Source organism: Benincasa hispida, chromosome 11, assembly GCF_027475165.1.
Source record: "Benincasa hispida cultivar pf3 chromosome 11, pf3_genome.v1.1, whole genome shotgun sequence".
Classification (NCBI taxonomy): domain Eukaryota; kingdom Viridiplantae; phylum Streptophyta; class Magnoliopsida; order Cucurbitales; family Cucurbitaceae; genus Benincasa; species Benincasa hispida.
Window position 1 is genome coordinate 25998091 of NC_143488.1, and position 72089 is coordinate 26070179.

A 72089-nucleotide genomic window follows, 5' to 3' on the forward strand; every position below is an offset into this window, starting at 1 on the left:
AAAATACAAAATGCATTTGTAACTTTTTGCTATAAAGTGTGAATATTTTTTAGATTTTTCTATTTATAAGAATTTTCTTTTTCAAAAGCTATTTTTTGTTTTAAAAAATTGGTTTGGTTTTTCAAAACTATTGGTAAAATATAGATAACAAGTGAAGAAATTTGAAAGTAGAGTAATATCTATAGATTTAAATTTAAAAAACAAAAATAAATCCAATGAGTATTAAAATGGGTTTTTTTTTTTTTTTTTTTTTTTTTTTGGTTTAAAGGAAATAATCATTTCAATTCTTAAATTTATAAATGTAAAATAATTAATCATATTAAAGAAATTCGTCTCAATACCCACATACTAGACACCATTTTTGAAAGGTAACAAAAAAAAATAATATATATATATATATATTTGTTTAATTTAATATTTAGTTTTCTAGAAGTAATTTAAAATTCGTAATAATTTAACATCCATCGTCAGCATACGGGTATTGCAAAAGTTCTTTGAAGCTACAGATCTACTTAAAAAATAATGATAAAAGTATACTAAATTATAGAAAGTGGCAATTTTTTTTATAGACCGAAATTTTTAGATGTCTGAAATTATAGATATACAAAATTATAGAGGTCAATATCTCTAGATTACCATGTTTGTTTTATAAAATATTTTTGCAGATATTTAGCACTGTGTTTGTCTCGTAGCATTTATACTTGAGGTAAGTTTATATAATGTTCCAAAGATGTCCATATAACCATCAGTTTAATATAATTTGAACTTATATAACATATCTATTTTTATCTATTTGGATTTCTTTCTAAATTAATATAATTTATATTATTTTATATCTTGTTTTTTTCAAAAAAAATATATCATACTTTAAGATTTATTTAAAAAATAAATTTTACTTCAAAATAAAATTTGAATATCTTACTCAACAAAATATAAGAACTAGGATATAACAAAATAAAAGAAAAATGATATATTTGGTTGACAATATTTATTTTAATTATATAATGGTAGATACAAAGTGATATTTATACACAACACACTTATATATAAGAAAAAGGAAGGGTCTAAAAGTAAATTGGGATGTTTTCAACTTGGAAATTTGGAAAATCCATGTTTTAGGCATCCAAAACTCTCAAAATGTTCTTAGGGCATCTTTAGATGTCTGAAAATCTTCGAATGTCCAGGGAACTTACAATAATGTAAAACAAATGTGATAATCTAGATGTCCACTCCATAAGAATCTAAGATACCTGGAAACACCCCTAAATGTGAGAGATATTTTTTAAAAAGGCACTAATGGTTTCCATTTATATACCAATGGTAAAGGTATATTTGATTTTTAAGTTTCAAGATATTATTGAATCTTTTCAAAACTCAAAGGTATTTTTTAAAGCACATAAACTAAATCAAACAAGAATAAAAAAATACAAAGGCCAAAATAGACGTTAGAAAAATATACAAACCAAAATGAATGTATACTACAAGTAAGATTTAAAATATCAATGTCGACGAAAATGTTGAGATTTTACTTTTATAAAAACGTGGACAAAAATATTGATAAAATATCGATGTCGATGGATATTTTTGGTAAGATTATAAAAAAAATTCAAATGAATAAAAAAATATTTTATGACTTTTAAACAAATTTTTTTAGATTAAACAATTTAACACATTTATTAGTTATATTATATTTATATTAGTGTATTTTGTATGTTTTGTGAATTTTTCTATAAGATAATGAAAGTATGAGGTTAAATTATAAAAATATTAATAGAAATAATGGCACATTTTAATATTATTAATACAGGTATTTGGATTAAAATAGTAAACCAAAACAAAAGGTGAGCTTTTGAACTCATCACAGGCAGTGAAGTTAGCTCTACCCAATTTGAAAAAAAAAAACCGGAAAGTTTGACGGACGGATTACCTGCTTCTCTCTCACGTGTCAATGAAAAGTCTTTGGTCAAACCCTCCAAATATATATATATATAGATATATATATTAATTTATTTTTCTGTTTTCCATTTTCCATTTTTGATATTTCTTCGCTTCTAGTCTAGGGCTCGAACTTTACTCCTCTTACTTTGCGTTCTCATCCTCTCAATTTCCATCTCACTTTAGGGCTTTCTTTCGTCTCTCTAAGCTCGCCTCTGCAATTTCAGTCTCCAATTCCAGGTTTTTCAATGTAAGCATTGTGACAATGACGGTTGTTTTTGTAGTTTTCTGCTTCCCCAACTTGGTTCTTTCTGCATTCTGTCTAATTAGATTCTGGTCTCCACTTTTTCCTTGTATTTTATTTTTACTTGTGAATTTGAGCTCTTATTGGTCCATTTTTGGGGATCGTCAACCAGCTTTGTTTATCACAACGTTTACTAAACTATAATTGCTGCTACCCCACTGGAGTTTTCGATTTGGTGATGATATTCCGAACTGTATAAATTATGTTTGGGTCAATATTTGACTTGGGATTTGATTTGCTGTAGTGTTTGTGGAGCTTTGGATCTAGCTTATTTGTTTGAGCTGGATATGTCCTCCACCTCGTATGTCGGGTCTTATTATTTGTTATTATTTTTTATGTTCCTTCTTGTTTTGTTCAGCTTAGTATTTATTTAGTTGTTATTTGCTGCTACTGTGTAGGGTTCATATGGCCTAGGTCAAGAGTGATGTGTGCTTGAGTTATGGCGCTTAAAGTTCATCCTTCCAAGGCAGCGGAGATAGCCATTGAGTCCATTGGTCGGGGATATGACATAACAATAGATCTAAGACTCAAGTATTGTAAAGGGAATTTACATGGTTCTCGGTTGATAGAAATTGATGAAGGTGTGGGTCATGAGATTGTTCTTCCTGGTGGGATTTTAATCTCAAATGTACCCAAATCAATTAGGTGTGACAAAGGGGAGCGAACGAGGTTCAGGTCTGATGTTCTCTCTTTTCAACAGGTATTGCTCTTAGTTTTAATGCTTGGATAGTTATGGATCTGGTACTGTGATTTTCTTCTGAAAAGCTTTTGTACAATTATGCTGTAGTAGTGTAGGACTCTGCACGATGTCCTATTGTTGGTAAATCAGTTTGGCATTTGACTCTGTTGAAATGTAGATAGATTGTTGGGTCAGGGGAGGAATAAAAGTACAGTTTTAACTATCCTTCATGGTGAATTTTGTCCAATTCTTTATACCCTCAAAATTGCATCCGCTAAGAAACCACTGTCGTTAACTGGATAGAACTTGAAGGCTTGCAAGTTGCAACATGTTAGAAAGCACATGCTCAGATTTGACCACAGCAACACAGTTGACTAGGACAACTAGAATTCTCACGGGCAAGGGCTAAACATTCACAGCCATCTTGTTTCTGCTGTAGGGGGGCTGTGCATCAACTCCCTTAGCTGTTTGTGTGAGGGAAAAATTACATAAGAAAAGGAAAAATTCCCCAAAATTTCATGCCGGTTTCTTCCATGGTTTTGGTCTTGCAAGGTCTCCAGGAGGAATAGATTTTTACCAACATAGGTTGTGTATGCTTTTATGTATACATGAAACTGCATGTTGATTCCTGCATTTGTGATGTTAGTTATACAACATCGTGCATTAAAGTACATCTCCATATAAGTAGCTTTTTAAATTTGAGAAGCTGTTTAAGGATACTATTACATTCTTGTTTACCTTATAAACCCTGGGAGAAAAAAAGATGAAATGATCAAATTATTATGTATAAAAAATTTAATTCTTTTGTTGATTTTTGAAGATATGTCTAACTGTTTTGTTGATTTTTGTAACCTTGTACAAATTACTTCGTCCTTTTGGATTTTTAGACACAAGGTTTTCTTATGCAATTATAACCAACCAAATCCTCCACAATTGGTAGGCGTTGATGGTTTAGTTCTTTTGGGGGATTGACATCTTGTCCCTCCACCCCTAAGTTGTTCTTTTTGTGATTAATATAGTCCATTGTTTCTTTTCCACAAAAAAAAAAAAAAAAAAAGAAAATCAAGTTTGTGGTAATTTCAGCTAGAGTATTCAAGAGCCTCTAAACTGATATAAAATGTATTTGTTTTAATCTTAGATTTTTTATTGAGTTCCTTTCCAGGTTTTGAATCTATATTATTGGAAGAAAAGCGTAATATTTCATAGTCATATTTCTTGTGCATTTTTAGTCACTTGATTTTTCTTGGAGCAATCCATCATGAAATCCTATATTTCAGAAGTTAAAATAAATTTCCATATAATTCTTTTTTATATATTCTTACAATCCTAGATGATGTGCAATTCTGCAAAATCATACTTTTCTGTTCTTGTCTGTTCTCTCAATATCTACTAATCATGTAGCATTAAAAATTTATAATGCAGATGTCAGAGCAGTTTAATCAGGAGATGACTTTGACTGGTAAAATTCCTTCAGGTCATTTCAACACCATGTTCGAGTTTTCAGGATGTTGGCAGAAAGATGCGGCCAATACGAAGAACCTAGCTTTTGATGGGGTCTTCATTACCCTGTACACAGTTGCTTTGGAAAAATCACAGATGGTACTCTGCGATCACGTAAGGAAAGCTGTGCCATCATCTTGGGACCCTGCTGCACTTGCAAGGTCTGTTCTTTTTTACAAGATACAGGACCATTTTTTTTCCCCTTTTCTTTATTACCTCCTTACTAAGTGAAATGGTGTTATATTCCTTCTAGTTCACACTCCTATAATTTGTTTTAGTTTTACAAGATTAGTGGAGAACAAGCAACATGTCCTTGAGTTGAGTGATCAATATAATAATTAATTTGACTATTTAATTTGAGAGGACAAGAGAGTTTTTAAGGGTGGGGAGGTTTTGGAAGGAGGCTGGTGTAATACCAAAGTTAAAGGAAAAACTCAAATGATTTTATTAGCTCTTTAATGAAGGGATCCAGCCTTTATTTGTAGGCAAGGACCAACAAGCCTAAGCTAACAAACCAAAACTGCTAACTAACCAACTAACCGTATAATTATACATTTAAAGAGGGATGAAGCTTTAACAACTTAATTTGATACATCAGAGGCTTAAAAACTTAACACACTAAGAAAAAAGAAAAGAGGAAAAGAATAATGATAACTAATTTTGTATGTCAGGTTTATGTGTTAAATTAATTAGGAGATCTAGCATTTTTGCTCTCCTCATTTGTTTTAGTAGTTAGTAAGCCTTATGACTGTCCTGCTAGTTGGTCTCCGTAATTAATTTTGGGGAAATCTTATGGCCTGCTATCAACAGTTTCTAATAATGTGATGCCAACGAAGGATTGATTTATCCTTTTTCTTTTGTTTCATCCTTAAATATTAGCTTCTTTTTAAGTCTCATTACGAATGCATGGGGGTTATTTGCATATATTTTAGCCACAATAAATGTTATCAACTTTGGCTGGAAACACTGATGTATAACAAGTTGGATTGTGTTTTTCACCTATTTTGAGTTTGGGAAGTAAAATTATCATTTGCCTACTTAATTGTCTCAGGTTTATTGAAACCTTCGGCACCCACATTATTGTTGGCTTAAAGATGGGAGGAAAGGATGTGATATATATGAAGCAGCAGCATTCGTCTACTATTCAACCTTCTGAACCTTCTGAAGTGCAGAAGAGTTTGAAGGAGATGGCAGATAAAAGGTTTTCAGAGAACATTGCACAATATGGAACGGGTTCTGAACGGATTTACAGCAACGACAAGGTTTCTGATATTTGAGCATAATTTGTTTATCAACCAAATACTATTATAGTTCTTGATGATTGCTAAATATTTGAAAACTGAAAAGGGTTTAGAGTCTATTTTAGTTCTTGAACTTCCATATTTGTTATGTAAACTTGTCTTAGCTATGCTTATTATCTTAGTTTCTTTAGAAAGCAATGCATGGTTATATTTTAATCGTTCCTCCTATCTCATTCATCCATTTCTAAGCTTAATACTAACATCCCCTCGTTGACATTGTAACTGTTATTTGATTACATTCCCTGGTAGATTACTTTATATATTAACTTATACCCTTCTTACTAAAAAAATAAAAAAGAAGAAAAAGGAGAGAATGACATCTGTTTTTGTTTGCTAGTAACCAAATAATAACATTCTTTATATATTTTATTGACTCCTGGATTTAACTGGTTTGTTAGTGTGTTCCACTCGTTAAAGTACAAGATTCACAAGCCCATCCAGTAAACTGATTGAATGGTGTTTTTCTTCTTTTTAATTGAATTTTAATTTGAAAGTAATGGACTACTCATCCATAAACATTGCCAAAAGTTTTCTGACTTTGTTGAACATGCATGGCATTCTGTCGGAAGTTTTCATCTAAATCTATTTATATTTTGTTTCAGATTGAAATTAGGGAGCAACATTTGAGGTTTGGTGATGCTAGCTCTGCAATTTCTCCACTCAAGGTGATATAAGCTGGAATTTATTTATCAATATGGGCAAACCAAGGGAAGAGTTAGAAAGCTCCCCTCCTCTCCCAAATACAGCCGCTCTTAGAATACTAGCCAAAAGATACCCATCCCACCCCTAAACTTGAAATATATACGACCCCTAAGAACAACGTTCCCTTGGGGGCACTTGTTTGTAACCAACTTCTAACAGAAATCTATTCTCGATTCTCTCCTCCCCTTTCTTCTTTTATACTCATATTTAATCGATTAGGAGGTCTATCAGGAGGTGATATTCATTGAGTTATTTTTTGGAGAGGGTTGTTGGATATTTCTACAACACTTACTCTTGTATTAATCTTATATTGTCACACGTGAAGAGAAAATTTGGGTTATTTTGACATATTTTCTAGTAAATCAATTTGCTTGCCAGGATATTGTACCCATTTGCAAGAGAAGAGGTGGAAGCGACAGGATTAGCCTCCCTCATCATGAGTGGTTGCAGACAGTTCAGTTGGAGCCAGACGTGATATCAATGTCCTTCATTCCAATTACTTCTTTATTGAATGGAGTTCCAGGAAGTGGATTCTTGAGCCATGCAATAAATCTTTATTTGCGATGTGAGTAAAGCACCTCCTGCTTGCAAAGTCAAAATAGATCGTGCTGGCTTATCAATATGCCTTGTTTATATACATACACACACAGATATCTCACTTTTATCGAGATAAATGAAATATTACATCAAGGCAATAAAAAAGAAAGTACAAAAGAAAAGTCCAATACAAAAGGAGCCTGTATAAAGGAATTATAAAAAAGGGCTCCGTGGTTGAGAATAAAAGACAGACGAATAATAATAAAAATCCATAGAAATGAACCCTACAGAGAGCAAGAAACCTGAGTATAGACTGTATTCTTATTTGTTTGGGTTTTTCTAAATTCAGTTGGATTAAACTCTCTTCCTGGGTCCATGGTATGGAGGGAATTTGTTGGCCCATGGGTTTTAAGGAATTATAGAAAATAATTCGCCAGAAATACTTGATCTAGAAAAAACTCCCTTTGAAATTTACTCAACTTGGGTGATCTTTTGTTTTCCGATTGGGAGTTTGAACCTTTGATGACACCTCCCCACTACACTACATTAACATAAAGACTTTTCTTGTTTCAAAATAGGTTCCAAGAAAAGAGAAGTAATAAAATGCTGCTTTAATTGGGAAACCCATACTATAATTTACCTTCGATGCAAATAAATTTTGGTTCTCATGGCTCCTTGATCATTGCAATTGGTGCATTTACCTACTGGTGTTATTAGCTTTGGATCCCAAGGCGTCCAATTATATTTTTTCATACATCCTTTTCACTATTGCAGACAAACCACCAATTGAAGAGCTTCATCAATTTTTGGAGTTTCAGCTCCCAAGGCAATGGGCGCCAATTTTCAGTGAGCTTCCACTTGGTCCACAGCGGAAACAACACAATTTGGCATCTCTTCAGTTTAGCCTTATGGGATCAAAGCTTTATGTGAATACTACGCCTGTATGGTTTCTGTTTCTTGAAGTTTTTGGTTTCTGCGTACTGCATTAAATTATGAATAATCTACATTCTGGTATCTTCTTTTATCATTCTTAACTTAAGACTTGGGAAATTTGGATCTTGAGCATGTAAAAATGTCTTGGAACAACGTTTCCTCTAGTTATCATCCAAAATTATGTAGTTGGTAGTTGGATCCTTACAAGAGCAGACAATAGGAAATATGATAAGAATAAGGATGAAGTTCCATTAATTTGGTCTTTGCTGCACTAGGTTAAGCTACATCTATCAATTATCATCATCCAAACATCTTTGCTGTTTTTCGTTGGGTTCATCAATATCAATATGTGGGGCCTGGGGGTGGGGTATTCAAACCTTTGACCTCTGACCAGGTCAGAGGTATACATTATGTGCCAGTTGAGCAGCATGCCTTACTGTTTGCTGGCGTAAGAATGCTTGTGGATCAAGAAATTAGTAGGAAGTTCTGATTATAATGTGGTATGACACTCCTACTTTGATGCTAGTGGTTTCTTAACCGTTGGTGTATCGTTGTGCTGGTTCATTTGACTTTTCAGGATAAACAAGCAATAGACTGAATTTCTTGTAGTAGAATTGCAGAATCTCTGAAAATCTATCGTTAATAAAAAGAACCAATCTAGTTGACCCAGATTATTATCTCGTTCCAGGGTTAATAATAATAATGGACCAAAATTACTGGTTTTGAGTTCTGTCTTTCTAGCTTTAGAAAATATAATTGAAAACCTTTGATTCACATTCACTCGTGTCTTTCATCACAGGTTGATGTGGGCAGGAGGCCAGTTACAGGTCTCCGGCTTTATTTGGAAGGTAAAAGAAGCAATTGTTTGTCCATCCACTTGCAGCACCTCTCCTCTTTACCCAAGATTTTTCAACTTACGGAGGATCCAAATGGCAACGTCCGTCAGGAATCACATGATCGCAGATATCTTGAAAAAGTTCAGTCCAAGTACTTTTCTCATGTGTGCACTGCTCCTGTTGAGGCCGATGAGGATCTCTCAATAGTAACTGGGGCACAGTTGCAGGTTGTAAATCAAGGGATGAGAAATGTTCTGTTTCTGCGACTCCGCTTCTCTTCGGTTTTGGGAGCAACGGCTGTAAGGCAGCCAGAGTGGGAAGGTTCACCTGGACTGGCAGCCAAGTCTGGTCTTATATCAACACTAATCAGTCATCATTTTTCAACAGTTATGAAACCACCTCCAAAACCAGCTGATGTGAATATAAACTCTGCTGTATATCCTGGGGGTCCCCCAGTACCTGTACAAGCCCCTAAGCTTCTGAAATTTGTAGATACCACAGAAATGAAGAGAGGACCCCAAGAGACTCCTGGGTATTGGGTTGTTTCTGGTGCAAGACTCATGGTAGAGAAGGGGCGGATCTCCCTTCGGGTTAAGTTTTCCTTACTAACTGTAATATTACCAGATGAAGAAGAAATCAATGATAATTAGCTTGGTTTGTCCGATGTCAAGTATGAATGGAAGTTTGCACAGTAAAGCAGGTGGGTGAAAACTGCCAAGATTATCGAGAATCAGCAGCAGATCTTATAACCAAGGTTAAGGATCACAAATGCTATGAAAAGGAGAATTGGTAAGAGAGTTGGATCCCTTTCTTTAGGACGATAATCCAATTTAAGCCAAAAGGAATGAAAGAACTCAAGGAAGAAGGGTGAGACAACGTCGGATGATTCTGCTGTGAAGGAGTCATCTATGTTGGTGTTGGTGATGTAATTTACTTTTTGCGTAGGTATTACGAATTCGACACGTTGGAGGTTTTTTTGCACGTTTGACGACGTATTTGTACATAACATTTTCAGGTCTTCTGTGGATAAGTAGAGATTTCAAATGTTTCTTGTGTTTGTAGCCATGTATGTGAATGAGAGTCTTCATATAAACACTCGTTTTAAATTGTTGAATTTTTGAAGCTCTGAGAAACTTTTGAGCACTGAGTGAGGAAGATGATGTCGCAGGACTGTCATAATTTTCCTTGAATTGCCTTTTCTTCATTTTGGAAAGGTACGTTGTAAACTTACATCCATAAGATAAAGTGAGTGCCGTATAATATGTATATTTCAATTCTATCTAGTTTAATTTTTATTTCGTTGTTTTATTCTCATTCATGTAATAAAAATTTTACATTACCTCTTTTCAAATGGAAATTTTCATATATAGGGAAAAGGTTAAATTATTTTCAGAAACAGAAATAGCAAAAATGAACATTGATAGATATTAATACATTTCTATCAACGATTATAGACATTAATAGACTTCTATCAATCCTTACTAGTTTTTATCAAAGAAGGTTAAAGTTTTATTATTTTGTGTAAATAATTTTATTTATTTTTCTATTTTTGAAAATTTCTCTTTCCAAATTTGACAATGGACTTAGAAGTGAAAATTGTACCTAGATTAACAATTTGACCAATAACTTGATAAGCACAGGTGTTGTGCATACATTTTTTTCCTCTATAAAAAATAATACCAAACTTCAAATAGAATCATAAAGGGTCCATTTAAATTGACATGAAAAAAAAAATAATATTATTTTAAAAATTAATTTTTATTTAAATATTTTTTATAAAAATTATTTAAAATATACTTGAAAAACTATTTTGAGGGGTGGTTTTTTTTAAATGACTTATTTTTTAAATTAAATCATTGTAAATGTATTTTAAACACACACAAAACTTTTACATAGAATTTAAAAGTTAAAAGTAGAGCCATGGTATTAAATTTGTCAAACATTTTCGTTGACATTTTCACATCTCATGAGTTCGACATACATTTTCATTATATCATTAAAAAAATCAATAAAGTAATCACGAAAATAAAATACAATATAAATAATAAACATTTTTTAACTTGTTTAAAAAACATAAAATGTTTGCTTATCAATTTAAATATTACTTTTGGACTTTTTTGTTTTTGTAGTTTTTTTTAAGAAATATCTATCCACGTCGATATTTGATCAAAATTGGGACCTCAATATTTTTTCGATCTCGATATTTTAAACCTTTGAGTAGAACACTACTTCTGTATAAAATTTAAAAGCTAAAGTAAGTTCTCAATTTTCTTTTTCTCTCTCTTTTTTTTTTTTTTTTTTTTTTTTAAAAAAAGAAAAAAAAAAGAGGCTAATGTAGAACATTTGAAAGTACCCTGAATCAGCCTAAAAGAGTACAAAAGAAAAGTGAAGTGATTTTCTACTTAAATCTTTATCAAACAAGTAAAACTCATGTAAATACTTGTGACTTCTTTGATAATCAATTTACAGATGCGAACCAGAAAGAAAAAGGAAAAAAAATAAGAAAAGGAAAAGAAGTATCAGCATTTAAGCAAATCTCCCTGTGGATGAGAAGAAGCACAAGTATTATTACTATTATTCTGAGAAGAAGCAAAGCTGATAGTTTTCCTAAATGCATCAACTGGTTTCAATTGAGGCAAGAAGAACATCATTTATTTTGCTTCAAGGACCTGAAAAATTATGGTGATGAGATGGCCAGTAAATCCCCTCTCTTTGGCATGGCAGAGGAGCTGGTTGAGCAATGAAGGTGGGGATGTGCTGACCTGGCATCAACACTGAGAAATCAGATGCATATGATGTTGACACCTGTCACAGAAAAGCCACACTCAACAAAACAAAAAAAAAAAAATCATTTCCCAAGTGTTCAATTCAATGGCACAATGACTTGACCTTAAAAGAAAAGCATGTATTGTGTAATCATTGCTACTGGTTTGTGTTGATGTTCTTTGTCTTGTCACTGTTGTGATAAAAGATCATCATGTTCTTGAAGAAGACGAAGAGAAATTAGTCCCTTTTTCTTTTTAAAAAAACTCATTCTTCTTTTTTTTTTCTTTGAATGGACTCAAAAGTCAAACTACACTTGATTTTTGGGGATTTTTCAGCCTAGCATGGCAGTTATTTTTGAAATATAGTAGTAACAAAAGCAAGACTAGTAGGGAAATTACAGTTATTTTCTGTGCAATTTTTGTCAAGGGATGAAGTTTATGTAGCTACTTGTGTAACAAGTCAGTAGAACCAGTATTCTCTTAGGAGGTGTTTGATCCAGGAAGTTGACGAGTAGTTAGAGAGTGTGGAGTTCCTATTTAGTCCAACAAGTTCGTTGGCCCCACAACCAAAAACATCAATTTCATACGTTATTAACTCCTTACTCGATAGGTCCCAGGAGTTCACAACTCCCTCGACTTCACAACTTCACTCCTTGTCTCAAATGACTATCCCTATCTAGGTAATCAAATATCCTACACCACAAGTTTCTCAACACTAATTTTAGAAAATTTCAAAAGATTATCCCGCGTCATGCGATCAATCAAGATGCATACGAATTGACTTAAATACCGATTTTCATTGGAGAAAAAGATATGTACATCCAAGTCTCAAGGTATCTTTGTTCTATACGTGTTTTTGGACTATGAAAAGAAATATGAAGGGTGATTTTTTTTTTTACGAACTGTTATAGATATCTTCTCATATTGTAGAAAGTACCAAGATATTAAAGATAAACATATTTATAATTATTCTAGAACAAAGAGAGAAAAGTTGCTTGAAGTTGCCTTCAACTGATCTTTTAAGCAAATCTGTTCAAGAGAAAAAAGGACTTATTCGATAATGATATGAAGTAGTTTTAAGGCCTCAGCAACTGAAACACTTGTTTCAAGGGAAGGGGAGAGCACTGAAGAGTTATAATGATATTAAACAAAGAATGGTGATATAAACCCCAAGAAACTTCAAATGTAAAGACAAACAACTCAGTTCGAAACGTACCGTATTTGGACTTGAGAATTTCTCGGCCAGACCTGATTCTGAGGAGTTGTTTGTCACTTCATCAGATGAGGAGAAAGGAGAAGTTGGTCTAAACAGATGCTCAAAGATGGCCATGACAAGGAACATTGATATCAAGATTGCAGTGGCAACAAAGCCAAAGGAAATGGCATTCATGGAGGATCCAAAGTTCTTCCAAGGAGCTTCTTGACCAATGCCTGTTTGAGATGATGGGCTTTGGTCTGGAGTTGTGTAAATGTTCCATGACTTTGATCTTTCATAGCCAATCTCACTCATACCTCTTCTAATATTTTGCAAGCTCTGTAGTTTCTGCCTTTAACTTTGAGGTAGTGCTTGGAATCTTTTTCAACTGAATGCTTGGAGCAAAAATGATGCTGATGAAAATGGTTTCTACATAAGAATGTAATGCTGATGACCCCTTAGCCCTGAAAACAAACTGATTTTCTCAGCATCCTTATTTGAATCCCATCTCCAAGGTAGAGCCACAAAATTTTTCATAAGGAGCGCAAAAATCTTATAAAGTCAATGGTAATAAAGCAGGACGGGGCAAATTAGAAAAGTTTAGAACTTCCATGAAGACATAGAAAAAAACTAAAAGGCCATCATCACCACACATACACACACACACAATATGGAGTCAGGTGGGGGAAGGGGGTTCCTCGTCTTATTTTTTTTAGATCTTCAGCCAACTGCAGAAAAAGGAACTTCCAATGTTTTTTGTTCTTCCTAAATGTACATGCTTCAATGATTAAGATATCGGGGCCTCCCCTCGTTTGGGGATGTTTGTGTGGAAGTGTTAAAATAAGAATGAGAAGAGAATAATAAACAAAAAGCAAGAACTTACACAAGCCAATGGAAGAGGATGAAGATGTCCAAGATCCTCTGTGATGGCAGTTAGTTATATTCTGATGACGCGATATCAAAAATGACGAAAATAATCTGTTATAAACTAATCAGTTTCGTAAGAGTTTCTAAAGTTTTGATTTAGTTTTGAAGGATAGTTTGCATCCAATACTTCCAATCCCATAGCTAACCTGTCATGAAAAAACAAGACATCTATTTTTCTCAAAACATTATTTAATAAAGAAAGCAGCCAACTCACCTCAACTCGCACTTTCCACTATCGAAAAATAAAATAAATGGGAAAAGGGTTAATTATAATTTGATTAATACACCTTTTTCCATTCAATTGTGATGCCTAGCTTAGTGAATACTATACTTTGTCTGAAGCAACAAACTTTAAGAAAGCAAAAGAATGGCCCTTCCTGTCTGGGAAGCCAAAATAGGGACTTATTGGTAATTGCAAAAAGTTTCCACATTTTAAAAGAAACAAATTCCATTAAGATGAAACAAATTTCATTTAGATGAAACAAATTTCATTTAGATTTTAGTCTAAACTAAACCCGGTCACCATGGATGAGGTAACTAAAGGTGTTTAGGAAGTTGGAGAAGGTTTCACAGCCTGCCTATTCAGATCATCTCCTCAATTTCAAAAATAAGATTTGAATCAAATAATTGTATGCACTAACCCCATACTCAGAACCATTACTTTTACTTTAATAATATGATTGTTCATCCATATTTATTGATAGAGTTGTGCTTTGATATAATTAATCATTCTGTGATAATGGTTTTTATGGAGACATTATTAAAACTACCTATGCTATGACTGTTAAAAAATTTCTTGTCAATGAAATGAGAGTAACATTAAAATAATTTCTCTATACAAATCGTTTCAATAGTCTGCTGCAGGACAACCACTGGACGAGTCTTTAGATATCATTCAATGGTTATAAAATGACAGCCATGTTGAATAGTTTCTCAAGATCTTTTAGCTCAAAAATACATTTTGAAATTTCTCAATACATTTACCCAGTTCATATTGAATAAGTCCCTTCAGATGCCATCATGGAGAGGGTAGCAATATCTCATACAAATTCATATAAAAACACCATGAAATCAGATGAAAGGAAAAAGAATACAAAAAGGAGTCATGATATTGATGTTAATTTAAGCAAAACAAAAGTTTGGCCCAAAGTGAAGGCATGTCTTGTTTGTATAACCATTTTCTATAAAAAAGAATGAAAGAAAAGAAAAGAAAAAACAAGAATAGGTAGCAAATTATTCCTCCAAAGAAAGATATAAAGATAAAACGACATAATAAAGAGAAACAGAAGAGAATAATGTTTTGCTCAGCTCACCTTACAGCTATGCTGTACCAAGCACAAGCACATCCATATGATTCAAGAGAAGAAAGAAAATGGTTTGGTGGCAAAAAAGAGCAAAGGTAGGAAAGAATGTGATGTAGGCCACAATTATTCCTCATATATCTCTCCTCTTCACATAACTATTGAGAGGAACCCATAACTTTTGTCAGAAACACTAAAGCCATTTGCTGTACCACCTGCAAGTTTAATATGTTAAAGTAATTAAACCATACCATCAGTTTTTATTTATTAATAACTGGGTATTGTGGGCTCCACTCATATTTTGCATATGCCCACCTCCCACTAATCTTTAGAAAGGATTTGCCTACCCCAAACTAGCTTTAGAAGACAAGGGTTTCAAGTTATTAAGTTTATGATAATAAGAATTTCGTGTTAGTAAGTTTTTGAGTCCTCAAGACATCGGAGGGTATCTCCAAACATCTCAGCCAAAGCAAAGTTGAAGACTACGATCAATGTTTTTAAATTTATATTTGTTAATTTTAAGTCATTAAGTTTTAAGTTGGCTTGAACACAGGATCTTTAGAGAATGTAACCAAACACAGGGGTATAGAGTTAATAAATCTCTGAAAGAGGGGCAAATTTTTACAATTTACCTTTTCCCATATTTACTCTTTTGATGTCGAAAATTTAGGGGACAAAAGGTAGAGAGAACTTCAAAATCTTAATTCTTTTATAAAATTTTCTTAACCTAAGTTGGATTCAGGGGGGGCATTTTGCCCCTCCTTCCTTCATTACTCCCCAAGTCTTTACCTGGCACCATTGAGTTTTATTTTATTATATTTTCATGTTAATCTTTTTATACATATATTGTGATATTTAATCCATAATATGAAGGAATCAGAACTATTAAGCAAAGACTTCTCTCTTTACCAGAGAAATCAATGTGTTATGGAAAAGAAAACTGCAATAATTACAACACATATGCGGTTCTTCAGCCTAAAATGCATTGATTGAAGATCTTTTTGTCAACAGAACAATCACCATGTCTGATAATGACAGTGAAAGCCTATTAGTTTAGGACCAACTGGCAAATTTTAAAACAACATACATCAGTTTCAGCTAAAAGAATGACCCCAATGGTTAAGAGAATCATCTGTTTGTTGATTGAAGCTCAAACACATAAAGTGCCTAACACCATGCCACAAAAAGTCACACAAATAGAACAAAATTTGCCCAAAATTTGAAAAATCTTCGGGTAGCAATCTCCCACTCTTCAAAAGCCAAAACAAACAAAGAAAGGAAACCAAAAACTCATTTTGATAAAGGGTTAATATAAATCATAGGTTCAATTCATGGTGGCCATCTACTTAAAATTTAATATCCTATAAGTTTACTTGACATCTAAATGTTGTAGAGTCAGACGGATTGTCTCGTGAGATTAGTCGAAGTGCATGTAAGCTGATGGATATAAAAGAAAAACACATGAAGACAAATGGTTCATCACAACAAGATTTGATGAAGTTTGAGATGTGGTTCATTACTCTCTCACCAAACAGAAGATGCATTTCATTTCATCAAAAGGGTACAAAGAAGGAAAGAGAAAAACCAAGTTCCCAATTCCATGTAAGACATTTTTTTTGAAAAAGTGAAGGGCCCCATGAAAAGAAAACACAATAAAAGAAGAGGTTGAAAATAGATTGAAGCATATATTTTCCCCTTTTTTTCCCTTTTTCTTTCCTATCAAAGTCCCCACCCTCAAGCATCCTTTTACTTTCCCAACAATCAAGCAAAAGAATTCCTCGATGTTCGAAATCGAACAAAAAGAAAATTTGAAATAAACAAAAACAAAAAACAATTACTATTCCGCCGTTGCCAAAAGTTGAAAGTTAGATCAATAAAATTGCAATTTCTTCACCTGTTCATCAGGTTGTTGGCTTCAATTTCTTTTTCCCATTTCCTTTAGCTCTCTCACTGGTGACACTCCACATGTGTGTCTCTGTTTTCTCTGTGGTGAAGTGTGAGAGTGGGAAATGATGGCCATGGCTGAAGAACAGGAAGGTTTCGTTGGAATTCTGAGTGAAAATGATTGTGGGGTTTTCATTTTTTTCTTGAATGTGGTAGCCATTGGCAAGTTTGATTCAAGTAAAAAGAAAGTAATCAAAGGGAAGAAAGGAATGTGCTGTTAAAGAACCCTTTTTCATCTCCTAACAAGCAAGTTTAAAATATTGATATCAATGTCAAACGGTTGGAAATGTCTATCAAATTATTCATAAAATATTTTTGAAAAAATTATTAAAACTAAAAATTTTCACAAATAAACATTTTTATGATTTTTAAATAAATTGATTAACTATTCAAGAAAGCATAACTCATATGATATTTAAATGTATTAGTCTCTGTTATATTAAAATATTGATCATCCAAGATATAATGTAAAAATATTAATAGAAATATCGACATGTTAAATTTAATACCATACTTAAAGGAAAAAGAGAGGAAATAGAATCTGAACTTGGTTATATTGTTCTTAATTAAGCAATAATGCACCCTGCACAAAATCAAATTAAAAAAACAAATCAAAATCCCTTTGGTGTGGTTGTAGATTAACTATGCTCTAGTTATGGTATATATTTCTGGAAAAAAAAATATCAATTTATATATTAATTTAAACTCTGAACTAATAATTAAATAAATTTTAATTTTGAACTTTTATAAATGAATCAATTTATACATTCTATTACGTTTTATTTGGATAAATATTGAGTGAGACTTATAATTTTACCAATCAAATCTCTAAACTTTAAGTCAAAGTGAATTTAGCTCAATAATATGGGGAAGAAATTCAATCTCCTATCCCCACAACTGTTGTACTAAAAATAAGCCTCTAAATTTTATAAGCGAATCAATTTAGATTTTCAATTATGACATTTAAACAAGTTTATACATGTATAAGAATTGAATTCATGGACGAAAGTTTAGAGTTTAAATTGATACAATTATTATGATTTAAATTGATGCAATCCACAAAATTTAAGAGCTAAATTGAAAATTTCTCTATATTATTTAACTAGAGGTTTAAATCTTCACGTCCAAACTGGTGTATTTGTATTAGGAGAAATAAAGGAAATCCAACTCAACACAATAAATTCAAGCGCAACCACATAGGAGCCGTTTGGTTTAAGATTTTGTAGATGCCTGAGAATAAAGGATATATGGAAATAGAATGTCTTGAAATCAAAGATGACTGTATTTGGTTGTATACACGAAATGCTATTAGAATTTTATGAATAAATTTTTTGTTTATATTTAATTTATGAAATTAAGTATGACAATCTTATATAATTGTAATAAATTAATTAAATAAAAAATAAATATCATTCAATATATTGATAAAAGTTAATTAATTAAGAAGCAATAATAATTTTAGTTATAAATATTTAAAAATTAAGTAATTTATAATTAAAATTATTATTGATTCTTAATTAATTAAAATTAACCAATTAATATAATAAATGAACTCATATTTACTATAATCTAATATTTAATCATTTTTATAAATTAATTAAGTTCAACCTTAGTTATTTTAGTTTTAATTAAATAATATAAGAAAATATATTTTAATAAACAATATATTATATAAAAAGTAAAAAATGAGATAAAAATAGGATATGTTAACAAAAAAAATACTAAATTTTTTATATGTTTATAATAAAAAATCAAATTAAAATTAATCTCAATAAATAATTGCTTGATTATAAAAAAATAATAAATTATTATTATTGAAAATAATTTTTTGTACTAATTAAGATTTAATTAATCCTAATTTATTAATTAAATATATTTAAGACATTGTTAGCTAATTAATTAATTCTTTATGTAAAAAAGTAATTACATTCATTTAATAAATTTTTATTATAAAAATGAGTTAGGTAAATATTTTAATAGAATAAACAACACCGGCGGTGGGAAATGAGGATGCCTAAGTATAGCTTATTCCCAAGTAGAGTGTTGAAACCTGCTAAACAAACATGAATTTTGTATGTTTGGGTCAATTCCCATATATAAAGCCTTCCACCAAACAAGCCCTAAGTTTGTTTCGGTCCTTTTGACTCATGTATTTTAAAAATAGTCTTCATACTAAAAAAAAGTAGGCTTTGGTCTTTTACGAAATTATAACTCACATTTTGCAAAATTTTTTTAATACGATGCTATTGACCTAATTTAAGAAATTAAATATAGTGTGTAGGTTGAAATTATGAATGGAAAGTTGAGCAAAATGATCACTTTCTAAAAGAATATGAATAAAAAGGCAAGAATCAAAATAAACAAAAATGAATGTTTTCGAAAGTAAAAAGATCGTTTGACAAAAGAAATCTAAACCTAAAAATAATTTAAACATAAAACACAAATATTCGAAGTTTTGTAATGCAACATTTTTCTTTTATTTATAATTAATTTGAGGCCTTCTTCTTTAGACAAATTGCAAAAACTACACTCCCAGAATAGCGGTACTTATGAATCATACCCTCAAACTTTTCATTATAAAAAAAATAAAAATTGAGCTTTCAAACTTATACAAATATTAAAATTGAACCTTTAAATTTACAATAATTATAAAAATTGGACCACTAGATAATAAAAAGAGCCCTCAAACTTATATGATCATTACGACTTCTACAATTATGTAAGTTTAAAGGGGTCTCATTTCAATACTTGTATAAGTTTGAGGACTCAAATTTTACAAATGGAAGTTTGAGGGTATAATTGCAATTACTACCATAGTTTAGGGTGACTTTTGCAATTTGTCATTTGTCATTTTTTATTTTTATTTTTCATAAAAAACCAATTATATTTTTGAAAAGGAATTCAAATAATAAACATACTTTTTTCACTATGAAAAATGTTCATTATATCATTTTCTCTTAAATAAAAAATTGTTCACCATGGTCCTAAATGTCTATATATACATCCTTTTATTTTTAGTTATTGGAGGAATGATATATTGAAATAATTTGTTAATAACAATACTTAGTTTATGATTGAATCTCCTTCATTGCTTTCACACCCATTATTAATAGTTTCATTATTGTGCAAAAATAATTTGAGATTTTAATTTAATTTAATTTTAAAATTTACTAATCATAAAGACACATGAAATAATTATAAGAGTTTGTTTTCCAAGTGAAATCATTGTTCATTATGTGTGCAAAGAATATAAGTCATATGAAAAAGTTCCATTGGTTATGTTACAAAGTGTGTTTATTTACAAAAGTGCACCACCACATGAGTTTTTCCTTTTAACATTTTTATAAATTTTAAAATTTCTCTTCATCCTTCTTCATCTTTTTGGGTTGATGTTATGGTCCACATTTTTTTTTGGTGAAATAGTTTCTGATCATATTATCTAAATTTTATTATTATTAGGATAATTGCAATTAATAGTCCTTTTAGAACTTAGCAATACTTTAAAAAAATTGTAAATATAGTAAAGAAATAGACTCCGATTAGTGATAAACTCTTACTAGAAATATATTCCGAAGAGTATCATCTAGCAACGCAACCTATGTTCATTCTTATTTTTGGTAACTTATCATTGTCTCATGTATCTTTATTTAAAATATTATTATTTTTTAAATAGAAACAATTTTCTTAGGGAACCCAATCTCCGTGAATTTCCAGTAGAGAATCATTCCCTCGATCCTGGATAATTTTACGGAGATGGTAAATGAAATAGGTAAACGGGAACCGGGGGGGGGAAGCCATTTCCGACCTCACCCCGTGGACATCTCTAATTACACTTGAAACTTTTTTTTTTTTTTGAAAAATAACTAAAAAAAGAGGAGGGAGAGAGGAGGAAAAGAAGAGAGAGAAGAAAAGAAAAAAAATTGAAAATATATTTTTTTCCAAGTCATATCGTCATGTCAACTTTCAATCAACTAAATTTAATGGTTTTATCGGTAGAGGACCTTTTAAACTTATTCTTAAAAATCAATAAATTAAAATGACAAATTTGAAATATTAGAGACCAAATACATCTATTTTTGAAAACTCACGGATCAAAAAGATATTTTTTTTTTCTAAGCATTTTTTACTTATGAATTGATAAAGAAAGGAAAAAAATGGTAGAAAATGAACAATTTCTCTTTCTATTTATTTATAAAAAGTTAATGATACTCCACTAAATTTAAAATGGTTTGAAATAGTAAAAGTTTTATAACTCTTCATTTTCATAAGACTTATTTTTCAATCCATTTTGATCACAAACACTAATGAAATCAATTTGTAAGATTCACCCAACCAATTTAAGAATTCTATATCCCATAATAGGTAAATTTATTCCAATCTCCATCAATTTCATTTTCATTCCTTATTCCTGATGTTAATTACTTTACATCTTTATCATTTCACGGGCCGATGAAATGCATAATTTTTTTAGGGTAAATATCAATCTATATTATAAACTTTGGGTATAACAATTTAAATCCTAATTAATAGTTATATCAATTTAAGCTTTGAATTTTGGGAATTTTATCAATTTAATCTTCAAACTAATAATTGTATTAATAAAACCCCGATCTTTCATAAGTGTATCAATTCAAACCTCGAACTTTCATAAATATATCAATTTAAACCCTGAAATTTCATAAGTGTATCCAAATAAAACATAATGGAGGGTTTAAATTGATACAATTATAAAAATTCAGGATTTAAATTGACACACTTACAAAAGTTCAGGGTTTAAATTAATACAACCTCCAAAGTTTGAGTATAAATCGATACAATTATTAGTTTAGAGTTTAAATTGATACAACTCCAAAATTCACGAGTATAAATTGATATTTGTCCTTTTCTTTATTAATTATGCGATAGTTTTCTCTCTCTTATTTATACATATAATAATTTTTCTTCTAATAAAAAGACGGGAAAGAAAATGCATTTTTAGTCCCTAGGTTTGAATTTGTTAACATTTTGGTGTGATCGAGTTTTCAAATTTGACATTTATCTTGAGGTGTTCAGCACACAAGTTTAGAATCCTAAAACATAGGGTCTGAATGGAATGGGTTGGAATGAATTTGACCAATCCATGTTTGGTTTGTTGGATTTGGTGTTGGTTTGTAATTCTCACCCATTACAACACACATTCATTACAACACACATTCATTACAACTCAAATTTCTCTTAAATGTTATATATTTGTTTTAATCAATGTTATATATTTTATTGTATTGTGCGTGATAAATTTTATTTCACTTAAAAAACAAGGAACAAAAAAATAGGTATTATACACATTTCTATTTCTGTTTTTCTCGAAGAAATAAGAAATACAAATAGTATATATCAAACATGTCTCTTTTTCTAATACTTAAAAAAATAGAAACAAGAAAGAAGTGAGAAATGAGAATATTATCAAACTAGCCCTAAATAGTTAATTTATAGAGTAAAAGTTTAAGGTGATAAGGGTATTTAAATCAATAAAAAAATAGTATCTTGGTTTCCATAAATATTTCTTTTGGGATTGGTGTCCTAAATCTCTTATATTCTTGTAGTTATTAAATATCTATAAACAAATTGTTATCAATAAAATAATTGTTATTTTATGTGTGTTGACTCAATCCAATAAACTAAGATCCTATGCTATTTTATGTTACTTAAACATATATGTGGAGACATATAGGTGGATCATGTTTAAGTAATAACCTGAACGGTCTGTAGTAAGTAGATAAGGTTGGGTACCTTACCCTGGTGATACTATAGATATAGCCTACTTTGTAATTATTACAATTTTTGTAAAGTATTACAAATGATTTGATCCTGTTCATTTATGTGGAGACATGTGAGCAGGGGTATCCTATGCAAAGAGTTTGTGTAAGACCGGGCCGCGAAATGATTAGTCTCTCTTTATGACATTGTTGCTAGAAGAGACTTACATTTTACTAGGATGACCATAGATGACTTGATCTTAATCCTAGGTGAGTTGTAAACTCCCGTCTATGAAGGCGGTCATTTGTTTTGTATGAGTGAGAGTGACCAGATTCACTGCCTCAATAAACTTACCATTTTGGTGATTCACTCTCTTTGTTATAGCAAGTAGATGAATTGCACCCTTAAGGGTTGATTCTGGGTCTTGAACAATGAGGGCCTCACCCTTTCACTGGCCAGAGAGAAGTCTAGTTATAATGGGATTATGACTAATTGTTTATTAAAGGGATTAGTGGTACTTAAAGAGTTAGATGAAACTACAGGGACAAAACGGTAATTTTGGCCCAGTTATACTTACGACCAATTCGTGAAGAGTCAATGCACTATTGATTGGTTATATCCAATGGACATAGAAATATATCTATTGTGCGAAGAATGTAACTATCGATCTTTAGTGGAGTGACCGACAGTAATTAAATCAAATATCATTAGAGCTTCAATTTGTAAGTCCATAAGGTCCCTTTGTTAGCTCAATTAGGATGAATGATAATCAAATAATTTTAAATTAATTTGAATTTTTCATATTAATTAAAGAGAATTAATTATATGTGATATAATTAATACAATGTATGCTGATACATTATTATGAAGTATAATGTATATGATACATTATAATATAAAGTTTTATTGAGAGAATTGAATATATGAATATGACTCAAATATTAATTGTTTGAATATGATTTATATAGAAACTATAAGTTAAAATTAATGGGAATATGATTCATATTAATACCATAGATTATATGAGAGATTAATAAACTATAAGTTGTATTATATGTGATATAATATAAACTATAAGTTATATGTGATATAATATATAGTTTTTTACATATATAACATATAGTTTTTTACATATATAATAAAGTTGGTTATATATATATATATAATTTAAAATTCAAAATTATTATTTTTGAATTTTAAAAATATAGAGGGAGTTATTTTTAATAATCACCATTCTTCCTTAATCTCTTATTCAATGCATTTTTACAGAGGGTGTGAATGCTCTTGATCTTCAACCTCCTGTGTTTTTTCCTTCTATAATTATCTCAAACAAAAGGAAACAATCTCTCCTTTCTTTCTACCAAAATTATTCTTAGCGAGCCAACAACTCTGCTCCGATTCTCATCCTAGAGAATAATGATGACTCCTTATGATGGTGTTCTTTATTGAAGTAATTGTTGCTACTTTCAAGTTGTTGAGAATGGGAATTTGAGAGGAGAAGATCGTGATCTTTCTGTGATCGGGAGAGAAAGCGAGAAGACTTGGTTCTTCAAGAGTATGTTCTTGATTCCATTTCTGCTCTGTAAATCACACTTGTAAATAGCATGCTCAATGAATGTTGTTTATCAATTTCCGTCTTCTGAGTTACTTTATGTTCTGTAAAATGAATTTTGAGACTCAATTGCATTCACATGCTTCCGCTATGGATATTCCATTCCCTTCAATTTCAACATTGGAGAAGAGCTAAATTAGATTTGGAAATTAAAATAAAGATTTTCTAATTTTAAAAAGGAAAAATATCAATTTATATTCCTGAACTTTGATAACTGTATCAATTAAAACTATGAGCTAATAATTCTATCAATTTAAACCTTGGATTTTTGTAGAATTTCAATTTACACCCTCATTTAGATTTTGTTCAACCAATTAGTATGAAGCTTATAATTTGAGTCAATTAAACATCTAAATTTTCATAAGTTAATAAATTAAAATCCTTCATTAATGTTGTAGGTGAAATTACACTAGAAAAATAAGCAAAAAATAAGGAAAAGATAAGGGAGAATAAATACAAGATAAAGTGGATTTCGGTTCAAATAAGTTGAGATGCCAACTAATCATTGATCCAATTAGATCTAATCCTAACTTATGTGAGATAAGGAAAATTCTATCTCATCCAATCTTAAGAAGAAAAGGTAAACTTCATCTCATTTTCCTTATAAATACATCATTATAATTCTACATGAGGTAACTTGTGATGTAGGATTTAGATCTTATTCTAGAATATGAACTCCTGACTTCTTTTCCATTGTATCCCTATCTCTGACTTTAGCATCAGGGGCCATTTTTCTTCATTCTGTAGGTCTTCTTCTCTCTAAATTACAAATTTACCGTTGTTGTCACGTGAAGATCAAGTGTGTTTTACCTTGTTTGGATTTTGACATCAACAATTATAATTACCTTTGAAGATCATCTATACATTAATTAACAAACACGTGTAGATTTATTCAAATCTCAATTAAAATTGATGATAGAGTAAATGCATGGGCATTCTCAAAGAAAATTATGACTAAGAATCTAAGTTGATTCATTTATGAAAGTTTATGGATTTAATTGATACACTAATTATAAGTTTCACACAAGGTTTTTCTAAATGGAATATAATGGAGGGTAAATTGAAAAATAAATCTGTCAATTTTAATGAATACATCATCTACTATACCTTGTGGATAAGTTAAGGATCGGTCTACCAACTACAAGGATATTGTGGTGGGTTTCATAGACGAATAAAGACATTAAATTAATGAAAGCACCAAGATCACATAAAGCTTTATTTACAGTATAGTTCTAATGGTGTAGGGAATAGTAAAACTCCTAGAATCTTTCAATTTTACTTTTTCAATGCACACCACTTCTCAGTCAAGCTAATAGTTTCATATTTGTTGAACTTCTTCTTCTTAGAAAAGACGTCCTTCATGAACTTCACATAATTTGACATCTACTTCAGCATCTCTAAAAAAGAAATGTTAATCTGAAGTTTTTTTTTTTTTTTTTTTAATTTTTAAATATTTTAAAAAATTTATTAAATTGGACATCTAACTTCACTTATTGAAATCTCTTAGTTTAAGGAATCAAATTAGGAATAAAAGGGATAGAATTAGAAGGCCTCCTCGAAGATGGTGGCTCTAGCTCTTCTTCTTTCTTATGTTCCTCAACTTTCTCATTCTCGCAAGCTCTTCCTCCAAACTACTCTGTCAATTCATCCTTAATAGCCATGGGTCCAAGTAGATTCTTATCGCTTCTGAGGGTCACTGTTTGCTCTCGAAAAGAGCTAATTTTATGTCTTTAATCTTGGTGACTTGTTATATTTAATGTATTTAGTTATCTATTTTATGTTGGAACTCGAGAAAATTATGCATTCCGGAGTGTTAGGGGCCATATAGGGTTAATTTGAAGCTATTAGGAGTGATACTGAGCATCTTGAGCTTCAAAGGACATAAAAGAACAAAAATACCCTCAATGAGGTCTAACGTAGCGGTGTTAATTCCAGAGAGCGCATAAGGCAATGAAGCGCATCAACATCGTGGTGCTTCGAATTTTGACGGATACGAAAAGCACTCAACACCGCAACGCTGCATTGGATGTCGAGGGCCAATTAGGGCGCGATGACGGGACACTGTCGTGATTCTTTATATTTCCTCTTCATTTTTTATGGTTGATGAAGTTGGAATCCATGGAGGCCGAAATGGAGCTCGAATTTCTTCTTCTTCCTCTATCTTTCTAGCTTCTTTAGGTTATATTTCTCTTTTATTTTGGGTTGTCATTATGGATTGGTTGCTCTCCTCTACATCTTGTCTATGGAAGGTTGAGGTAAGTATTTTTCTATTTTTTGGAAGCAACAACTAATGTAATTTTTTGAGATTTTCATTATTAAAATGAACGCATCTTGATTTATGTTCTTTAGTCTTTTTTGGTCTAGATATATATTTACGTATGGGTTGATGCTCCTAGCCTTAAATGTATATCTTAGCTAGGATTTGTAGTTTGCGCATTCTTTCTTGCTCATCTAGCGAAAATCATGAGTAGCAAAGGTTTAATGTATGTATACTAAGGAATATACGATATCCATATACCTTAAAATGCATACTAAACCTAGGTTCAAAAATAACTTGGTTAGTTAATTAGGCAATCCAATTGACTCAACCATATAATAGAACCCTTAAACTTAATGCGAATCATTTTAATACTATATAAACGCTACTAAACCCAATAGGATTAAAACATTTAGGTTAATTATGGCTTAGGTTTTAATTGATAATTAGGGCGTTTTCCTGATTTAACCCAACGAATTGAGCTGTAGCGCCAATGAGTTGGCTAAGCCAAGTGAATCGCTATGTAACCATAAATCGAATGGATGTTTAGTTGAAAGAATTCGATGATTAAAATTACATTGGAACCCTTTCTTGCACTCAGAACTAGGATTTCCAATCTTAGGTTACATTTACTTGCTTTCTTTATTTTTATACATTTATCACTCTATCCACACCAACCCCTAATTTACCGCTATAGCTAGGAAATTGACTTTACGAACTTATTCTCGCTATTTCCTACGGATTGACCCAGACTTGCCACTAATAATACCCTTTAGAAGTGGTAGTAGTAGTAACACAGTTCGATAAAAGTAAATTGTATTTGATTGGCTTGAGACGAAAAATTGGCTAGATTAGTCACAACTTTGCAGTCCTCTTTCGGGTTCTTCTAATTAGAGTAGTTAGGGAACTTATCTTTCTACATAGAATGTAATGAAATAGCTATCTGATTGATATGTACCTCCATGTTCGCGATAGCCTTATCTTGACTCCTTGCATAATATTTTCTAGCAAATTGGTCCTATTCTTGGACTCCTTTATAAATTTAGTCATAAGCTTCTCCGAGGACTTCTTCTCAGCATGTGACTGAGAAGCAAAGAGAAAACCTAGAGGAGCTTGCAAAACATTCTTATGGTTAGCGTAAGATAGATTCTTATGATTACACAAACCTGGGTGGTGTGTCTTGAGAGCTACCATTGTGGGACTCCAAAATAACCATGATTCCTGCCCATATAGTTGGTTGTCTCAGCTTCATATTGCTCTAACGCTTGTTGGTTCGAGCTTCCAGTTGCCATGGCTATAACAGATGCTATGGACGGAGGATTCACGGACGTTTGGCTTCCTGCAGTCAATTGGCTCAAAACATTAATAAGTGAAGCCATATAAGCATTAAAAGAATTTACCTCATTGAGTTCGTATAGCCCGCCACTTTAGTGCATGGTTTGTCTGATGGTTAATTGTAACTGGTGGTGCTTTAGAAGGGTGTGTGTACTGGTTGAGCCATCTTAGAGAAAATTGAAGCTCCCACGACAACATCCAAGATGAATTTTATGGTACTGGACAATCTATTGTGGAACAACTAGATTTGCAACCAGTCAGGATACTCATGTTGAAGAGACTTTTGAAGAAACTCCTTATATTTTTCCCATGCTGAAAAGACTTCTGAGGAACCCCTTATATTTTCTCCCACGAAGCTGCTTATTATCATTCTGTCCTCAATTTGGTTATTTTAGCTGGTGGGCATCCTATGTTTTAGTGCTCTCCGACAGGATGGACTCTAGCCAATTCGTTGTTTAATCTAGCAAAGAAAACAAAAATAATCTTAGCTTAATGGCATCTCAAGAGACTCTACTTATTTGACCACTCCACATATTTTAATGAAAGAATAGAGATACTTATAGAGATCCTCAGATGGATGCCCTCTAAATGCGTTATCCCTTGCTATCTGAATAAGGTCAGGCTTCAACTTAAAATTATTTGCATTTGTAAGTGCATCGACAATTCCTGGCTGAGTTGTCGGAGTAGTTAGCTGGAAGTAGTTTCTAATGGGCATTGGATCTTCTGCCATCTCTGTGGGCTATGCTCTTCTACTCCATATAATTTTCCTGAAAGTTTTGTCAATCTCAGGATCAAAAGGTAAGAAATAATCTCCTTTAGTGCATCACATACACCAGAGCACAACCAGAAACACTTAAACAACAAACAAGTCCAATACTATACACCTTAAAATTGATATCCTCGAGCGCATAGGTTCATAGATTACTTTAGCTATTCTATATATATATATATATATATATATATTTTTTTTTGTCAATTTTGTCTATAAACCTCAGAGATTAAAACATTTAAGGGTGTCCATTTTAATGTTATTCAAAGGTTCTACGATTTTTTTTTAATCATCGACATATATAAATCTAGAGTCTATAATCTAGATTGTTCTCTTTCAAAAATCAATTTTTTCTTATGCAACCTAATCGATTTCTAATTTCTTGAGATCAATGAGAGACACAACATTAAGAAAAGTCATGATCACTTTTCGTTATTATTGTAACTATTTTTATTAATGTCTAACAACTATTCAATACTATAGATCCAACCAAACATACAATCTTATCAAGTTGAACGTTCAATCCTAAGACATTGATGGTCAGTCGATAGTAAGTAAAAACTATAGTATTGAAAAACATTCGAATCTGCAATAATCCATAAAAATCTTAAAAATGAAATTAATGCATGGTCAATCCATCAACACCCAAGAACATAAAAGTCTAAATACTCATCGCTGTCAAATACATGTTCGAATAAAAGAATTGAAGTATACAGATAAAAAGAGAAAAGATTAGGGAAAGACTATTATTGGAACCCATCCTCGTCATTGGATTTTGTCGGCAAATCCTTGATTCACACCTTAGAATTTGGTGAACGGCCTCCAAATATTTTATTATATAACTAAAGCCTTAATTAGTTATTTAATAAATATTTAATTTAATCATTAAATATGTAATATTAAATTATCTACTACAGTAAAAATCCAAGTATATTTGATGTACTATTGAATAGTATGTGGTTAATACACATGTGGATCATGTTCAAATAATAATTTAAAGGGTCTATAGTATATGGAGAAGTTGGGTGCCTTATCTTAGTGACACTACGGATACAGTTTTCTTTATAATTGTTACAAACAGTTTGATTCAAATTATTCATGCGAAGATATGTGAGTGAGAGTATCCTATATGGAAATTTTCTATAAGATTGGACCGCGAAATAATTAATCTCTCTTTGTAAATTCGTTAATTGAAGAGATTAATATTTCACAGGATGATCATATCTGACTCGATTTTAATTCTAAGTGTGTTATGAACTCTTGCCTATGAGGGCTCGTCCTTTTATTTGCATGGATGAAAGTGGCTCGAGTCACTCAATATGCTTACCATCGTTCGGGATTGATGCGAGTAAAATCGAACTACATTGGGATTGATTCCGAGGTTGAATCGGGACTTGACCAAATGGGGAGCTGGGAATGTAATTTCACAAGATGAAATTTAGTTCTTCTCATATAGAAAAAGTAGATGAGTAGTTCTAAGTGCTCACTTCAATTCTTAAACAAGGGGCCTCATCCACTCACTCGCCTGAGAAGGACTTGGTCTATGGTTGAATCATAGACAAATTGTTCATTAGAGAATCAGTGATACTTAAGAAGATAGAGGTAATTACAGGAGTGAAACAAACTTTTGACTCAGTTGTATTTATGAATAACTCGTGAAGAATCAACTTGCTTGTAATGATTATATTTATGGATGCAACTTGTCCTGCAGTGCATAATAGTACAATTATAAGTCTATAGTGATTTGCCTTATAGTTAATGAATGAATAATAATTTACAATTAATTAATTAAAGAGTTTAGTAAATTAATATTATATCATTCATTACAACAAATATCACATACGATTGTAGACAAAAAATGCTATCATAGACTTTTGATAGCGTTTTTGGAGACGCTGTCATAAGCGATGTTATTGAAAGTCTTATATTTTTTATAGCGTTTTTTGCCTGCTATAACATGTATTATAATAAGTCCATTTTTTATTTCAGAATTATCATACTATTGAAACATTTCATACACTATATTTTCTCTTTCATAGTGTTTTTAATAGTATGAAAAAACATTGTCAAAACTATTTTATAGCGTTTTTAATAGCTTGAAAAGAAATTCTATGATAACCATATTATTGCAATTTTAATAGTACAAAATAAATGTTATTCATACCTTTTTATAGCATTTTTGTAGCATGTGAAAAATGCTATTGTAACTCTTTTATAGCATTTTTCTCTGTGTTGTCATAGTTGATGTTATTAAAAGTTAAAAAATTTATTATAGTATTTTTTCAACATTATGAAAAGTGCTATGAAATTTCACTTTCAATTGCAGAATTTTTTTTCACGTTTTATAGCATTGGTGAAAGTGCTATACTTTTATATCCCATAACTTTTCTTATAGCACTAAAAAGATGCCTTCAGAACTTTTTTCTATAGCATTGAGAGAGATGCAATAAAAAGTTTATATATTTTAAATATTATTTTTTTCTTTGAAACAAGTGTTTAAATATTATTTTTTGTTCACATTTGTAGCTCTTTTCCCGTATATGATCAAAAGTTAATTTCCATTTAAATGTACCTAGAATCTTCAAAGTTCTAACATATAAAATGAAGGAACTCTTATTCAAGAGTACCTACGAGCGGAAGCGGATCTTTCTAATTCATTGTGATAGAATTTCCACATATACATTCAAACATACTAATATGCATTCATAATGCTAATTATCGACATGCTTAAAAGAACAACAAATAAGAGACCGAGAGATCATACTAGTTGAAGACTTATTTTTCACATCAAATCTCACTTTTGCTGAGACGGTAAGCTATTGCTCAACAAAATCCAATCGTCTACCTCGAACAGTCTCCACACGAATAGAAGAAAACGGGGATGACACCACCACTCAGAGCCCTCAGTATTCTTGGAGTAAGAATCCAAAGGGTGGGCTTTGTTCGAATTTGGTAAAGGAAAGGAGGAAGGTAGATCGTATACAATGATCAAGCAAGTGGGAGATAGGCTCATCTATTGTATAGACAAAAATGATTGATCATTTAGGTGAAGTATACGATCGTGTAGGAAAAGGTAGCGTTCGTCTAAACGACCGTGTAGGAAAAGCTAAATGATAGTCTATACGATCGTTTAGGAAGTATCGGGCGTTAAACGATCACTTAAGAAAAGGTAAACGATCGGTTACTAAATAGTGCGTGGGGGTGTAATCGTTAAGCGATCGCTTAGTGCTATCGTATAGGTAAGCAATCGTTCAAGCACTATCGTATAGGCACATGTTTTGCTAAGCGATGACACTCTTCAACACAATGTCAGCACAACCAATGCTTAACACACCGTGAGCTATTTAAGTGTCTCAAAGTGATTTTTCAACTTACTCATCCATTATGAAAAATAGAAGAGACGCCGTCCTATTACCCCTTTAATCGTCCAATTAATAGACAATGAATATTATCACATAATATTCATAACCTATGAATTAATATCATATATTAATCATAGTATTTTTCCTCCACTAGATATAAATCATATTTATATCCAATTTTCTCCAAATTAATGTATCTCATACATAAAGTTAATTATATCTTTTATAATTAACTAGTTCAATTAAATCATATATAATCGAACTCCCTCTTGTCAATTTGAACATTTCAAACTGACCTAAAAACTGACTCTCAACTTGTATCAAAGCTACCAAGGGGACCTTATGGGCCTATGGTTCGAAGCTCCAATGGTATGTGAATGGCTGACTAAACTCTTTAGCCACGATATCCACCATCCGTTAACTGCCAGACATTCCACTAAAGATCGATAGTTGAACTCTTCTTACCATAGATATATTTCTATGTCCATTAGATATAACCAATCATCATTACGATGATCCTTCATAGATGCTCGTAATTATAGTAGACCAATTTACCATTTTGCCCCTGTAGTTACATCTTACTCCTTAAGTACCACTGATCCCTCTAATGAACAATACAACATAGTCCTACTATGTGTGAACACCTCTTGGGCCATGAGAAGGTGTGTGGCACCACATCGTTCAAGCCCCGGGATCAGCCCATAAGAGAGCAAACTATCTACTTATCCCTACTTCGGGAAAGGAGTGAACTCCATCTTGTGAAGCTAAGTTCCTAGCTCCCAAATCAGACGAATCCCCAAAGTGGTAGGTTTGAGTCGGCGCACTAGCCACTTGCACCCATGCAAATCAAAGGACCGCTCTCAATGGTAGAAGTTCCCAACTCACTCAGGATTGAGGTCATGTTATCTATGGTCATCCTAGTGAAGTGAAGTCTCAGTCATGAACGGAGTTATACAACGAGATGTTAACACTTCGAGATCAGGTCTTATACAAACTCTTTATATAGGACGCCCCGCTCGCATGTCCCCTATACGAATGATTAGGATCAGACCATCTGTGACAAGTCACAATACTTGTAACAATTCTACAAAGCGAGCCGCGTCCGTAGTGTTACCAGGATAAGGTTTTCCTCATATATCCATAAACTACAAACCATTTTGGTTGTCACTTAAGACATGATCCACTTGTATGTCAATACATACATGCTTAAGTTACATAAAGACAACCAAAGATATTAAGTTTATTGATTTATGGTAAAATAAAAAAACATCTAAATGTGCAAAGTCAAGAAGTGAAGTAAATATCATATATATTATATATCATAAGCGTTCTTACAAAGTTGTTTACAAACTACAAGACACGAGATTTTAGGACACAAACCCCAACATAAAAATGAAATACTACATATTAATCCCAAAAATTAATTTAACCAACATTTTTGTGCTTAAGATACATATATGAATTAGCTACAGATTCAGAAAATCCCATAGAAATTGAGTACATATTATTATAATAATAATAAAAGCATTCACATGAACAAAAGTTCACACACTCAAAAGTATTCTAGTTTTCCTGTTTTGAAAAGCATCAAATACAATTATACTTCCCATTATATATAGCTCTCTCATGTGTCGTCATTTCATTCACTAATAATAATAAAAAAAAATCATGATTTTTAACTCATATAATACATTAACTAATAAACGATACTAATAGTATTATTCACATAAAATATTTCAACCAAATTGAAAAAAAAAATTGCTTACATGTTTTGAATTTATCAGCCGACCAAGCAATAATGGTGCCTAATACATCATCAATGACAACCACAACCATATCAGAAGTAGGCCTCCATAAAAATAAATCGAACTTCCTTACTATATCAACTACCACATGCACTACATTATAAAAATAAACAAAATCTTCAAATTTCTAACACAAAAAATAAAACACTAATATAGTACAAAAAGTTAATATAAAGATCAATAGTGTGTTCTAACATATAGTGATTACAAATGAAGCCACTTCCAACACTCCAAACAAAATGAGTACATATATAATCCTAAAAATTTCACTTAGATTTGCAAAAAAAAAAAAAACATTTTGAATAAAACTTTAATCACAAGTCAAAATTCAAAATTCAAACTTCAAAATTGTAAGTGCAAAGCTCCATTGTTCTTTCAAGACAAATGCTTTCATTGCTATTGATATTTGAGAATTGGTTCTAAAAACAACCTGAACAACAAATAATATACAATCATTGAACTTTGCAGTCCTATTTGTGATTAGATCAACATTAGCTCTCTAAGCCTAGAAAATGCGAAAGGTCATAGATTGACGATTAATCTCTAACTCAAAAACTCAAAGGACTTTGTCCAAAAGGAGACACTATTTTTAACACAACATTCAAATTTGTAAAGATAAACAAGAATAAAGAAATATTATTTTTAACACTTGTCCATTTCCTTTTTCAAGCATGGATAATATATCTAATATTATAAAAAAAATATGACAATAGAGATTAAAATATCAAATAGAACCTTAACAGATAAGATATTGTGGATTACAATGATGACTTCATCTGCACTTTGAGTGGCCTATTGTAGTAGACTTGATGAAACATCTAATCTAAAAGTGAAGGTGTGAACTGCCTTCTATGAAAGAGTTTGAGTTTCTAGAACTTTCACGATGACCCATGGTTCTATGTGAATAGCCCAAATGTCTTTGTATGTAGGATTTTATCGCAGAATCAAGAGAGAAATTAAAAGGATTGAAACATGTTGTGGGAGTCTCAACCAAAATTCACAAAAGTTTAAGAGATTACTCACCTTTGTGAATGCAGTTGCTACCTCACTTCACTATGCTTCAATTCAAATCGCAAGATATTGATGCTTAAGTTTACCATCATTCCATTGCTCAAAATAATCTTTTCTCTATCATTTTTTTTGGTGCTTGTAGGTCATTCATGGGGAATTGTTGGGAATGACCTACATACATTTTAGGCCCAAAGCCCACAAAGACATGGGAGTAGCACCTTTCACTTGTCCCACATTGGAGAATTAAGGAGTAGGTAGATGGTATACATAGAAGAACACTTCTACTTAATTGTGTTTACGTGAAAAAAAAAAGAAGATAGTTTTATTTTCTTTTTGTTTTAACTTTTTACAAAATATTTAACATTAATTGTTTTAAAAATAAAAATGTTTTGGGTTTTTAATGATGCAATTATTTTTCCAAATCTAAATTTATTATTTTCCAAACGTTTATGACCGTTAGCCTCCTCTTTCTTGATAGCTTTACAAAACCAGAGTTCCCAAATCTAGAAAATTAGTTCTTTGCATCACTGTTTCAATTTTCCCTTCTTCACTGATCTTCTCCTCCAATTCTAAGCGAACACTTCTTTCGCTGTGATTCCAACTCTCCGTCCGACGAGTTCATGTTTAAAGGGAGGCATTGTCTTAACCTTGGGAAGCAAACGACAAGAACAATTCGCACCATGGTCGTGCCAAATTTGCTTTCAAAGCAGTACTTTCCACAGCACAACAACTAGCTTCCGGATCTGTCGACAACCAACTGAAAAACGGAAAAAATAAGCTACTAAGAAAATAGCAGTAAAATGATAGCAGTACAATTTTTTTAATAGAAAATTCATCAGTATGATGTTTTCATGTTTTTACTGCTATTTTAAGTTAAAACAACATCTAACATGAAAGAGAAAGACTTGGAAAAACTGTTTCAATTAACCAACCCTAACCTTAAGGAATAGATTAGTCATCAAACCACCTTAACCAGCATCACATTTGGAGACTAGACTAACCAAAGGATTGTTCCAACAACAAAAACGATAACAAAAAACTTGAAGGAAAAATAAAAATGCCCAAAGCAACCCACCAGCAAGACTTAGCAAATTTTCAATAATATTTTTATGTCAAGTTCTCAGTTTAAAGATGAAGATTAAAGAAAACCTCATCAAAGATTAGATTAATTGCTTGTCCTCTTTCAAAACACCAAAGATCTTCTTCAACAACTCTGTTCTCCAACAGCTGCCAACTCCATTTTCCTCAAGTTTTTCCTTCCGTTGCTGCAACTCTATTTTTCTTTAAATATGAATTAACGTATATAACACTTTGTATGTTAATCTAATTAAAACGGAGACTTATACAAAAACAAAGAATGCAATAAAGGGGAAGTTATAACTCAACAACTATACAAATGCTAAGAAACTAACAAACAAAGAATGCAATAAAGGGGAAGTTATTACTCAAACACTATACAAAAAACCAAGCATCCAAAAGAGTAGGGAGGGGGGTAACTTCATAACTATACAAAAACAAAGAATGCAACCAGGGAGATTTATATCTCAACAACTATACAAATGCCAATGAGCTTTGTAACTAGCTCTCAGCTGTGTGAACAGGTCAGGTAACATTCACTCTAAATCTTACAGCCATCTGAAACAAAAAGTTAATAAAAGACTGAGTTTTTCTTCTATTTAGTGAAATAAAAAGAGGAAGATATAACCCTGTGTTGATGACTACACTTTCAAATGTCAGACATGTCATGGCTCCTTACTACACCATAAAAATAGATTTATCCAAACCAAAAAGAAAGATAATGAATCATGTACTCACCTTGCTACATCAACCAATATCTTTAGGTCCTTTCAACTCCCCTTTCTACACTTCCATGGAAGATGCCTAAAAAACGTCCAACAAATATTACCAATCAAACGCTTGTGATAGAGAGAGGACAGAGAAAAAACATCCTACATACGATTAAATAGAGAATAAAAATTAAAGATGAGTTGCACCTTCTTACATAAGCTTCATTGGCCATAAGCTCGAACTACCCCTCCTACAACATCAAGAGAAAAACCCAAAAATGAAGGGGTAAGGGTTTATGAAAATCAAAAATCAAGAAAATCCTCACCTTAAATTAGCAGCTTCTGAAAACCCAATCAACCATCAGCGTTGAGCACCTCACTTTCAACACCGACCAAAAGAGCCATAAATCACTAAAAGCTTAATTTCCTCCATGAACTTCTTTTTCAATAGTATGCTTTGGATTTTTTTTCTTCGGTTGCGTGTTCTTTCGCTTTCCTCTTCCAAACATCTCTTCTTCTTCTTCTTCTTGCCGACGGTGCTCCTCAACACTATATAAGTGTCTTCTATGCTATAGTTTCTATTATTCATATATAATAATTCACAATTATTAATATTTATTTTCAGATTCAACACAGTCAAGTAGATAAAAAATTATGAAAAATGAAGAAAACAACAGAAGAAAATTGCCAAAACTTTAGTAGAAATCTATCGTAGCGATCTCAGACCTAGGAAATTTTAGGGCTTTCATCTTATATAGCTTTATGATGAAGAAATAAAAAATCAAATCTAGAAATCTGGATATTCCAGCGGTAAATTGTAAAATAATAGCAAGAAAGAGGAGATTGCAACAAAAGTAAAGGATGAAAAAAAAAAATGGAAACTTATTTACCTTATGAATTGCTTGAATCGGTGCAAAATGTGCAAAGAAGCTCGACTTAGGGCACAACACAGTCAAACGAAGATGAAGACTACAATTTTAGAGAACAAAGCGTAGAGATGGTCGAAAATCGGAGAGGACGAAAGATAAGAATGAAGGAGAAGTAAAAGGAGAGAGAGCCAAAATTAATTTGCTGAAGTCTGGAGGGAGATCACAAAAAAAAGCGTAATGTCTCTTTTTGAGGGAGGATTTTGCAGCTTTTTTCGTTTTCCTTTTATAGCATTTTATAAGAAATGCTATGCCCGCATTCTATTAAAATATATATTTATCGAAGCTTATGTAATAGGTAGGTCCGTAAACTTTATTTGCTAGCTCACAACGTACCAATAGAGATAAAAAATATTAAAAAAATAATTTGAAACATTCAAATTTATTGAAATATATTTATTGTATTTGATACAATTAATATAAGTATTAATGTATTATAATAATTTATTGTAAAATTAATTTGATTGAGATTCAAGTTTTAACATTGATTATATGAGAGAATTAATGTATTTGAATATGATTCAAATAATTAATTAAAACATGTAATATTAGATAATTAAGTTAGAATTAAATAATTAGATATTTTTGTTTTAACATGAGATATTAAAATGTTAATATAAATAATTAGGTTACCCTAATTAAGTTCTATAAATAGAACCTTAGGGAGGAGGAGCTCTTAGTAGTTTCATGTATAATTCTCCCAAAATATAGAGAGGAGCTCTCTCTCCTTTTCTTTTAAGAAGACTCCCATAAGCTGGATTCTTACCAGAGTCATTAGGAGGAAGACCTTGTGGAGGTGAACATCAATTAGAGAAGTTTTTGTTGCAACTACATTTCTACAAAAGTATAAGTCTTTTACATTGAACTTTTTTTTCACCGTTTTTGTATATTTTAATTCAAATAGGAAATCGAAATATGTGATTCCATTGCTTCCACTACAGAATCGAAGCGTTCGATCCTTTAGAGCTAAAGTCGACCATGACGCCTTATAATGTCGTGATGCTGATGGGATAAAGAACTTTGTAGCACCACGACACTTCCCTGATTATTGTACTCGAGTTTTGAGCATTCCCTACTGCTAAAGGGAGCGTTGCAAGCTCTCTTTTTAAGGTTTTTGGCCCTTTTTCTATCCTTATTTGTAGAAATAGCCCTACGTACTCTTATTAGGCATAAATGGACCACTTTTACACTATAGCTCAAATTTTTTACTCTCTTGTTCATTTCTTGAAAATCACTAAAAATCGAACTCAAATATAATCATATTTAGTGAAAATAATTCTAAATTGCAAAGAAAGCACTTTCCAACTGATTTTTAGGAATTGCTGGGAAAGTTGGGCCAAATGGCCCAATTGCATCTAGATGTGGCTCTACAAAGGACAGGTTTAAGAAAAGGGACATATTAGTTGACCTTGGCCTCGACCTCCAAGGTCGAAGCATGCCTTTTAGGATGGATAGTCTCTCTTGCGCTCTAATAGTACCTTGCTTATGCCTGTTTCCTATCCATCTTAGGTTTGTTTGGGATAAGACAACTTTCCTGGCTTTACCTTCAGATGTTTTATTCCTCTATTGGTCTTTCTAGATTAGATTAGGAAGGCAGAGTAGAGCTAACCAAAGAGAAGGAAAGAGTCAAGAGTTTGCAAGAAGGGACTAAGCCCTATAGTGTATGAATTGACCTTGGCCTCGAATGTAAGTTGTTTTGGTTTTACCTTTTGTGTTATTTTCTTTTCTGGATTTTCTTCTCAAGTCTAAAATTACCCATAACACTTATCAAAACTCTTTTTTCATGGTCACTAATTATTATCGAATTGTGGTAACATATATAAATGGTATAGATTTGTTTTTAATACATATAAACTGTATAGATGATATAAATTTAATAATGTGAACTAATTATTATCAAAATATGGTACAAATGAAATAAAGTTATACAACATATAGTTTAAATACTATGCCGATTAGCTTTCATATTGAGTTTATATATCTATGCTATATATAAAAGATGTTATAAGAGGATAATCTTTCTCTCCCCATTTCACCCTTCATTTTCTTAATAAATACTTATTACATCATCATCTTTAATTATTTGCACCTTTTCTTTCTTTCTTTCTTTTATTTGGGGTTTCTTTAGCGGATCATTCCGTTACGAAGGGGCATTGCAAATTCACAAAAGTGGAGAGAGGAAAGAGGAAAAAAAGTAAATTAAGTTTAAACATTGTCATTTATAACTAAAAGAAAAAATTTTCAATTTACACCCAAAACTTTGAAGTTGTATCATTTTAAACCCTAACCAAATAATTGTATCAATTTAAATCTCAAACTTTTATAAGTGTATCAATTAACACTATCCTTTTCGAAATTTAGTTTGAAAAATATCGTGCAAGAGATATATTTACTTCAATTGAACTTCTAACTAGTTACAAATAAATAAATTTAGATCCTTTATTAAGATTATATTTGACAGCCTCCCACACATTCAATTCTTATACATTCGTAGACTTCTTTAAATGTCAAATTGACAAAATGGATGATTAGAATGGATGCATGGACAATTTTCAGAAGAAAATTTTATTGGGAGTCTAAATTGATAATTATACATGTCATTTCGTAGAATACATATAATACAAATTACTTTAATTTTTTTTTGGCACAAATTTCATTTTTCAAATATAAAAGAGATGATTTTTATTACATAAGATAGAATGATGTTTTCTTAGATAATTGAAAATGGAAACACTTAATTATATCAAAAATTAGTTTTGAGAATTCAGAAACTTATTTTCATTAATGAAGAGGTAGCATTGCTTTCTCCAATTTTAAACTTTTATTCAAATATCATATCTTTAATTTCATTCATCTGCCTATTTTTATAGTTTTTTTTTTCTATAATTTCAAATTTTATGTTAAATATTTAAAACTTAAGCTAAATTATAAGTATATTTATTCAAATTCTTATTTTTTCATTAAAAATTGTGTCCGACGTCCAAACACGTTTCACTTACATTGTAAATTAACTTAAAACAAGAATTACATAGTTTTAGTATTATTTTTCTTAAATTCATAATATACATTTATATTTATTAATTCAAACTCTTTAACATTAATCCAGTCAATAAAAATAAATTGAATCAAAACTCAAATTTTATCATAAAAATTAAGTCAAACATTTTAAACGATGTGCATTGTACGTATCTTCCAACAAGTATAAACACAACATAGAAAATATCGAACATATGAGCATATAACCATGATAAGATCAATTTTAATATCTGTATGTGGTTTTTTTAATGTTTAAATGATTTTAAGGGTTGAAATGTAAATGTCCTATAACATGTATGTAAAATGATGGCCTATTAGGCTATTCAAGTGAAAAATATGAAAGTGTAGACAATTGTATAATTGGAGTTATTTATTTAGATTGGGCAGAAAACCCTACTTTAAATCTACCAAAATTGAACTAATTCTAATTTGGGCTTTGGCCCACTAGCTCTCCTCTTCTTTTATTTAAGCCCATAATGTGGCAGCCTTCATTTTTTTTTTCTTTTTCTTTTTATGTATTTTCTTTTTCTTTTCAAACACCCAATTTTCCCTCATGAATTGAGTAATAACCCAACTAAATTGTGTTTAATGAATTAAAATTTAGCACTTCCTATAGAATTTGAAAATAGAAATTTAAATAAGAGATTTAATAAAAATATTTTAGGTTTTGATATATATGTTTGGTAGCATATTCGAAAAGTGGATTCTAATTTAAATTATTGTTTTGAAGGTGTTTGATATTATATTTATAAACCATAAAACTAGTCCCACTAAGAATGAGGTGGACTATGTTATATTTTAATTTATTTGGTATAATTATTAATTTTGGTAAATTATATAATTTATAATACATTAAATAATACATATTTTGATTTAAATAGAATGAGTTGAGTTTATATCAAGAAATATTGTGTTTCTAAACGTTTTAATTTTTATGTAATGTAATTATATATTTTAAAATTTAAAATTCAAAATCTGAATATACTAAAATATAAAATTATTGTTTTCAAAATTAGCATGAAATGGATCACATAATTCATAAAATGTGTAGAAACAGAATCTAGATTATCTGTAAAAATACACATCCATTGAACTTAATGAATCAAAAAACATAAAATAAAATTCAACCAACCAAACTCTTAAAAGTCTTGTCAAATATGTTTTGAAATTAAATAATTGTATTTTAACACGAGCATATAGTTCATGTATTGTCTCATTTGTAGGATATACGTTGTGACCCTTGGTTTTTTTTTAATATATATATATATTTAAACAAAGGTTTCAGTCTATTTCTCTTTATTCTTGATTAAGAACCAAAGAGAATTTAGAATAGATACACTTTCTAATACAACACCAGCTTTGATAACAAATAATACGACAATTTTACATAATTGAAGTTATTTCTTATAGAGTTTAAATTTGACATTGAATTGCCTTAAGATCAACGCTTTTGTGATAGTGTATAAGTTTTTCAAGAGTCGAAAAGTGAGTTAAAATCATTTTATCTCATTATTAATAGCTTCTTTCTAATAAGGTGCATCGGGAGATGATACAACTTATTGAAAAGTTTGAGGCTCACCTTCTATTACATAAGTTATGAAATCAGATCCAAAACAAGTAGCTTTCTTAGCTCTTTCGCTTCTTCTAGGTTTAGACTCAATATTCTGATCGTATTGACCTTTCAAAGAGCTTGCTTCATTAATTCTTTTGGCAAGATTAATTTTGTGTCTTTGCTCCTTTAAAGGAAGTATATCCTCAAAGAATTAAGCTTCAATAGATTCTATCATGGTATTATTGTTAATATCAAATATTTCTGATTTAATCACCATAAGTCTATAAGCAGCACTATGCGTTGCATAGCCTATAAAGACACAATCAATTGTCTTAGGTCCAAGCTTTTTTTTTTTTTTTTTTTTTTTTTTTTTTGTAAAGGAACTTATATCTTTACCACACACTCTAGCAATTTTAACATTTTATATGAGGGTAACTTTCCATTCCATACTTCATAAGACGACGAAATTCTATGTAGTATAAAATTTGCAGTTAACAAAGCTCCCCCCTCCCCCCCTACGCCACAAATTGTGAGGTAAACCTGAACTATTTAACATGCAGCCAACCATTTCCTTTAAAGTTTGGTTCTTTCTTTTAGCTACACTATTTTTTTTTGTGGTATATAAGGTGCAACAGTTTGATGGATTATATCATTAACTTCACAGAATTCATAAAGTGATGATGATTCATATTCACCACCTCTATTTGATCTAAGTACCTTTACTTTCTTCTTAAGTTGATGTTCAACTTTTGACTTATATGTTTTGAAAACATTAAAGGTTTCATCTTTACTATGTAATAAATATACATAGTAATATTTACTACAATCATCAATGAGTGTGACAAAATATCTCTTACCACCTTTGTGGGAGTACTTTTCATGTCACATAAATCATTGTGGATTAAATTAAGTAACTCATTACTTCTTTCCACAGATGAAGATGATTTTCTACTAAACTTTGATTCAACACATACTTCACATTTGTGTCTATTATCAATGTTAAAATTCGACAATAGTCCTAAACTTACCATTCTATTTAAAGAGTTGTAATTGATATGTCCCATTCTAGAATACCAAACAACACACAACACATAAATATAAGTAGAAGAGTTAATATTATCATTATTCTTTAGCATTTGTGATAGTACATTCAGTTTGAACATGCCATTAGATAGCCTTTTCCCACATACATATCCCCTTTTTTAGAATAAATTTATCTGATTCAAATACAAACTTGAACCCATTTTATTAAGTAGAGTCCTGACACTAGATATTTTCAAATCTCTGACATATGTCACACATCACTGAGGATAGGTATCTTTCGAGAAATCCATTTCAGTAGGATCTTCCCTTGGCTTTCCGTAGAGGCAGTTGAAGCATTTTTCATGTACAACTTATCACTACCATCTAGTCTCTCATATGCAACGAACAATGACTTGTCTTTACAAGTGTCCTAATAGCACCAGTATCAATCCACCAACCTTTGGTGTCTAAAGCCATATTTACCTAAAAAATGATGGCAACATGATTATTGAAACCTTATCCCTTCTCGTGCTTGCACATTGCATCGGTATGGCCACTCTTACCACAAACCCAAAAATTTTCTCGAATTCATTTGCTAGCATCATTCCTTGACCCATGACTCACATTTTTCTTGAAATTTTGCTTTTTGGGTTTATGTTTTGAAAGCTTCAGCAACATGAGCTTGGCTTCAACTTCTAGTGGAGATTGACCAATCATAATTTACAATTCTTCCATCTGATTGACCACCGATTTGGTATCAACCATTTTGTAATATAATAATTTTTCCACAAGGAATTTCTTAATACCAACATATTCCAACTTGCACTTCTTGTCTAATGCCTCCTACAATAATTTTGATGTATTATAGGCAATGCAATACGCATTATACGAAGTGTGATCAGGATCACTAAGTATATAATTATAGCACAGGAAGTCCGAATGTATCTATACTTGCTTCGCAACTTCCATTTTAGGAGTTACAACTTCTAGTGTGGTAATTGCATAATCTTCCTTCAAAATATGAGCAAGATTCAATGTGGCGAGATCGAAGATCATCTTCTATTTCCATCTCTTGAAGGTCTCCCTTGATATTTTTTGGTTTTTTAGCATGAGGTTTGACAATATACGATCTGATCATGGCAGAAGTAACGACATTGGTAGAGGAGTTTGCAACCATCAATTAAGATATTAACTATCTTCAGATTGTTGGGGGAAATGAATAGATATGAATTGAATATATTAGCAAACTTAATGCACGTCGATTAGATATAGTACACTTAATATATGTAATATTTAGACTCAAACATAAGTCAAATGATCTAATAAGGCTTATATATGGAAATAATCAAAGACTTGAAAGAACATAAAAACCTTTAGAGACTCAAAATATAGTCAAGGCACACTTTTGGTAAGCACTATCTTGAAGATAATTATTCACTCTGCACAAGGTCATCTTAGCATAATACAACAACTAACTGCGATAGAATTACAATCTTGAACTGCTCGAATATGGCAGAATTCTTGAATACCTGCTTTCAACTCAAGACAATATCAAAATAAAGAAAAAAAAAAGGAGAGAACTCTTCAATTTTGAATAGGGTGCTACAAATGAAGAACCAAGTTGCTACATAGGCTAGCAACTTAGTAACTCTTCAAAATACAAAATAAAATCAAATAAATATAAAAATTGAAACATTTATTAAACTTAACTCAATTGAGTTGTTACTTCACAAAAATCAAACATAACTCATTCAAATTGAAGTACAAAGTTAATTTTCATACATGTTTAATTTGTACATGAAACATCATTTTAATTTGAAGTTTCAATCCAACTTGAAAGTTTCTAAACAATGAATTTTACACAATTAAATCTATTTTTATGTTTCAAATATTCACTAAACTTTCACTTTCTTTCACTATATATATCCAATAGTACTTGTACTGTCAATCGAGGTTAGAGGTTTGATTTTCTCACCCCACATATTTAATCTAATACTTTGCAATAAAATAAAATAAAATTCTTCATAACTCTCGTACATTTTAATAGATTGACCTAAATTAGTTGGATTCTCCCTTAATTTTTGAATCTATTGATTATCAAACGTTTCTTTCAAATTTAAAATATCAATTATTTTTTTTATGAACTCATTTATAGGCATTAAAAAAAACCTCTTCCCCTATATTTTAATACATAAATAAACATAATATATATGAAACAATAGCTTATACATTTTGTCAAAATGGGCATAATTCAACAGTAGTTACATAGTATGTTCAAACTTAATAGTCCCACTTGTTGTAATAAGAAAAATGTTAAAATACCATTCTAGTTATTGTACTTTGGAATTTGTTCAGTTTTGTCTTATTTTCATATGCATAATTTTAATTTTTATACTTTTAGTAAATCTTAGGTTTAGACCTAATGTTAGTTTTCTTTGTTGATTTTCCATTTTTTTCTGTTATCTATTAGCCGTTTCACTATAAATTTTGAAAAGGTATTCACACGTGTTGTATTTATTTGAATAATTTTTTTATTATTATTTAGAAAAATTTGATAAAATTAATTAATTTGAGCCTTGAGGGACTATGTTTAAGATCATTTGAAAGTATAAGAACTAAATTGAGGAGAAAGTGAAAAAAAAGTGTCATAAATGAAAAAAAAAAAAGCGTTTTTGGCGGGAACAGAAGAAGTTTTCAGATTTTTGTTATTTTATGACAGTTTTAAAATGTCCTCGATTTATGACATTTATTAAATGTCATTAATAAATTTTAGTTATGGATTTTTGTTTTTAAAAGAAAAGTAAAGGGAAATAAGGGAAAAAAAACCCTAAGCCTTCTATTCTCTCTTCCTCCCTCTCCTTTATGCCTTCCCCGTTTCACAATTCTCTCTCCTTCTTTCTCTGTGCAACTTTCGGCGAGTGTGAGGAGGAGAGGCGACATCCAACAACAGCTGGATGGAGTGTCTGGATCCACACACAAGGCCGCTATTCGTTTACTCGTTCGTTCGACCGCTCCAATTAGCAGCCGCCGGCGAGATTTGTCAGTCGTAAAGCAAGTAGATCCTACCACCGCTGCCGTCGAGTTTTGTCAATCTCGCTGCTCATCCACCTGCAGGTAGGCTGCATAGCTACGTGCGTCCAGCCACCAGCATTATTCCACCAGTTAGAAACCCAACCCATTCACAAACACTTTGTTTAACATGATGACGAGGCCATTCCACTGCCTGAAACTCAATTTTTACCTATTGTGGTTGCAAACAAAATTACTTCTCATTGCTTCTCTGGGGCCTTCTTTCTAACTCTAGCTTTAGATTCACTTATTCTTTCTCCGTCATCTTGATCAAATTCATCTACGATGTTTAATCTATTTCTACTTATTTGTCGAGAAATTGTAAAATGCAGCGTGGAAATTCAAGAAATTTTTCAACATTTGAACTTTAGATTGTCCGTCATATGAACTTTTTCTCATGAAATAAACCGAGAATGATCTTTGTTTTCTTTTATGTCCCCTCTATAGTTAACCAAACTGGGGAATTCCAATTCTTTCTGTTTGATGCGATGCTTATTAATCCTAGAAGAATGGAACAATTCGAAGGGTAGTTCTTTTTTTTTTTTTTTTTTTTTTTTTTTGGTGATTTTGAGTGAATTAAGATAGAATTGTTGCTCCCAGCTTGTGACTAAGCATTTGTTGTGCTTTCATGGAGGGATCCAATAATCTTAGGCTCGTGGTAAACATTTATAGTATTTTTGGTTCTTGAAGGGGGAATTGGAAGGGAAGGGATAGTTGCAGTAGGTCTCGAGTGCAACACAAGGAAGGAATTTATATTATGGATTTTTGTTCTTTTATGTCTAGCATCCTTCTTACAATATTAAACGTTTTTATAATTAGTTATTGCTAGCATTCATTATTTTAATCACATTTACGTTGGATTTTATACCCTAAAACTCGTAGACAATAAATGCTATTAATTGACCGTTACCAATAAAGAGTTATAGATGTTAAATCAATAAATGTTATTGTTTGTATTGTTGTCTATTTTGTCTTAATAACCTCAAATCCAATAAACTAACATCCTGGGCTGCCTTATGAGTAAAGATATATAGGGATCAATGTTCAAGATACTGTTGGGTTTTATGTCCTAAAACTGGTAAATAGTAAATGTTATTAATTGACTGTCATCATAAAGAGTTACGAATGTCAATTCAATAAATGTTATTACTTGTATTATTATCTATTTTGTTTTAGTAACTCTAAATTCAATAAACTAATATCCAAGGTTGTCTTATCAATCTTGAATTGTATGTGGAGACATACAGGGTGTTGGGGTTGATGCCCTAAAGTCTCGTGTCCTGTACTTTGTAAACAGTTTGTACGAATGCTTGCATAATATATGATATTTTACTTCACATCTTGTTTTTGCTAAGTTGTTTGTTTTATTTGTTTGACTACAAACCAATGAACATAAAATCCATGGTTATCACTATGTAACTTAAGCATTATGTGGTGACATACAAGTGGATCATGTCTTAAGCGATAACCAAAATGGTTTGTAGTATATGGATATAGGAGGGAAACCTTATCTTGATAACACTACGGATGTGGTCCGCTTTATGGAATGGTCACAAGTGTTGTGACTTGTCATAGATGGTCTGATTCAGATCATTCGTGTAGGGGACATGCGAGCGGGGGCGTCCTATACAAAGAGTTTGTATAAGACCTGACCATGAAGTGTTAACGTCTCGTTATATAACACCGTTCATGACTGAGACTTCACTTCACTAAGATGACCATAGGTAACATGACCTCAATCCTGAGTGAGTTGGGAACTCTTGCCATTGAGGGCGGTCCTTTGATTTGTATGAGTGCGAGTGGCCAGATCGCCGACTTAAACCTACCATTTTGGGATTTCGTCTGATTTTGATGTTGGGAACTCAGCTACACAAGATGGAATTCACTACTTCTCCGAAAGAGAATCGATCATTTAGGGAGCGGTATACGATCATTTAGGGAATGCATGAACTATACGATCGTTTAGACGAAAGAGAATCCATCGTATAGGCTCTCGCGATCGATCTTTCATGATATCTTTTAGGTGCAGGATTTTGAATAGCACGAATGAATTCTTCAAAAATGAAAACGATTTTCAATCTATAACCCATTGGTTACCTTAACCTTCGTAGCCCCCACGTTCCCATGTTCATACGTGAAAAAAATTGGTTAATTATTAAATAATTAATCAATTCATTTATTTAATAAATATAATCATATTATATTTATATCCTATAGTTTGATATCATATATCTACTATAGTATTTTTCCTCTACTTGATATAAATCATATTTATATCTAATTTCCTCCAAAATAATGTATCTCATACATTTAGCCAATTATATCATATATAATTAACCATTCCAATTATATCATATATAATTGTACTTCCTCTTATCAATTTGAACATTTCAAATTAACCCAAACACTGGTTCTCGACTTTATCCAAGCTACCCAGGTGACTTAATGGACCTGTGGCTCGAAGCTCCAACGGTAAGTGAATAGCTGACTAAACTCTTTAGCCACGAGATTTACCATCTGTTAACTGTCAGTGATTCCACTAAAGACCAACACCTGAACTCTTCTCACCACAAATATATTTCTGTGTCCACTGGATATAACCAATCATGAGTACGATGATTCCTCTGTAGTTACATCTCACTCTTTAAGTACCACAGATTCCTCTAATGACCAATATAACATAGTCCAACTATGTGTGAACACCTCTCGGGCCAAGAGAAGGTATGTGGCGCCACATTGTTTAAGCGCCGGAATCAGCCCTTAAGGGAGTTATCTATCTACATACCCCTGCCTGGGGGAAGGAATGAATTCCATCTTGTGTAGTTAAGTTCTCAGCTCAAAAATAAAACGTATCCCCAAAATGGTAGGTTTGAATCGGCGACTTGGCCACTCACACCCATACAAATCAAAGGACCGCCCTCAATGGCAGGAGTTCCCAACTCACTCAGGATTGAGGTCATGTTATCTATGGTCATCCTAATGAAGTGAAGTCTCTATCATGAACGATGTTATATAATGAGACATTAGCACTTCATGGTTAGGTATTATACAAACTCTTTGTATAGGACGCTCCCGCTTGCATGTCCCCAGCACGAATGATCAGGATCAGATCATATATGGCAAGTCAATACACTTGTAACCATTCCACAATGCGGGCCGCGTCCGTAGCATTACCAGGATAAGGTTTCCTTTCTTTATCCATTTACTACAGACCATTTTGGTTATCATTCAAGACATGATCCACTTGTATGTCACTACATACATGTTTGAGTCACATACATATAACCAGAGATTTTATGTTTATTGGTTTGTAGTAAAACAAATAAAACACCTAAATAAGCAAAACAACAAGATGTAAAGTAAATATCATATATTAACAACACAAGTGTTCATATATACTGTTTACAAAATACAGGACACGAGACTTTAGGGCATCAACCCCAACAATCTCCCACTTTTCCTAAAGCGAAGTGGGGTGTACAAAAAACTTAGTACAAAACAATAAACTAGGGCATAAAAGCCCATTACAATAAAATCTCCCACTTGCCCTAGTCCAACCACGGGCTATCTTGTAGACCCATGCTCCTTAGGTGACTCTCAAACACTGTAGTCGTGAGAGCCTTCGTAAACAGGTCCGCAACAATAAAATGGCCTGAGTTAGACTGATCGGTTTCATCTCCTCAATGTCTTGAGGCGTCTTAGGACACATTTCTTTACACAAAGTGACTCAATGCCTGAACGACAGTAGGCCCCTCTTGGAGTCCTGCATCGAGTACTTGAGCAACACCTTGTCAATGTACGATGCCTGAGACAATGCTAGCATTTTGTTCTTACGATCTCGAAAAATCTGGATACCTAGAACAAACTGAGCCTCTCTCAAATCTTTCATTTGGAATTGGGTCGCTAGCCAGTTCTTAACTGCAGTCAGTAGACCTACATCATTCCCAATGAGTAGGATATTGTCTACGTACAAAACTAAGAAGACTACCGAAGCGTTGATGATCTTCTTGTAGACACAAGGTTCATCGTGTTTTGGTCAAAGCCATACGACTTGATCGCAACATCAAATCGTATGTTCTAAGATCGAGACGCCTGTTTTAGTCCATAAATGGACCGATTCAGTTTGCAAACCTTTTTCTCTTGACGTTGGGCTATGAATCCCTCGGGCTACACCATATAAATGGTCTCCTCAAGATTGCCATTTAGAAAGGTCGTCTTGACGTCCATTTGTCAGATCTCATAATTATAATAAGCTGCAATGGACAAGAGGATGCAAATCGACTTTAACATGGCAACAGGCAAAAAAGTCTCCTCATAGTCGACTCTCTTTACCTGGGTATAATCCTTTGCCACAGGTCGAGCCTAGAAGGTTTGTACCTTCCCATCAGCACCCCGTTTGCGCTTGTAGATCCATTTACAACCTATAGGGCGAACCCCATTAGGCTAATCTACAAGATCCCATACTAAGTTGAAGTACATCGACTCCATCTTGAGATCCATGGGACCCATTTATCCTGGTCAACATCCTCCATTGCCTTCTTATAAGACAATGGATCCTTAAGGTCGCCATCTGCTACCATAGCAAAGATTTCCATGAAACCCAGATAGTGAACGGGTGGGTTCGCAACCCTCCTACCACATCGAAGTTCTCTCAACTTTTGAGGTGGAACCGACCTACTGAATGATCTCCCATCAACAACTCTTGTTGATGTAGCAGGCTCTTCAACAACTCTTGTTGAAGTTTCAGTAGTTTCATTGGAAAACTCACGTAACATGACTTTGCTTCGTGGATTGTGCTCCCCTATATGATCTTCTTCCAGGAAAGTAGCATTTGTTGAAACAAACAACCTATTTTCCGTCGGATCATAAAAATAACCCCATCGTGTACCTTTAAGGTAGCTTACAAAGAGGCACAACCTCGACTGTGGTTCCAACTTCTTGGGATTAGCCTCAAGCACATGTGCAGGGCAACCCCAAATGCAAAAATGACGTAAACTAGCTTTATGCCCATTCTACAACTCCAAAGGTGTTCTTGTAACACTCTTGGAGGGAAAACAGTTGAGTATGTACATCGCAGTCTCCACTGCGAAACCCCAAAACGAGTCCGGTAAGGAAGCGTAACTCATCATTGAACGAACCATGTCTAACAAGGTCCTATTTCTCCTCTCCGCTACACCATTCTGCTGAGGTGTACCCGATGCTGAGAGTTGGGAAACAATTCCATGTTCTATCAAATATTCCTGGAATGCGGAGTCCAAAAACTCTCCACCTCGATCTGATCGAAGTGTTTTATTCCGTCTATCCAATGCGTTTTCAAATTCAGCCTTGAACTCTTTGAACTTTTCAAAGGATTCAGACTTCCATTGCAAAAGATAAACATACCCATACCTAGAGTAATCATTAGTAAAATTGATAAAATATTCATAGCCACCTCGGAATCGCACATTCATAGGACTATAAAGGTCAGAATGTACTAACTCAAGAGGCTTTTTGGCTCTAAAACCTTTTCCAGTAAAAGGTAGTTTAGTCATCTTACCCTCAAGGCAAGATTCGCACACAGGTAAAGAATTTTCTTCTAACTCATTTAGAAGTCCATTCTTCACCAATCTTTCAATTCTATTGAGATTGATGTGCCCTAAACCTAGATGCCAACGTTGGGCATTTTCTTTTGGAGAAATTCATTGACGTTTTGATTTAGTTATGACAGTTTTGAACATTTCAGTATTATGAAGGGAATTAATGGCTAACGGCCTTAGCACATATAAATTTGATTCCAGATTTGTTGTGCAAATAAAGACACCATCTTTATGAATAAACGCTTTACTCAAATTAAAAAAAAATAATGTATTTACATTGCAATAAGCACTTTACAAAAATAAGGTTCCTTTTTAGTTCAGGAACAATATATACATCATTTAAATTTAGAAACCTATTATGTAAAGTCAACTAGATCCCTCCCACTGCCACAGCTGAGACGATGTGCCCGGTGCGTACTCGCATCATCATCTCATCAGCCTCCAGCTGTCGCCAGGATCTAATTTCCTGAAAAGAAGAATAAATATGGTTAGTGGCGCCTGAATCAATTATCCAGGCAGAATCATCATTCTCCACTAAACAGGTTTCGAGTACCAGTAAATCATATTTACCTTTATCCGCCTTGGCCTTAGCCTTGGCTGCTTTCTTCTCCTTCAGATATCGAGGACAATTCCTCTTCCAATGTCCATCTTGATTGCAATGGAAACACTTTTCTTTAGCAACTGGTGGACGCCTCTTTGGGGCGACAGACGATGGGTTAGCAGGTGCCTTCCCTTTTCCCTTAGCACCCTTCTTCTTCCCCTTTGCAGAGTTGGAAGTAGAAGGTGCAGACTTTGTTCTTGAGGTCGAACCTCTATGGAACGTCCTTGAGGATGAAGCAACATTTTCCTCACCATTCTGCCTCTCCTTACTTTTCAGTAAAGATTGGTATGTCTGCAACTCGTTGAGGAGAGTTATAAGGTTATATTTCACTTTGTTAAGAATCACTTTACTAACAAAGTGCAGGAAGCTCTTCGGAAATGAAAGTAGGATTATGCTAACCTGGCTGCCCTCATCGACGGTAGACCCATTTAACTCCGCCACATTGAAGTGGACCATCATGTTTAGGACATGTTCACGAACAGAGGTGTCTTCTTGTATTTTTTATTTGAATATATATTTTAGAGCGTTATGCATAAGCTGTTCAGACGGTTGTCCAAACATCCCCTGCAGGGACTCCATGATCTCACGAGCTGAGACTATAGGCTCATGCTTCTTGGCCAAGACGTCAGAAATACTTGCCAAGATATAGGCTCGGGCGTTCTCCTTCGCCCTTGCCCATCGCTCGTATGCCTCCCGAACATTTCGAGCGACATCTGGAGCTGGAATAGGAGGATAAGCCTTCGTGAGAGCGAACATGAGATCCTTGATGATTAGGATCGTCGTGATCATATGTTTCCATGTTGAAAAATTGTCGTCAGTTAATTTTTCGGCACTTAACAACGATACTGTGGCTGTAGCCATTTGAAAAAGTTGCTGAAAATACGAACAAATCTTGATTAGTTTTGCTAAACCACTTTTAAACCAATTTGTTTTGCAAAATAGTTTCAAGTACCCTAAGAAATAGACTTCTATTTTATAATAATGCCCCAGTGAGTCAAGACAAACGCCACTGGTGGAGTGATCAGTTGCCCTTTCATTGGGATGAGGCATTCTCAACCATTAGGCAGAACCAACTCTTGGAACTGAACCTAACAGCCACCATTTTTCGGTCCAGAATCGTTAACCATTAACTATTCTGTGTAAGTGTAACCCCTTGTTTTCAGTGCCAGAGTCCCGCCCTAATGCGCTTACCGTAGGGAAAAGACAGATTAGGAAAAAAGACTAAGTTACCTTATCCTCTTACAGGAGATCAAATAAAGAAACGCGCAAAACTGCCATCCTTTAGGGGGACACTCCCAGGGTTCCTCGCGGCGATGCGCAGTAACTTTATTCAACCTAACGAGAGAGACCGAGGGATATGCTATCACACTTTCCGTCCCACTTACTATGATCATTCTCTCCATCCACTTTGATATTGACCTACCCAAACACCATTCGTTGGGGGGACATGCCAAAGGGGTCGCGAGGCCAAGGATAGATCTCACAGTGTGGACTTAAGGAGAAAAGTGAAAGGTTTAAGTGAAGTATCTTATGCCCTAAGTACCTCCCACTGAATGTTCTACCTAGGGATTCATTAACCTAGACAATCCGGCTACTGATTTTAGTCTAAGTGGTCTTTTTAAAGTATGCTTATAAACAACGTTTGTTTATGAAATATAAACAAATTCAAGTAGTCACATTTAAACACTTTAATGGACTGTCCTTAACTTGCATGCATGTATCAAATCTATCTAATTCACCTTTTCAGGTAAGTTCCTAGGTAGAGGTGTTACGATTTCGTCAACTTAAATACCCCAGCCTAGACAGAACCCGCCTTAGACAAAAGGTTTCTTATAGATGGATTTGCTACACTTTAACCTTTTATTAGCCAATTTAATCCTATTAAACTGATTAAAAGATTAAAACCTTAGGGTTGCTAATCATATTAGAACCGTGATCTTAGGTCTATGTGATCCAAGTTTTAAACATTTTAAAACATGAATTAAACCTAAGTGAGCGTACATGTCTTTCTTATTTCTTTTAGTTCTAATTTCTCTTTAACTCTTAAAAAGAAACAACTAAAAAAATATTGCACATAACAAGACATTTATAACAATTATAAAGTAACCTATATGTCATGCTTCATGCAATGTCCGGTCATTACTATATAACTTTTATATAACACGTAATAACCAAGCAAACATGCTATCATTCACCCTTATACTATAACAATTATAATATAAAGATGATGCATGTCATTGCTTTTTATGCATGCATAAATATAACTCTTAATTATATGATGCATGAGCATGCTCTTACATGATAAAATCATGCTTCTCTAAATTATAACAATTACAATAAAGAGATGATGCATGATCATTGCATAACCTAAGGTGGGATTTACTATATGTGCATACCATATGACATATAACACATACATCGCATGTATTAAATAAATGGATTAATGGACCGGGATGAGTCTTTAAAACAAAAAAGAACCAAAATGAAAAAACCCTATCTATTACATTTTTCATCGAGCAAACCGGTTCATAGGCAAACAGGGTCTTGAACTGGCAGGAGGTCTCCATTGTGTAGCATTCTTTAGCAGGTAGATGATCGTTCAACACGTACTAGACGATAGGAAGTTTAACAAACGATCGTGTAAACGACGACGAGGTTGTGAAGCCTGATCGTCCATGCGATCGTGTAGCGCGACAATAGGTAAATGATTTACCTTAAGTTACTAAGCGATCGTTAGTCAGATACTAAGCGATAAAGCTTGCTGACCTAAACGATTGTTTAGTGCGCTTTAAACGATACTTGAGCGTCTGATCGTTTAACCGATGCGTGTAACTTGGTAAACGATTTACCTTGCGATGCTAAGCGATCGTTTAGTCAGTTACTAAGCGATGAAGCTTGCTGACCTAAACAATCATCTTGCTCATGTGCGCATTAAACGATACTCAGCGATTGCGTGCCTGATCGTCTTCTCGATACGACCAATGCTTGATTGCATACCCCATTGTTCAACCGATCTGTTCAACCACGATCGCATAGTCATTCATCTTCATGATGCGATGGACAACGATCACATAGAACTGTTTCTGCACGATGCGATCAATCCTAGATCATCTCCTTACTCGAAGAGCCGCAACCTTTGCCCAGAACTTCGACGAACGACTCAAGACTTCAAACACTTTGAATACAGACTCGAGTATGATTATATATGCCCAAAAATGCAAGGGCCTTTACATACAATCACAAATGTAAAAGGAATTTAAACAGATCGAGGAAATTCATCCTGAAAACATCCATTAATCTGGCATATCCACAATAGTATTAACATTTAAAACAGCATAGAAATGCACCCACCATGAATGTAAACATTATTTCGTTGCAACAAATGAAATCGGAGTATCAGAAACCTGGCTCTGATACCAATTGAAGGATCTCAAAATGAGAGTTCCATGAGTGGGCTTAGATCGCTCCGATTTCATAGTGACTGGAATATAAACGATATACATTCTATACTAACAGTTATGCAAAATAAACTTATCAACAACATGCTCAGAGTACGATAAAATACAGAGAAAGGGGTTCATACCAGAGGAAGACGATCTTTTTTTGTGTGAACCCATAGCAGCGGAAAACTCCATTAATCTACCAGCACCTGACGAGTGTCACGATTGTTATTGCACGATCCGAACGTACACGAACAAGGATTCGGGGACAACACCACCATCAGGGAAACCCAGGTATCCTCGGTGTAAAAAACCCAAAGTGTGGGCTCTAGGTAGTTTGGTAGAGGATGGAGGAAAGGGTATCGTGTAGACGATAAGTGCGTACGAGAAGAACTCTGCTATCGTATAACGGGGACGCTTATCGTATAGGAGAACTACACGATCATTTAGAAAAAACTAAACGATCGTTTAGGGAACGCGTGATCTATACGATCATTTAGACGAAAGAGAATCTATCGTATAGGCTCTCGGCGATCGATCTTTCACGGTTTCTTTTGAGGTGCGGGATCTTGAATAGCACGAAAGAATTCTTCAAAAATGAAAATGATTTTCAATCTATAACCTGCCAGTTACCTTAACCTTCGTAGCCCCCACATTCCCACGTTCATACGTGAAAAAAATTGGTTAATTATTAAATAATTAATCAATTCATTTATTTAATAAATATAATCATATTATATTTATATCCTATAGTTTGATATCATATATCTACTATAGTATTTTTCCTCTACTTGATATAAATCATATTTATATCTAATTTCCTCCAAAATAATGTATCTCATACATTTAGCCAATTATATCATATATAATTATCCATTCCAATTATATCATATATAATTGTACTTCCTCTTGTCAATTTGAACATTTCAAATTAACCCAAACACTGATTTTCGACTTTATCCAAGCTACCCAGGTGATCTACTGGACCTGTGACTCGAAGCTCCAATGGTACGTGAATAGCTGACTTACTCTTTAGCCACGAGATTCACCATTCGTTAACTGTCAGTGATTCCACTAAAGACCAACAATTGAACTCTTCTCACCATAGATATATTTATGTGTCCATTGGATATAACCAATCATGAGTACGATGACCCTTCACAGATGCTCGTAAGTACAGTTGGGCCAATTTACCGTTTTGCCCCTGTAGTTACATCTCACTCCTTAAGTATCACTGATTCCTCTAATGAACAATACAACATAGTCCAACTATGTATGAACACCTCTCGGGTCAAGAAAAGGTGTGTGGCGCCACATTGTTCAAGCCCCGGAATCAACACTTAAAGGAGCCATCTATCTACATACCCCTGCTTGAGGGAAGGAGTGAATTCCATCTTGTGTAGTTGAGTTCCCAGCTCCCAAATAAGACGTATCCCCAAAATGGTAGGTTTGAATCAGTGACTTAGCCACTCACACCCATACAAATCAAAGGATCGCACTCAATGGCAGGAGTTCCCAACTCACTCAGGATTGAGGTCATGTTACCTATGGTCATCCTAGTGAAGTGAAGTCTTTCTGGTGTTATATAACGAGACATTAACATTTCGTGGTCAGGTATTATATAAATTCTTTGTATAGGACGCCCCCACTCACATGTCCCGAACACGAATGATCAGAATTAGATCATCTGTGGTAAGTCACAACATTTGTGACCATTCCACAAAGCAGGCCACGTCCGTAGCGTTACCAAGATAAGGTTTCCTTCCTTTATCCATTTACTACAAACCATTTTGGTTATCACTTAAGACATGATCCACTTGTATATCACCACATACATGCTTGAGTCACATACATATAACCAGGGATTTTATGTTTATTGGTTTGTGGTAAAACAAATAAAACACATAAATGAAAAAACAACAAGATGTGAAGTAAATATCATATATTAACAACAAAAGTGTTCGTATATACTGTTTACAAACTTTAGGACATGAGACTTTAGGGCATCAACCCCAACAATAAGATGCATGGGAAAAATAGATAAAATGGTGGGGATGTCTTCACTGCATCAATAAGCTTGATCGCAAGGGTAACCCCAACCAACACAAGGTATGCGAGTATGCTACACACACTTAACGAAGACGCATACGATGTATATGCGATAATGTTGAGAGGCCTTATTTCTAAGTCTCTATTCCTGCTCACGTGCTCTCACACATAAACAAGATGACCGCATACCACCATATCCTACTTCTGGACGCATGCGTTGTGACCGCATCCTATAGGGTGCATGCACTGTGTAATAGCAAACAGAGCTTATCTCTAAGCCTCTATTCTTGCTTATGCAATCCAATCTGACTCTCTCAAGCCTAGATTTAGTTTTTAGACTACTCTCTAAAGTATGCCTAAATGATAAATGATGCGCTCAGAAGACAAGGTAATCACATAAACATGGTTGACATAAGATTATTCCTATCTTTAGGAACACTACTTACTTTGCTTAATGCGTTCAACTACTTACCCTCTCGGGCAGTTGATCGCTGCTGATTCTACTCATAGACAAGCATTGCGTCCGCTTATAGACAAACGTTGCTAAAGCTTCACACTAGGCAAATAGGATTTTCTCATAACACTCACGCAATGCATACCTCTCGGTGGTTTGCTACATGCTTCATATGTCTATGTCGCATGATTAAGTTTGCGATACTCTCACAATCTTACTTAGTGGTGCAATGAAAGTAAAGGATGCTTAGTAAATGAAGATGGAGATGGAATCGAAGGAAAATATAGAAATGCATTGATCACAAAATGTATTAATCTCTTAAGTCACAATGTAATACAATACAGAAGTAGAAGAGATATGGAAGGCCAGATGGGCAATATCTTGCGTCCATCAGATGTGTGTCAAGGTTGTCGGTGGTGCCATGGATGGGCGGTGGAGTAGTCTCTCTCGAGATCTAACTCCAGCGGAGCTCTGGTCGTCACTCGGAATGGTTGAAGAGATGAAGAACTCTCAAGAATATCTCCTCATGCTTTTATCTGGATCACAAGAATCTACCCTAAGGCAGAAAACCCCGAATGCCTTCAGGTAGGAAACCTTGGATGATTTAAAGTTGAGCTCTAAGGCTTCTATTTATAGAGCTTGATCGCCGACAATATTAATGGTCCTTCTCTGAAATTCTGCAGCTAACGGCATGATGAACCTGCTCTGAATCTCTACTGCTAACGGCGTGGTAGGTGAAATGTCAACATCACCTTTTGATACTCCCGAGGTATATGTTCATGCTTGGTTTTTGAAGTATCAATGCATTCCACCACCCTTGCGTTCATCCCTCTATTATGGTTATACTCGGTAGCCGTAACCTCTATACGATGGACGCATGCGATTAATGGCCGCAACATCTATGCATTGAACGTATGCGATCGCGTATGTGATGCCTCTGCGATGGCGAGATTCACCGTATGCGATCAATTCCTGCGTTAGCTACAAAAATAGACAATTGGACGCAAAATAACGCATAATAGTGGTTAGCCGAGATTCTTAATGTCGATCAACGCAAGCTCATTTTCTCATGAATTCTTAGTATAATCGCCGCATATTCTACTTAACGTATATTTTTGCCCATCATTATTATGTCTAGGCCCATTATCCTCTATTGTGATAATAGTGGGGCAATGACAAACTCCAAGGAGCCTAGGAGTCACAGGCGTGACAAACACATAGAGCGGAAGTATCATTTGATCCGCGAGATAGTGCATCAAGGGGACGTGATCGTCACGAAGATCGCTTCGGAGCACAATGTTGCTGACCCGTTTACGAAAGCTCTCATGGCTACAGTGTTTAAGGGTAACCTTTAGAGCATGGGTCTATAGGATCGCCCGCGGCTAGACTAGGGCAAGCGGGAAATTTTCTTGTACTGGGCTTTTACGCCCTAGTTTATTGTTTTGTACTAGTTTTTTGTACACCCCACTTTGCTTTAGGACAAGTGGGAGATTGTTGAGGTTGATGCCCTAAAATCTCGTGTCCTATAGTTTGTAAACAGTTTGTACGAATGTTTGGGTAGCATAATAAATGACATTTTACTTCACATCTTGTTTTTGCTCAGTTGTTTGTTTTATTTACTTGATCACAAACCAATAAACATAAAATCCCTGGTTATCACTATGTAACTTAAGCATGTATGTGGTGACATACAAATGGATCATGTCTTAAGTGATAACCAAAATGGTCTATAGTATATGGATATATGAGGGAACCTTATCCTGGTAACGCTACGGATGCGGCCCGCTTTATGGAATGGTCACAACTATTGTGACTTGTCACAGATGGTCTAATCTTGATCATTCGTGTTGGGGACATGTGAGTAGAGGCGTCCTATACAAAGAGTTTGTGTAAAACCTGACTATGAAGTGTTAACGTCTCGTTATATAACACCATTTATGACTGAGACTTCACTTCACTAGGATGACCATAGGTAACATGACCTCAATCCTGAGTGAGTTGGGAGCTTCTGCCATTGAGGGCGGTCTTTTGATTTGTATGGGTGCGAGTCGCTAGGTCGCCGACTCAAACCTACCATTTTGGGGATTCGTTTGATTTAGGAGCTGGGAACTCAACTACGAAAGATGGAATTCACTACTTCCCCGAAGCAGGGGCAAGTAAATAGATAGCTCCCTTAAGGGCTGATTTCAGGGCTTGAACGATGTGGCGCCACACACCTTCTCTTGGTCCGAGAGGTGTTCACACAGAGTTGGACTATGTTATATTGTTCATTAGAGAAATCAGTGGTACTTAAGGAGTGAGATTTAACTACAGGGGCAAAATGTAAATTAACCCAGCTGTACTTACGAGCATCTGTTAAGGATCATTGTACTCATGATTCGTTATATCCGATGGACACAGAAATATATTTGTGGTAAGAAGAGTTCAGCTGTTGGTTTTTAGTGGAATGTCTAGCAGTTAACGGACGGTGGATCTCGTGGCTAAAGAGTTTAGTCAGCTATTCACATACCATTGGAGCTTCGAGCCACAGGTCTATAAGGTCCCGTAGGTAGCTTGGATAAAGTTGAGAATCAGTTTGAAATGTTCAAATTGACAAGAGGGAGTTCGATTATATATGATATCATTGAACCGGTAATTATATATGATATAATTGACTAAATGTAGGAGATACATTATTTTGGAGGAAATTAGATATAAATATGATTTATATCAAGTGGAGGAGAAATTACTATAGTAGATATATGATATCAAACTATAGGGTAAGAATATAATATGATTATATTCATTTATTAATTAATTTGATAATTATGTGATAATTGGCTAGAAACTTCTCCTCAATAGTGCGTTAGTGGGAAAATATTATTCGGTTATTGTAACTGAAGAATAAAATTAAAATTTGTTTCATTTTGCAAAGTGTTCGAAAAAATCGCTCAAGGTGTGAAAATGTTTTGATCGCTTAGCTAAGAGCCTATACGATAGTGCCCTATCGCTTAAACAATCGCCCGCTTCGTATACTAAACGATCACACACATTCTCTAAACGATCGCTCAGCTTTTCTAAACGATCACTTAGCATGTTGAGTTTTCTAAACGATTGATGACATGCAGAAATGCATGTCATCTTAGGTCTTTTACATAGAATTATGAAGGTTGTTAGGTAGAATATGTGTCGATCATGATAGGAATTCATAAGAATATGAGCTTGCGTCGATCAGCATGACGAATCTCAACTAACCCGTTATTTTGCGTTAATTATGCATTCATTGTTCTATCTTTGTAGCTAATGCAAGAAATGAACGCAAACGCGGAAATCGGACCACCGCATAGACGACTGCACGGAGAAACACTCCATCGCAAAGGCAAACGCATCGATCAACGTATGGATGTTGCGGTAATCAGCCGTATACATCCATCGCATGGGAGTTGCGCTTGTCAAGCGAATGCGGTCATCGTGTAGAGTTGCGGTATTAAGCGAATGCGATCATTGAATGATTGCAGCTGCGCGACAATGCAACTAATGGGATCAACGCAAGGTAGGTAGAATGAACGCATCAACGCACCTACCTCATGAAAATCCAAGGATGATGTTGACATTTCACCTACCATGCCGTTAGTGTTAGAGGTTTAGAAAGGACGAACGCGCCGAACGTCAGACTCAGAGTAGTTCAATTAATGCTGTCGACGATCCAAGCTCTATAAATAGAAGCCGATGAGCTTAAATTAATTTTATCCAAGGTTTTCGCCCGAGGTTCGCCTATGGTGGATCCTTGTGATCCAAACAAACTGCGTGAGAAGACGCTGGGAGTTCTTCACCTCCTTCATTCATTCCGAGTGACGACCGAAGCCTTTGACTGTAGCTAGATCTCGAGAGATTTAGCTCCTCCACCCATCCATGGCACCACCGGCAGCCTTGACGCACATCTGTTGGAAGCAAAGTTTTGCTTCCAGCTGGTCATTTCTTTTTTCTTTCTTTTTCTATATTGTATTGTATGACATTGAAATTAATACAATGTGTTTTTCAATGCATTTCTCTATTCCTTCGACTCCATCTCCATTTTCTCGCTTAGCATCTTTACTTTCATTGCAACACTTAGTGAGATTTCTTGGGTATTGCATACTTAGTCATGTGGATTAGGGATATGAAGCATGTAGCAACCTACCGAGAGGTATGCGTTGCATAAGTGTGTGAATAACCTTATTTGCTTAGTGTGAAGCTCCGGCAACGCCTGTCTATAGGCTAACGCAATGCTTGTCTATGAGTAAAGTCAGCAACAACCAACTGCCCAGGAGGGTAAGTGGTTGGTTGCATTAAGCAATGTTTGTGTTGTTCACTTGGGATAGTAACAACCTTGCGTTAACCAAGTTCATGCGTTTATCTTGTCTTATGTTGTCCCAACACCCCTTTAGAGCTACTCGAAAGAAAGTCTAAAGAAAGAACCTAATGATTCGAGAGAGCTAGGTTAGAATCTAGACTCGAGAGAGCGAGATTAGATCGGCATAAGCAAGAGATAGGGACTTAGAGATAAGCTCTGTTTGTCAACACTGCATCGCATGCACCCTAGGAATAGGAATGATGATATGTGGTCGCCTTGTTTGTGTATCATCGCATAGACAAGAATTAGAGGCTTATGTGTAGGCCCTATAGACACCTCTGCACATACATCGCATGCGTTCTAGCATTAGAAGCCGTAGCATTCGCACCGAGAGGTGGTTTACTATTGTATGAGTGTTGCATGATCGCATTAGTTTGAGTTGACTAGGGTTGCCCTTGCGGTCACTCTTAAGGGTTGCAATGAAAACATCTCCGCATTTTATCTATTTCCCATATATTTATTTCATGTCAAGGTTTGTCGCATCTCTACCTTTCATGCATATTCTCATTGCGTTGTCTGATAGATAGGAGTAGAAGTAGGATTAACATAACAACATCTCCTTCATTCTTTTATTCAACCACCGCATGCACATCACCGCAAACATATAGTTACAAGTCCCTGTGTTCGACCTCAGATTACCCGAGAAACTTGCGTTCATGTTATACTTGGCGTGAACGCAAGAAAAATTGTGGTAGGACGCATGGTCATCGCATACATTCGTTAATGCAATTTTTATTCCAATGCATAACCATCGACGCATGACTATCAATGCATATCTTAGGAACATGCATCGCTAATACGTCCAAGGAAAGTTGGTTGTCGAGTAAAATCGACTTCCAATTTTTGCGCATCAACGATCGCTTACTAATTACTAGACGATCGCTTAGTAAAACCTACACGATCGTGTAGCTTTCTCTAAACGATAAGAATCCATTATATGATAGCCTTTTCTCACTTGCTTGTCGTTCTACACGATTATCCCTTTCCTTCTTCCTCTACAAAATCCAACAAAGACCACTCTTTGGATCCTGACTCCGAGAATACCAAAGGCTCTAAGTGGTGGTGTCGTCCCACTCTTGCTTGTTCATGCGCTGTCGTTTGTGTAGACGACCATGGTGCTGGTAGCCAACTATTTGGTGGGCGATAAAGATCGTAGAGGGTTGCTTCTGTGGGTTGAGTTCGTTGTGAAGACAGTCTTCAACTGGTATGTGAACTCAATCTCTTGTATTTTATTAGTGAAAGCATGTCAATAATTAGTGTTAAATTGCATACCTATGTGTTAGAATGTGTGTGTGGTAATTCGGTCACAATGAAATAGGAAAGATTCGAACGCGTTCATGGATACTCTTGTTTAAGAGTTCCTTCACAGGGATCAATGTGCAAGATACAACCTAAAGGGTTTATAATAGTGGAATAAGACTAGATATTAATAGGATATAAAAGCATGCAACGGAAGCAAACAAAATAAATAAGCACTCTAATTACATTTAATTTGAGTTTTAAAGCATGCTTTTGCAGAAAAATAAAGTGGGTTTCATTTTCAACATACCTTTGATGAGCTTTCCTAAATCCAAGTTGCTCTTCACGTCAATTCAACTCCAAATTATTAGTGACCACCAAGAGATCTTCTCTACTATTCTTAACCTTGAATTTGAGTGGTGGAACTCGAATTTGAGTGAATTTGTGAGGTAAAGATTCTAGGTTTGAGAGGAAGAAGATGAAGCCTGTAAAAAACTTTTTTCCAGCTCAATTCTCTATCTTCTTCTTTAATTATGAGTGTTTTTATTTACTTGTGGCATACAATCACTTTAACGTCAACTCAACAGTCAGTAAAGTGTTTACTTAATCGATTTGCGTTGGCTACTCAATGGTGTAAACGATGGACATAGATGATCACCTAGAACGCTACATGATCAGGAAGCGAGGCTTTGCCTGGGTGGTTCAAGACCCAGTTCGCCTGTTTGAATCGGTTTACTCGATGGTTTATATAATATATAGATTTTGGAACCTAGACGATCATCTATTTTCTATATAGGTTTCACTGAAATCCTGGCTATGGTAGCTGATGACGACGTTGAGGATCCATTGTCATATAAGAAGGCAATGGAGGATGTTGATCAGGATGAATGGGTCAAAGCCATGGATCTTTAGATGGAGTCTATGTACTTGAACTCAGTATGGGATCTTGTAGACCAACCTGATGGGGTTAAACCTATAGGATGTAAATGGATCTACAAGAGGAAATAGGGTGCGGATGGGAAGGTGCAAACCTTCAAGGCTAGACTGGTAGCAAAGGGTTATACCTAGGTGAAGGGAGAACTATGAGAAGACTTTCTCGCCTATTATTATATTGAAGTCTATCCACATCCTCCTATCCATTGCCTCATATTATGACTATAAGATATGACAAATGGATGTCAAGACTGCCTTTTTGAATGTAATCTTGAGGAGACCATTTATATGGTGCAGCCCGAGGGATTCATCGCCCAAAGTCAAGAGCAATAAGTTTGAAAACTGAATCGGTCCATTTATGGGCTGAAACATGCTTCTCGATCTTGGAACATAAGGTTTGATATTGCGATCAAATCTTACGGCTTTGACAAAATGTTAATGAGCCTTGTGTCTATAAGAAAATCATCAATAGTTCAGTAGTTTTTCTAGTGTAGTATGTAGACGATATCCTACTCATTGGGAATGATGTAGGTTTACTGACTTCAGTTAAGAACTGGCTAGCGACCGAATTCCAAATGAAAGATTTGGGAGAGGCTCAGTTTGTTCTTGGTATTCAAATCTTTCGGGATCGAAAGAACAAAGTGCTAGCGATGTCTCAGGCATCGTACATTGACAAAATGTTGATCAAGTACTCGATGCAGAACTCCAAAAGGGGCCTACTTCCTTTTTGGCATGGAGTTACATTGTCTAAAGAACAATGTCCTAAGACACCTCAAGAGGTTGAGGAAATGAGACGGGTCCCCTATGTATCTGCTATTGGCAGTTTGATGTATGTGATGTTATGTACTAGACCTGATATCTGCTATGCTGTGGGAATAGTCAGTAGATATCAATCTAATCCAGGAGAAGGTCACTGGAATGCCGTAAAAAACATCCTCAAGTATCTTTAGAGAACAAGGGACTACATGCTCGTGTATGGATCTAAGAATTTGATCCTTACTGAATACACAGACTCCGATTTTCAGACTGATAAGGATTCTCGAAAATCCACTTCAGGATCAGTGTTCACACTTAACGGAAGGGCTGTAGTATGGCGAAGTGATACGCGAAAATTGGAAGTCAATTTTACTCGAAAACCAACTTCCCTTGGATGCATTAAGTGATGCATGTTCCTAAAATATGCGTTGATAGCCATGCGTTCTGCCACAAGTTTTTTTGCATTCACGGTAAGTATAACATGAACGCAAGTTTCTCGGATAATACGAGGTCGAACACAGGGACTTGTAACTATATGTTTGCGGTGATTGTGCATGCGGCGGTTGAATAAAACAATAAAGAGGATGTTGCTAAGTTAATCCTACTCCTACTCCTATCTAACAGACAACACAATGAGAATATGCATGAAAGGTAGAGATGCGGCAAACCTTGACATGAAATAAATGAATGGGAAAATGGATAAAATGCAGAGATGTTTTCATTGCAACCCTTAAGAGTGACCGCAAGGGAACCTTAGTCAGCGTCAGACTATGCGATCATGTTACAACCATACACGGCAAGTCATTTTCCAATGGAAATGAGATGCTCCTAATTCTAGGACGCATATGTTGAACGCAAAGTGTCCATAGAGCTTATTCCTAAGTCTCTACTCTTGTCCTATGCGATGATGCAAAATGCATGAAAGCAAGGTGACCACATTCAATCCTATCCTATCTCTAGGATACATGTCATGCGTTAATAACAAATAGTGCTCATTCCTTAGCACCTATCTTTGGTATTATGTGTTATAATCTGGCTCTCCCAAACCTAGATTCTGACCTGACCTTCCCAAGCCAAGATCCTGTCCTTAGACTACCCTCACGAGTATCCCAAATGGACGAATGAAGCATACATAATACAAGACAATCGCATAAACTTTGCTGACCTACGGTTGTTACTATCCCTAGTGAACAATGCATACCTTGCTTAATGCGTCCAACCACTTACCCTCCCGGGCAGTTGATTGTTGTTGACTTTACTCATAGACAAACAATGCGTTAGCCCATAGACAAGCGTTGCAGCAGCTAAACACTAAGCAAATAAGATTACTCACATACTCACGCAACGAACACCTCTCAGTGAGTTGCTACATGCTTCATGATCCTAATCCACATGACTAAGTATGCAATACCCAAACAATCCCACAAAGTGTTACAATGAAAGTAAAGATGCTAAGCAAGAAGATGGAGATGGAGTCGAAGGAATAGAGAAATGCATTGAAAACACATTGTATTAATTTCTTAATTCAAAATGTCATACAATACAATATAGAAAAATAAAGTAAAAGTAATGACCGGCTGGAAGCAAAACTTTGCTTCCAGCGGATGTGTGTCAAGGCTGCCGGTGGTGCCATGGATGGGCGGAGGAGTTGACTCTCTCGAGATTTAACTCCGATCGAAGGCTCCGGTCGTCACTCGGAATGGATGAAGGAGGTGAAGAACTCTCAGGCGTCTTCTCACGAATTTTGTCTGGATCGCGGGGGAAATCCCCGGTTGAGGGACAATCTATGGATCATTTGAAATTTTGCTCATCGACTTCTATTTATAGAGCTTGGCTGCCGACAGCATTAATTGAACTACTCTGAGTCTGACATTCGGCGCGTTCGTCCTTTTTGAACCTTTGCCACCAACGGCGTGGTAGGTGAAATGTCAACATCAGCTTTGGATTTTCTCGAGGTAGATGCGTTGATGCATTCATTCCACAAACCTTACATTGATCCCATTAGAATGCGTTGTCGCGTAGCCGCAATCATTTAATAGCCGCATTCGCTTAACACCGCAACTCCCATGCGATGGACGCATATGGCTGATTACCGTAACATCCATGCATTGATCGGCATTTGCCTTGCGATGGAGTGTTTCTCCGCATGTGGTCGTCTATGCGATGGTCCGATTTCTGCTTTTTCGTTCATTTCCTGCATTGGCTACAAAAATAGAACATTGAATGCATAATTAACGCAAAGTAATGGGTTAGCTGAGATTCGACATGCTGATCAACGCAAACTCTTTTTCTCATGAATTCCTAGCACGATCGACGCAATTTCTGCCTAACAACCTTCATAATTCTAAGTAAAAGAACTAAGATGGCATGCATTTCTGCATGTCATCACGAAGCACTAAGAAGCGCTGACTCCACTATGAAGGCTGAGTATGTAGCGGCTTGTGAAGTTGTTAAGGATGTCGTTTTACTCAGGAAGTTCCTGACTGATCTAGAAGTTGTTCCATACATGTCTAGGCCCATCACCATTTATTGTGATAATAGTGGTGTTATGGAGAACTCCAAGGAGCCTAGGAGTCACAAGCGTGTCAAACATATAAAGCGGAAGTATCATTTCATTCGCGAGATTGTGCATCGAAGGGACATGATAGTCACGAAGATAGCTTCGGAGCACAACGTTGTTGATCCGTTTACAAAGGCTCTCACAGCTACAATTTTTTAGGGTTACCTATAGAGCATGGGTCTATTGGACTATCCACAGCTAGACTAGGGCAAGTAGGAGATTTTGTACTGGGCCTTAGTGCCCTAGTTTATTGTTTTGTAGTTGTTTTTATCTTGTACACCCACTTGCTTTAGGACAAATGAGAGATTTTTGGGGTTGATGCCCTAAATCTCGTAGGGTCTTGTAGTTTATAAACACGTGTATGAACAAAAATTTGTGATGTAATAATATGAGATTTTTTCTTCACTGTTTTCTATGAAATATGAGATATTTTAGTTGAATTAACCACAAACCAATAAACTAAAATCCCTGGTTATCGTTGTAACTTAAGTATGTATGTGGATACATACAAGTGGATCATGCCTTAAGTGATAACCTAAATGGTTTGTAGTATATGGATAAAGGAGGGAAACCTTATCCTGGTGACACTATAGGTACGACCCGCTTTGTAGATGTTACAAGTGCTATAAAGTGTTACAGATGGTTTGATCTTGATCATTCATGTGGATGCGAGCGGGGATACTATGTGGAGACATGCAAGTGGAGGTATCCCACCTATTCGTTATATAGGTTTAACAGAAACCCTAGCTATCGTAGCTGATGAAGATGTTGAGGATCCATTGTCTTACAAGAAGGAAATGGAGGATGTTGACAAAGATGAGTGGATCAAAGCTATGGATCTCCAAATAGATTTTATATACTTCAATTTGGTTTAGGATCTTGTAGATCAACATGATGGGGTTAAACCTATAGGTTGCAAGTGGATTTACAAGAGAAAATGAGGTGCTAATGGGAAGGTACAAACCTTTAAGGTTAGACTTGTGGTAAAGAGCTATACCCAAGTTTAGGGAGTCAACTATGAGGAGACTTTCTCACCTGTTGCTATGTTGAAGTTTATCCAGATCCTCTTATCCATTGCCTCATATGACTATGAGATTTGACAAATGGACATCAAGACTTCCTTTCTAAATGGAAATCTTGAGGAGACTATTTATATGGAGCAGTCGGAGGGATTCATAACCTAAGGTCAAAAGCAAAAGGTTTGTAAGCTTAATCGGTCCATTTATGGATTGAAGCAAGCTTCGATTTTGGAATATAAGATTTGATACTACGATCAAATCTTATAGCTTTGATCAAAATGTTGATGAGTCTTGTGTATACAAGAGAATCATCAACAGTCAGTAGCTTTTCTAGTGTTGTATGTAGATGATATCCTGCTCATTAAGAATGATGTATGTATACTGACTGAAACTAAGAATTGGCTAGCAACCTAATTTCAAATGAAAGATTTGGGAGAGGAAAAATTTGTTCTGGATATTCAAATCTTTAGAGATCAAAAGAACATAATCCTAGCCTTGTCTCAGACATCATACATTGACAAGATGCTTGTCAAGTTTTCAATGCAGAACTTCAAGAGAGGTTTACTCCCTTTATGGATTGAAGCTGAACTCCAAGATGCTTGTCAAGAGAGATTTATGTGTACTTTTATATCAGTATGACTTTTATGATGTACACCCTACTAGCTTTAGGACAAGTGGGAGATTGTTGTGATGCCCTAAATCTCTTGGGTTCTGTAGTTTGTAATTGTAATACAAAAACATTTTATTTATTTAATAAAATATGAGATGTTTTATTCGATATTTAATAGTATTAACCCACAAACCAATAAATTAACATCCAAGGTTATCATCTGTAGCTTAAACAAGTGTGTAGAGATATACAGGTGGATCATGTTTAAGTGATAACCTAAATGGTCTGTAGTAGATGGATAAAGCTGAGTACTTTAATCTGTGACACCACGAATACGACCCGCTTTGTTGATGTTACAATTGTTGTGAAGTGCTACAAATGATCTGATCCTAATCAATCATGTAGAGACATGTGAGCGGGGGTGTTTTATACAAAGGAGTTTATATAAGACCGGACCACGAAATGAATAGTCTCATTATATAACAATGTTCATAATAGAGACTTACAATTCACAAGGATGACCATAGGTGACATGATCTGAATCCTGAATGAGTTGTGAACTCCTGCCTATGAAGGTGGTCCTTTGAATGTATGAGTGAGAGTGGCCAGATCGGCGACTCAATAAACCTACCATTTTTGGGATTCCTCTGATTAGGGAGATGGGAACACAACTACATAAGACGAAATTCACTCATTCCCTAACGTCTGAGTAAGTAGATAAATTACTCCCTTAAGACCTGATTCCGGGACTTGAACAATATGGCATCACACCCTCTCTTGGCCCAAGAGGGGTTTCATCATAGTTAGATTATGACTTATTGTTCATTAGAGGGATCAGTGGTACTTAAGGAGTTCGATGTAACTATAGGGGCAAAACGGTAATTTTAACCCAATTGTATTTACGAGCAATTTGTAAAGGGTTATCGCACCATTGATTGGTTATATCCAATGGACACATAAATATATTTGTAGTGCGAAGAGTGCAATTGTCGATCTTTAGTGGAGTGACCTACAGTTAATGGATGTTGAATAATTTAATTAAAGGAGTTTAATTAATTATTTAAGTACCATTGGAGCTTCAATCTACAAGTCTATAAGGTTCCCTTTGTAGCTCAACAGAGATTATTAAGAACTAATTTTGGATTAATTTGAATTATTCAAATTATTTGAGAGAATTAATTATATATGATATAATTAATATAATATATTTGATACATTATAAAGTTTAATTGAGATGAAATAAATATTTGAATATGATTCAAATATTAATTATATGAATGAGATTCACATAATTTAATTTAGTATAAATGTAATTTATATTAAATACCATACACGTATGAGAGAAATAAAACTATAGGTTATATTGTATTTGATACAATATAAACTATAGATTATGTGTTATATTTGATATAATATATAGTTATATATATATACACACGCATAATAATAAAAATATGTATATATATATATATATATATATATATTAATTAAATTAAATTAAATTTATTAATTTAATTTTGAATTTTAAAATTAAAGGGAGGGAGTTACAACTCCCTCCCTTTAATTTTCTCTCATCAAAACGTGGGAGTGGGATTACCAGTTTGGGCTTCTTCTTTTACGTAGGTAGATCTCTGTTTTCTCCTTCCCTACTAGATACACAATAATACCTCTCTTCCCCTCTCAAATTTTTTCTTCCCTCTTCCAAAATCTTAGAGCCCACAAACTCCTGAGAAATTCTCATCCCAAAAGAGAATATGAAGGTCTCACTTGTGGTGGTGCTCCTTGGATTTATTGTTCGTTGGACTGTGACTAGAGAAGAGGATTTGTGAAGAAGTTTTTGTCTTCAAGGGTATGTATTTCTTCCAACCCTTTTCCCTTTTTCTATTTAAGCATGTTGTAATTTTTCGAATTTATGGCTAATTGTTTGTTATGTAAAATCTTCGAATTTATGCATAATTGTTTGTTCTATAAAATCTTTGTTCTGTGAAATTAAAATTTGGCCGATCCCTGCTTCCACTACAGAACTTCACAGTTCCTTCACAAGCATCATAAGAGCTTCTGTGAAACCCCTACTTTAGAATAAAGGTGCCAAATCTAACATACCACTTTCTCAGCAATTACTTCAGTCCATAGATGAACTTGTGAAGACGACAAACCATCTCTTCCTTTCCTTTCACCTCATAGCCCTTAGGTTGAGCCATGTAGATCATTTCCTCCAATTCTCCATGAAGGAACGTTGTGGTAACGTCCATCTATTTAATAAACATATCAAAGTGAACAATAATAGATAAGTTTAATTGAATGGACGAATTTCTCACCATTGGAGAGAAAATGTCATGAA

The 72089-nt window shown here is 34.0% G+C and overlaps 3 protein-coding genes and 1 long non-coding RNA gene across 13 annotated transcripts; 1 reads left to right on the forward strand and 3 right to left on the reverse strand.

The window, feature by feature from the left end:
- The first annotated feature begins 2004 nt into the window (after nt 1–2004).
- Nucleotides 2005–10010, forward strand: LOC120091035 (MAC/Perforin domain-containing protein). Of its 2 annotated transcripts, XM_039048830.2 has the most exons (9): nt 2005–2185; nt 2484–2540; nt 2638–2939; nt 4341–4579; nt 5470–5680; nt 6322–6384; nt 6800–6986; nt 7733–7899; nt 8691–10010. In XM_039048830.2, exons 3-9 carry the CDS (start codon nt 2679–2681, stop codon nt 9375–9377), a joined length of 1815 nt encoding a protein of 604 aa, XP_038904758.1. In that variant the 5' UTR covers nt 2005–2185; nt 2484–2540; nt 2638–2678; the 3' UTR covers nt 9378–10010. The 2 variants fall into 2 exon arrangements, with proteins under 2 accessions (XP_038904758.1, XP_038904757.1); XM_039048829.2 differs by lacking the exon at nt 2484–2540 and having other exon boundaries at nt 2006–2185.
- Nucleotides 10011–11155: 1145 nt separating this feature from the next.
- Nucleotides 11156–13148, reverse strand: LOC120092185 (uncharacterized). Its single transcript, XM_039050418.2, has 2 exons — nt 12709–13148; nt 11156–11532 (listed from the first exon to the last, which is right to left on the reverse strand). The coding sequence occupies exons 1-2, from the start codon at nt 13000–13002 to the stop codon at nt 11389–11391; spliced, it is 438 nt and encodes a 145-aa protein (XP_038906346.1). The 5' UTR covers nt 13003–13148; the 3' UTR covers nt 11156–11388.
- A 21969-nt stretch (nt 13149–35117) lies between these two features.
- On the reverse strand, nt 35118–37699 carry LOC120091591 (uncharacterized). Of its 9 annotated transcripts, none has more exons than XR_016524493.1 (6): nt 37424–37699; nt 36860–37111; nt 36741–36784; nt 36562–36627; nt 35896–36381; nt 35118–35503 (listed from the first exon to the last, which is right to left on the reverse strand). It is a non-coding gene; the product is annotated as an uncharacterized LOC120091591 (long non-coding RNA). The 9 variants fall into 9 exon arrangements; XR_016524495.1 differs by having other exon boundaries at nt 35122–35503; nt 35896–36011; nt 37424–37696; XR_016524494.1 differs by having other exon boundaries at nt 35122–35503; nt 35896–36027; nt 37424–37696.
- Nucleotides 37700–51943: 14244 nt separating this feature from the next.
- LOC150032542 (uncharacterized) lies at nt 51944–56476 on the reverse strand. The gene is made up of 2 exons (XM_090307425.1): nt 52286–56476; nt 51944–52181 (listed from the first exon to the last, which is right to left on the reverse strand). The coding sequence occupies exons 1-2, from the start codon at nt 52773–52775 to the stop codon at nt 52174–52176; spliced, it is 498 nt and encodes a 165-aa protein (XP_090163551.1). The 5' UTR covers nt 52776–56476; the 3' UTR covers nt 51944–52173.
- Nucleotides 56477–72089: the final 15613 nt, after the last annotated feature.

Coding starts and splice junctions, on each gene's coding strand:
- LOC120091035 (XM_039048830.2), top strand. CDS start 2,679: ATGGCGCTTAAAGTTCATCCTTCCAAGGCAGCGGAGATAGCCATTGAG. Junction 4,580..5,469: donor GACCCTGCTGCACTTGCAAG/GTCTGTTCTTTT, acceptor TAATTGTCTCAG/GTTTATTGAAACCTTCGGCA. Junction 6,987..7,732: donor AATAAATCTTTATTTGCGAT/GTGAGTAAAGCA, acceptor TCACTATTGCAG/ACAAACCACCAATTGAAGAG.
- LOC120092185 (XM_039050418.2), bottom strand. CDS start 13,002: ATGAGTGAGATTGGCTATGAAAGATCAAAGTCATGGAACATTTACACA. Junction 11,533..12,708: donor AATTCTCAAGTCCAAATACG/GTACGTTTCGAA, acceptor TTTCTGTGACAG/GTGTCAACATCATATGCATC.
- LOC150032542 (XM_090307425.1), bottom strand. CDS start 52,775: ATGATGGTCCACTTCAATGTGGCGGAGTTAAATGGGTCTACCGTCGAT.